The sequence below is a fragment of the Stegostoma tigrinum genome, chromosome 23 (assembly GCF_030684315.1).
Source record: "Stegostoma tigrinum isolate sSteTig4 chromosome 23, sSteTig4.hap1, whole genome shotgun sequence".
NCBI classification, from domain to species: Eukaryota; Metazoa; Chordata; class Chondrichthyes; order Orectolobiformes; family Stegostomatidae; genus Stegostoma; species Stegostoma tigrinum.
Window position 1 is genome coordinate 53,940,247 of NC_081376.1, and position 71,639 is coordinate 54,011,885.

General features: G+C 43.2%; 3 protein-coding genes across 8 annotated transcripts in view; 1 reads left to right on the top strand and 2 right to left on the bottom strand.

Annotated features, from left to right (window-relative positions):
- Positions 1-18,095: 18,095 nt before the first annotated feature.
- On the bottom strand, positions 18,096-25,741 carry rps15a (ribosomal protein S15a). 2 transcript variants are annotated; one of them, XM_048552426.1, is made up of 5 exons: positions 25,614-25,741; positions 24,916-25,053; positions 23,950-24,029; positions 23,589-23,674; positions 18,096-18,226 (listed from the first exon to the last, which is right to left on the bottom strand). In XM_048552426.1, the coding sequence occupies exons 2-5, from the start codon at positions 25,046-25,048 to the stop codon at positions 18,133-18,135; spliced, it is 393 nt and encodes a 130-aa protein (XP_048408383.1). In that variant the 5' UTR covers positions 25,049-25,053; positions 25,614-25,741; the 3' UTR covers positions 18,096-18,132. The 2 variants fall into 2 exon arrangements, with proteins under 2 accessions (XP_048408383.1, XP_048408385.1); XM_048552428.2 differs by having other exon boundaries at positions 25,523-25,631.
- LOC125462393 (uncharacterized) lies at positions 25,710-53,045 on the top strand. 5 transcript variants are annotated; one of them, XM_048552423.2, is made up of 6 exons: positions 25,710-25,801; positions 26,198-26,319; positions 35,419-35,669; positions 46,657-46,797; positions 48,572-48,776; positions 51,636-53,045. In XM_048552423.2, exons 3-6 carry the CDS (start codon positions 35,433-35,435, stop codon positions 51,746-51,748), a joined length of 696 nt encoding a protein of 231 aa, XP_048408380.1. In that variant the 5' UTR covers positions 25,710-25,801; positions 26,198-26,319; positions 35,419-35,432; the 3' UTR covers positions 51,749-53,045. The 5 variants fall into 5 exon arrangements, 4 of the variants coding, with proteins under 4 accessions (XP_048408380.1, XP_048408379.1, XP_048408382.1 ...); XR_007249655.2 differs by having other exon boundaries at positions 25,725-25,862; positions 48,577-48,776; XM_048552422.2 differs by having other exon boundaries at positions 25,725-25,862.
- Positions 53,046-61,044: 7,999 nt separating this feature from the next.
- Positions 61,045-71,639, bottom strand: part of arl6ip1 (ADP-ribosylation factor-like 6 interacting protein 1) — a 12,588-nt gene continuing 1,993 nt past the window's right edge. The window contains exons 2-6 of the mRNA XM_048552682.1: positions 69,493-69,626; positions 67,014-67,133; positions 65,906-66,023; positions 65,226-65,310; positions 61,045-62,632 (exon numbers count right to left, since the gene is read on the bottom strand). Of these exons, the coding sequence (XP_048408639.1) occupies positions 62,514-62,632; positions 65,226-65,310; positions 65,906-66,023; positions 67,014-67,133; positions 69,493-69,626 (576 nt within the window). The 3' untranslated portion in view covers positions 61,045-62,513. The remainder of the gene's footprint in view (positions 62,633-65,225; positions 65,311-65,905; positions 66,024-67,013; positions 67,134-69,492; positions 69,627-71,639) is intronic.

Here is a 71,639-nt window from a genome sequence, read left to right on the forward strand (position 1 = left end):
ACATTTTCTGTGTTTTTGTTCCTGTATTAGCCTACACCTATGTTGTGTAGTGAGCTTTTAGCCTCACTCTTCAATTTTCTAGCAGTCCCTGAACAATGTGAAAGATCTCTCTGCGTGGAAATAGGAGCATTTCCCACTGTACTGCACTCCAGCTGAGATTTACTCCAATATCAATGGAATACGGATTAAAAACTCATTGGCCAATCCTGGAGTGGCCCCACATAAGTTCAGCACTGAGACAAATGGGAATTGGAGTCGAGAGGGGAAATTGAAGTTTGTGGTAAAATTATGTTTAAGCAAAATCTCACCCTGAATTCCTCAATTCTTAAGTAAATCACAAGGTAACATCTTGGTGAAACTCTTATAGAACATAGAATGTTGAACATTACAGCGCAGTACTGGCCCTTCGGCCCTCGATGTTGTGCCGACCTGTGAAACCAATCTGAAGCCCATCTAACCTACACTATTCCATTATCATCCAAATGTTTATCCAATGACCATCTAAATGCCCTTAAAGATGGTGAGTCTACTACTGTTGCAGGCAGGGCATTCCACGCCCTTACCACTCTCTGAGTAAAGAACCTACCTCTGACATCTGTCCTATATCTATCACCCCTCAATTTAAAGCTATGTCCCCTCGTGCTCGCCATCACCATCGAGGAAAAAGGCTGTCACTGTCCACCCTATAATTCTCTGATCAAAGAAATAATCATTCATGGGATATGGGCATCATTGGCTGAGCCTGCATTTACTGTCCAGAGGGCATTTAAGAGTCAATCTCACTGCTGTTGGTCTGGAGTCACAGTAGGTCAGACAAGGGTGTCAGATGTTCTTTACTAAAGGGCATTAGCAACCAGAAGGGCTTTTATAACAATTGACAATTAACATGGTCACCATTAGAGTAACTACTATTGAATCCAAGTTGCGTCCCTTGCTGTGACAGCAAGAACTGCTGGAGTCAGTGATAACAAAGTGTGGGCCTGGAGGAACACAGTGGGACCCAACCCGAAATGTCAAATTTCCTGCTGCTCTGATGCTGCCTGGCCTGCTGTGTTCATTCAGCTCTACACTGTGTTATCTCTAAGCTGACGGATGTGGGAGGAGTTGAAGGAGAAGTTGTTCAAAGTGATGATGAGCTCGGCTAGGTGGAGGAGGGCGGTGATGGATAGGGACGATTCAGTTCAAGCCTCTGATGAAGAAGCAGAGAGTTTTCACATTCTCCTGATCGGGGTGTAGATATGCAGCTGCCCGATTCCCGAGTACGATCGTTTTTGTTATGTGACCAATTAGTTATGTCAATTACAACTTCTTCCTTTATGATGCCCACTTTGAACCTGGATACAAATCTGCTCTTTTGTAACTGAACGGGTGGATTTTCCAAACTATGATGTAGTCAGCTGACACCATCGAATTGCCTGATTACTAAAATTCTTTGGAGCTAGATCTTCATTGGCCATTTTCACAGTATGCATTCTGAACATGTAGTAAAAATCAGATCCCAAGGCCTTTATCAGCTCAAGGCAATTTCACTTCCCAGTATTAAAACTGATCCCCAATGACTTCATATCTGTCAAAAGGTTGTTCTGCCTTTCACAAAGCCAAATTATTACCTTAATCCTGATTAAATGTTGTTAAATTGCTTCCTTTACGTTGATTTTAATATTGAAGCTGCCAGGATTTGCAGTTTCAGGGAACAAGTTTCTGAGTTAGTTTCAGTAGAACAATGTTCTTTTGTACTTTAAAACCGGACTGACCTCAGCAGATGTGCTAGGAATGGCTCGGAGATGGACCCAGACCTTCTGGCCTAGACACAGGAACACAATCCCCACAACACAAGAGCAGTCACAGCAATGCCTTTAATCACTTCCAATCATAGATATTTAATGAGCTGCAAAAAGACTCCACCGCAATTTTCCCAGCTTTTAATTTTGTTTCTGTTCATGCTCCTGAAGAAGGTCCATCTGTCGTGTTGTGCATATTGAAGCAATCAAATGAAGGAACATAATGAGCAGCAGATACTTAAGAAAATATTCAGATGCCAAACACAAAATCATTCACCTCACACAACAACTACCTCCTAGATCAGGGGCTATGGATATTCATTGCCCATAGATGTGAAAGTCTGCTAGACCTGAATGATACAGAGTGAGATAATCAAAGACAAATGAGCTAAATGTTAGACATAGTCTAGGAGAAGACTGCAGGGACCAAGATATTAAAGTAATAAAGGTTTTCCAGTTAGCCAAAACCAACCGCATTTGGCACAAAGTGATACACAAATTGCCAGGCTGCAATCAAAATTCACCAGCACCACATTTAACAATTAAAGCTGCTCTTTTCTTTAAAAAATACACTTTATTTAAATAATACATTAAGACTTTGCCCCTAGAAATTAATTCACATTTAACACCTGCTCCACACTTTTCATGTTGATCCTCATTAACAGCCCCTGGTCTGGGCCCACGTGTTTCTTTATTGAAATTCAATCTGCAAGCATGTGGGCTGGGTAAGGAGCTCTTATGGTATTGCCCCTGCGTCTGGACCAGGAGGTCTAGGTTCAAATCTCATCTGCTTCAGCAGTGTGCAATACCATTTCTGAGCAAGTTGATGAATGCAAATTTCCATATGGGGAGAGGTTGTGATGCTTAATACAAAATGTTGAGAGCAGGGTGAGGAAATGTTTATTGGGGAATAAACCAGCTGCTGGTTTGTAATTGTCCATTTGGAATTATTCCGAAAGAATAATTTCACCCAATTGTTTACTACTTCATTTGAAGATGCTTACTGTGTAAAGCCTGTTCAAAGCCTTCCCTCAAGAGGTGCAGCATAAATGTCAATGTGTGGGAGAGCCTTGTTCAGAAGAAACTGACTTGGAGGAACCTCCCGTATGAAGGGACACAGTCTGCTGAGAACTTCCATTGGCAAAAGGAATTACGGAAAAGGAGCCAGAGACAGGATAACCAACCACCTCGAGACCGAGGACAAATCCCACCGCTCGGAAACACCTGCCCAGCGTGTAGTCAGAGATGTGACTCTCGGACCAGGCTCATCAGCCATACAATAATTCACAGAGCCCAAGGCCAGTAACATGGGCTTTCCCGGCTGGACAATCAGATTCGTTAGGGAGTGGTCACTGATGACAACAGGTAGAAAATTGGCAATATTTCTTTGATGTCTCCAAATTTGACAGTTCTGAAGAAGAGGCATTATAGACCTGAAATGTTAACTCTGTTTCCCTCTGCATAGGACCTGCCAGAACTGCTTAGTTTCTCCAATTCTTTCTGATTTTATTTCCGAACTCCAGCATCTGGTGCATTTTGCATTTACTTTTTGTGCTTATGACAAATGTCATCAATTGTTTGATGACCTGCTGAGCTTTTCCAGCACTTTCTGTTTTTGTTTGTCATTGCAACTTGGTTTCCTTTATTAGGATTCTCAGCTTTCACTCTTGAAGATTTAGTTTCCTTCAGAAGCTGCTCCAGCCAGAATTGCTTAAATGGCAGCTCACATTCACTGCCTCTATGTTCTACTGGATTTCTCAGACTGTATGCCAGCATCTACTCATTAACACAATCCCAGCTCTTCCTCAGACAACTAACATGAATAAGTTAACCCTGCCCCTGGATTTTTCTAAGATCCAGTATTTCTCAGATCGCAGAGCCTGTGGGCTTCTTTCACATTCCCTCTCAATGATCAATGGCTTGCAGGGACGTCTCCTGCCCAAGAGCCTGGAGTTTGTAAACAGAAGCACTTGCTGCCTGAAACCACATGTGTGCTTACTGTGGTTGGTTGGCTTGCCAAGCTGGTTCATTGTTCCACAGACGTTTTATTACCCTGTTGTGTAACATTCACTTCATCGGAGGCTGCACTGGTGATGTTACCCAGCAGGGTAATGAAACGTCTGCGGAACAGTGAACCAGCTCAATGAGCCAACCAACCTCAACATCCACAGCCAAGCTACAAATCTACTCTAAAACCTTATCCGAGATAATGGGAACTGCAGATGCTGGAGAATCCAAGATAATAAAATGTGAGGTTATCCTGGGATAGGGGTGAGGGAGGAGGTGTGGGGGCAAGTGTAGCATTTCCTGCTATCCTCACCCCTATCCCAGGCCCCAAGATGACATTCCACATTAAGCAGAGGTTCACCTGCATATCTGCCAATGTGGTATACTGCATCCACTGTACCCGGTGTGGCTTCCTCTACATTGGGGAAACCAAGCGGACGCTTGGGGACCGCTTTGCAGAACACCTCCGCTCAGTTCGCAACAAACAACTGCACCTCCCAGTCGCAAACCATTTCCACTCCCCCTCCCATTCTTTAGATGACATGTCCATCATGGGCCTCCTGCAGTGCCACAATGATGCCACCCGTAGGTTGCAGGAACAGCAACTCATATTCCGCCTGGGAACCCTGCAGCCTAATGGTATCAATGTGGACTTCACCAGTTTCAAAATCTCCCCTTCCCCCACCGCATCCCTAAACCAGCCCAGTTTGACCCCTCCCCCCACTGCACCACACAACCAGCCCTGCTCTTCCCCTCCACCCACTGCATCCCAAAACCAGTCCAACCTGTCTCTGCCTCCCTAACCTGTTCTTCCTCTCACCCATCCCTTCCTCCCACCCCAAGCCGCACCCCCATCTACCTACTAACCTCATCCCACCTCCTTGACCTGTCCGTCTTCCCTGGACTGACCTATCCCCTCCCTACCTCCCCACCTATACTCTCTCCACCTATCTTCTTTTCTCTCCATCTTTGGTCCGCCTCCCCCTCTCTCCCTATTTATTCCAGAACCCTCTCCCCATCCCCCTCTCTGATGAAGGGTCTAGGCTCGAAACGTCAGCTTTTGTGCTCCTGAGATGCTGCTTGGCCTGCTGTGTTCATCCAGCCTCACATTTTATTATACTCTAAAACCTTACTGTGTGCTTCATCCCTCCCAGCTTCGAGCTGTAAGTGCAGCTAATCTCTTCTGGTAATCACACCTTTAACTGAAACCAAAGAACATTCTTCAGCTTCACCCCATCTCCATGATGTCATAGCTTGCTCCAGGCTGTCCTTACCCTAATCTTAACATGAGGGTTAAGTATCCTTTGTTTACCATATCTTCTTTGATCTGGTTACTTCAATGGGTTGGACCGCTTTTCAAAGATCACTGAATGTTTTCATGACAATACAGCTTGAATGAGCAAAACAACGTCATCTATTTCAATGCTGTTAAACAAACTTGAATAACATCTTAAAGTAACATGACCCCAACCCTATGAATCACACTATCCTCACAGCCTGCACAGTTGCATTTATCCCATTTTCTACTTGCAAACATTTAAAAAATTGAGCAAAAAAATACATAAACCAGGAACTTAATTCTTTGCGAATACCCTCATGCCCGTGATCATTCATTCAGAACCATGGGTTGTCGAGTGGTGCAGAGGTAGCGTACAATTTCCTCTGTCAGCCATAAGTGGTTTCAATCTGTGGATTTGGTATTTTTTTCAGCCATTCACCTGTGTATGGTGAGGCTGAAGGCTGAGCAATGTTATCTTCAAATATCCAGCTGTGAGTTTAAATGAATGGACTTCACATTTGTAACCATAATCTTTGACAACTTTTTTGGATCTTTTGATCACAAAAGTCTAGGAATACTGCGGCGACTAACTCACCTCCTGAATCCCCAAAGCCTGTCCCACCATCTACAAGGCACAAGTCAGGTGTGTGATGGAATACTCCTCACTTGCCTGGATGGGGGCAGCCCCAACAACACTCAGGAAGCTTGACACCATCCAGAACAAAGCTGCTCACTTGATTGGAGATAATGGGAACTGCAGATGCTGGAGAATCCAAGGTAATAAAGTGTGAAGCTGGATGAACACAGCAGGCCAAGCAGCATCTCAGGAGCACAAAAGCTGGCGTTTCGACCCTAGACCCTTCACCAGAGAGGGGGATGGGGAGAGGGAACTGGAATAAATAGGGAGAGAAGGGGAGGCGGTCCGAAGATGGAGAGAAAAGAAGATAGGTGGAGAGGAGAGTATAGGTGAGGAGGTAGGGAGGGGATAGGTCAGTCCAGGGAAGACAGACAGGGCAAGGAGGCGGGATGAGGTGGTAGGTAGGAAATGGAGGTGCAGCTTGAGGTGGGAGGAAGGGATGGGTGAGAGGAAGAACAGGTTAGGGAGGCAGAGACAGGCTGGGCTGCTTTTGGGATGCAGTGGGGGGAGGGGACAAACTGGGCTGGTTTTGGGATGCGGTGGGGGAAGGGGAGATTTTGAAGCTTGTGAAGTCCACATTGATACCATTGGGCTGCAGCTTTCCCAAGCGGAATATGAGTGGCTGTTCCTGCAACCTAAGGGTGGCATCCTTGTGGCACTGCAGGAGGCCCATGATGGACATGTCGTTGAAAGAATGGAAGGGGGAGTTTAAATGGCTCGCGACTGGGAGGTGCAGTTGTTTATTACGAACCGAGCGGAGGTGTTCTGCAAAGCAGTCCCCAAGCCTCCGCTTGGTTTCCCCGATATAGAGAAAGCCATACCGGGTACAATGGATACAGTATACCACATTGGCAGATGTGCAGGTGAACCTCTGCTTAATGTGGAAAGTCATCTTGGGGCCTAGGATGGGGGTGAGGGAGGAGGTGTGGGGGCAAGTGTAGCACTTCCTCACTTGATTGGCACCATATCCACAAACACCCAACTCCCTCCACCACCGACACTCAGCAGTGTGCCCTATCTACAAGATGCACTACTGAAATTCACCAAAGATCCTTCCAAACCCATGACCCTTTCCTTTTAGGACAATGAAGGCAGCAGAAGCATGGGAATACTACCCCCTGTAATTATCCCTCTGAGCCACTCACCATCCTGACTTGGAAATATATCGCTGTTCCTTCAATGTTACTGGGTCAGTATCCTGGAATTCCCACCCTAAGGGCATTATGGGTCAACCTACAGCAGGCGGACTGCCACGGTTTAAGAAGACAGCTCACCACCACCTTCTCAAGGGCCAGCTAGGGACGGAGAATACATCCCAGCCCAGCCAATGACACCCACATCCCATGAGTGAATAAAGAAAAGGTTCAAGCAACAGTGTCAAACGTTTTACTGGGTAGAGATAAGAGTGAAATATAAAAAGATCTGATTAAAACTGTTTTGGTTTCTGCCAACAACATTACCATTGAGGATTACTTTATTGGGACCAAAGAGGAAATGAAGGTGGAAATGAAATGAATAGAACACAATGGCCCAATTTGCTCTAGGCTGAAGATGTTGACAATTTCAACAGCTTCGTTAATGATTTTGTTGAAAAATGCTTTTGATGATGCAAGGAAAGTGAAAGTCGATGTGTACCTTCTTCAAAGTGAAGGTTGTTTTTGCAGAGTAAGCTCTGGGAACACTGTGTACATTATTTCCAATCCAGCTCATTATTTTCAGAATGTCAGAGGGCAGTGCTGAGATTTCTATGAAATACACACACAGCTCATCTGTATCGAATAATAATACATGATGTGTTCCCGTAGAGTGACATGAATTCAAATGGAGTTAATATTTGTAATTACGAAGTAATTTAGAGCCTTCACACAGATGTTGTGAAACTGAATAGTCAGTTCAGGCAATTTCACAACATTTACAAGCTCCTGATTATTAGCATTCAAACAGCCCCTATATATCTGACAAAGTTAACGCAAAGTCAGGAGATTTCCACAAGCTTTAATGTTCAAAGGCTAAAATAACTTTCTCATTGTTAAAGGACATCCACATGATCCATTAGGATGATCCTTTATGTTTCCTCCTCCTCTGATACTTCTGAAAGTACAGGAACTTCGATTTGAGAGGGCCCACTTGAGTCAATGCAGCTGTTGTTCCCAAAAGATAACCAGCAATATCCAGGAAGAAATGGATATTAGGAGGTGGCACTGTGCTAATGTCACTGAATAGGGGCAAGGACAGAAGTCACCCCTCTCCCCCCAACCCAGTCCTGGGCACTGCCCCTGACTTTTGCCAAGGCACTCAACCCAGCACAGCTGACCCCACCATCAACTAGGGCACAGAGAGGCACAGGCCCATGCCCCAGGCTCTGACGTACCCCTCCCCATCCCTGATTCTGATACACCCCCTTTCACAGACCCCGATATACCCCCTGTCCCAGGTTCCGATATACCCCCTGTCCCAGGCTCCGATATACCCCTGTCCCAGGCTCCGATACACCCCCTGTCCCAGGCTCCGATACACCCCCTGTCCCAGGTTCCGATACACCCCCTGTCCCAGGTTCCGATACACCCCCTGTCCCAGGTTCCGATACACCCCCTGTCCCAGGTTCCGATACACCCCCTGTCCCACGCTCCGATACACCCCCTGTCCCACGCTCCGATACACCCCCTGTCCCACGCTCCGATACACCCCCTGTCCCACGCTCCGATACACCCCCTGTCCCACGCTCCGATACACCCCCTGTCCCACGCTCCGATACACCCCCTGTCCCACGCTCCGATACACCCCCTGTCCCAGGCTCCGATACACCCCCTGTCCCAGGCTCCGATACACCCCCTGTCCCAGGCTCCGATATACCCCCTGTCCCAGGTTCTGATATACTCCCCGTCCCAGAATCTGATAGGCCACCTACCCAGTCCTGGATTGCCAGATCTGGTCAAAGTAGATCCCACATTCTCAGTGATAGCGCCGCATAACTGTTAGGTGGGGAGACCCTGTCCCAGGCTCCGATATACCCCCTGTCCCAGGCTCCGATATACCCCTGACCCAGGCTCCGATATACCACCTGTCCCAGGATCAATTATAACCCCAGTCCCAGGCTCCGATATACCCCGTCCCAGGTTCCATTATACCCCTGTCCCAGGCTCCAATATACCGCCTATCCCAGGCTCTGATATAACCCCAGTCCCAGGCTCCGATATACCCCTGTCACATCCTCCGATATACCCCTGTCCAAGGCTCTGATATACCCCGTCACAGGCTCCGATATACCCCTGTCACAGGCTCCGATATACCCCTGTCACATCCTCCGATATACCCCTGTCCAAGGCTCTGATATACTCCCTGTCACAGGCTCCGATATGCCCCTGTCACAGGCTCTGATATACCCCTGTCCCAGGCTCCGATATATCACCTGTCCCAGGCTCTGATATAACCCCAGTCCCAGGCTCCATTATACCCCTGTCCCAGGCTCCGATATACCCCAGTCCCAGGCTCCGATGTACCCCCTGTCCATGGGCACAGCCTTAGAATTAGAGGGGGTAAATTTAAAACGGAAATGAGAAGACATTTCTTCAGCCAGAGAGTGGTGGGCTTTTGGAATTCATTGCTATGGAGCGCAGTGGAGGCCGGGAGGTTAAATGTCTTCAAGGCAGAGATCGACAAATTCTTGATCTCACAAGGAATCAAGGGCTATAGGGAGATTGCAGGGAAATGGAGTTGAAATGCCCATCAGCCATGATTAAATGGTGGAGTGGATTCTATGGGCCGAATGGCCTTACTTTCACTCCTATGTCTTTTGGTCTTATGGTCTTATAATACGATGAAGTCTCATGGTTTCAGGTTAAACCTCCTGCTGATTATCACATACAGTGCTCCCTCAGCTGATGAATCAGTGCCCCTCCATGCTGAACAACACTTAGAAGAAGTACTGAGGATGACAAGGGCACAAAATGTACTCTGGGGGAGGGGGCGGATTTCAATGTCCATCACCAAGAGCGGCTCGGCAGCAGTACTACTGATCGAGCTGGTCGGGTCCTGAAGGACAGAGCTGCTGGACTGGGTCTGCGGCAGGTGGTGAGGGAACCAACAAGAGGGAAAGACATACTTGACCCCATCCTTACCAATCTGCCAACTGCAGATACATCTGTCCATGACAGTATCAGTAAGAGTGACCATTGCACAGTCCTTGTGGAGACCAAGTCCCGCCTTCACATTGAGGCCAACCTCCATTGTGTTGTGTGGCTCTATCACTGTGCTCAATGGGACAGACTTCACACAGATTGGGCAACTCAAGACCAGGCATCCACAAGGCGCTGTGGGCCATCAACAGCAGCAGAGTTGTACTCCAGCACAACCTGTAATCTCATGGCCCAGCACATCCCCACTCAACCATTACAATCCAGCCAGGGGATCAACCCTGGTTCAATGGACAGTGTAGGAGGTCATGCCAGGAGCAGCACCAGGCAATCCTGAAGGTGAGGTATCAACCTGGTGAAGCTACAAAACAAGGACTACTTACACACCAAACAGCAAAAGCAGCAAGTGAAAGAGAGCTAAGCAATCCCACAAACAACGCATCAGATCTAAGCTCTGCAGTCCTGCCACATCCAGTTGTGAATGGTGGTGGACAATTAAACAACTAACCAAAGGAGATGGTTCCACAAGTAGCCAGCACATCAATGCAAAAGATAAAGCTGAAGCTTTTGTGACAATCTTTTGCCAAACAATATGGAGAATTGTCCACCTATGTCCTGTAAAAACAGAACAAGTCCAATCCGGCCAATTACCGCCCCATCAGTGTATTCTCAATCATCAGGAAAGTGAGGGAAGGTGTCATCAACAGCACTATCAAGCAGCACCTGTAGAGACTGGAAATCTGAAACAAACACTGAGGAAGTTGGAGAAACTCAGCAGATTTAGCAGCGTCTGCAGAGAAATATTGCAGGTGACACAAAGCTGAAGATGAGCGTGCAGGTCCAGCAGGGTGTGTGAGTTGGGGTGGTTGCTGTGGAAATTGAGGATTTGGTCAGTGTGGGTTGCTTTCCTGTATTCTGTGGTTTGGAATTCCTCTTTGGTCATTCGTTCCACTTTGACATTTAGAAACAGAAGCTGATTGTTGTCTTCCTCTTCTCTTGTAAATTTGATCCTGGTGGAAACATTGTTGATGAGATGGTGTGTCTCTTCTAATGTAGTTTGTTTAATGATCACAAACGTATTGTTGACGTATCGGGTCCACAGTTTTGGCTGTGGGAGGGGGAGAGTAGTGCATTGCACTCTTTGCATGACTGTCTCCGCAGTAAGTCCTGAGATGGGTGACCGCATAGGTGGGCCATTGATTAGTTAGTCTATTTGGCCGTTAGAGCTGAAGTGTGCAGTGATCCATAGGTCCAGTAGTCTGTATGATGTCCTTGCTGATGGAGTTGTTTGGAGTTGGTGGTCCTGCTATATTCAGTTATTTGTAGGGTATTCCTTTGGCTATTGGTAGGTCAATGGACATGAATAGTGCTGTGACATCAAAAGATACCATTATCTCATCACGGTTGATTTTAATGTTCTTGAGGTTGTTAAGGAATTCCTGGATTGAGTAGATGGAGTGGGGTGATCCATCAACCAGGAGTTTCAGTTGCTGTTGTAGGTCCTTGGCTAGTTAATGTGTTGGTGTGCCTCGTAAGGAGGGGAATGTCTGGATTGTGTTCCTTGGGTAGTCCATAGAAGCAGGGGGTGTTCAAGCCTTCTGGTTTCATTCTCATGTGGTTTGTGTTGTTTGTTTATCCTGCATTCTTTAGTCTCCTCAGTGTTTGGGTGATCCTGTTTGCTGGCTGCAGTGTTGGGTCTATTCCACCTGTTGGTATGTGTGTGTATATGAGAGCAGTTCCTGTGCTTTCTCAATGTAGTCCAGTTTGTTCATAAAGATGGTCATGTGCTCTTTGTCCACCAGCAAGATTATGATATTCCTGTCTTTCATGAGTCCTTCAAATGCTTTTCTCTCTGACGTGTTGAGGGAGTCTCATTCATTCCTCGGATTCGCTGTAGGGATTTTAGTCTGTTGGGAGTGTTTAAACCAATTCAGCAGGGGGATGGGAACCTGAATTGTAGCTCCAGTGTACAGAAGGTTGAGAGTAGTGAGGTCATGAATAAGGTTTCAAGGTCACGAGTGTGCCGGCAGGCAGCAAGGTGGTTTGAAGTGTGTCTACTTCAACACCAGGAGTATCAGGAACAAGGTGTGTGAGCTTGCAGCATGGGTTGGTAGCGAGTTTTGAGAAGATTTGTAGCTCAGGTTGAGGTTCTGGATGTGAGTTTGCTCGCTGAGCTGGAAGGTTCATTTTCAGACGTTTTGTCACCATTCTCGGTAACATCATCAGTGAGCCTCCGACGAAGCGCTGGTGTTATGTCCCGCTTTCTATTTATCTGGTTAGGTTTCCTTGGGTTGGTGATGTCATTTCCTGCATTGGTGATGTAATTTCCTGTTCTTTTTCTCAGGGGATGGTAGATTGGCTCCAAATCAATGTGTTTGTTGATGGAGTTCCGGTTGGAATGCCATGCTTCTAGGAATTCTCGTGCGTGTCTCTGTTTGGCTTGTCCTAGGATGGATGTGTTGTCCCAATCAAAGTGGTGTCCTTCCTCATCTGTATGTAAGGATACGAGTGATAGTGGATCATGTTGTTTTGTGGCTAGTTGATGTTCATGTATCCTGGTGGCTAGCTTCCTGCCTGTTTGTCCAATGTAGTGTTTGTCACAGTTCTTGCAAAGTATTTTGTAGATGACGTTCGTTTTATTTGTTGTCTGTATAGGGTCTTTTAAGTTCATTAGCTGCTGTTTTAGTGTGTTGGTGGGTTTGTGGGCTACCCTGATACCAAGAGGTCCGAGTAGTCTGACAGTCATTTTGGAAATGTCTTTGATGTAGGGGAGAGTGGTTATGGTTTCTGAGCCTGTTTTGTCTGTTTGTTTGGGTTTGTTGCTGAGGAATCGGTGGATGTGTTCATAGGGTACCCATTCTTTTTGAATACGCTGTATAGGTGATTTTCCTCTGCTCTGCGTAGTTCCTCTGTGCTGCAGTGTGTGGTGGCTCGTTGAAATAATGTTCTAATGCAGCTTCATTTGTAACCATCCCAACACCCACAAACTTGTTCCTATTTCTCTTGGTCTTATAGTGTTGACATTGTGAAATACTGTCCCAAATAGCCTTAATGTCTAACCTGGTAGATTTTCTACAGGTGCAGATTAGACAACTTACCTGTGGCACAGTGATAATGTCCTTACCTCTGGGTCAGGAGGCCCACGTTCAAATCACCTCTGCTCTACAGGTCTGTCATAACAGGTTGATTTTAAGAAAAGGGAAAAACTGACCTGAATCCATTTGCATGAACATACTAGGAAACTGTTTACATTACTAAAAAAACAACAGCATGCCAGACACTCAACTACCTCAAAGCAAAAGCTGCAAACTGGGAACATTTGATACTAATAAAAGGGAGAAAGAAGTATTGTTTATTTATTTTCCAACTAGCAATACCGCACAAAGTAAAAATATGAATCTGCCAAGTGACTTATAAAATTAGATATTGATGAAATACATTGTGCAATATTCCAGACCGAATTACTTCATTATTAAAAACTGCAGGAACATTGGCACAGAATTACTCTTGCTAATTTACAGCAACTTCCCTCATTTCTGAGCAATTAAAGTCTAATTTTGAATATTCATTTGTGGAGTAGATGGCATTGCAGACGACAAGCTATTAAATATCCTGACGTGGGAACACATAAAATATCGAAGTACAAAGAATAATATAAAGTCAATTTTCAACAATGATGATTCAGTCTGTAATGGGACAGATGCCTTGTTCTCGCTATCAGTTGTATTATAGCTGCCTGAGTGAAAGTGGATACATTAAAACAATTAGCAGAGAAAATAACAGTCTAGGATGTATTCTCATTAGAGAACTATGTTTACAGGATGGGAGACTGTCGAAATGGAAATAAGTAGTAAAAAGGACATCTGTCTTCAATGCACTTGTTGCAGAAGGAAAATTCATCCCCAGGATTTTTCAATGTTCCAAATGTGGTCGAAAACGCCCTCGACCATGTCTCCCGCATTTCCTGTAATTCATCCCTCACACCCCGCCCCCGCAATAACCGCCAAAAGAGAATCCCCATCGTCCTCACACACCACCCCACCAACCTCTGGATACAATGCATCATCCTCCGACACTTCCATCTTCTGCAATCTGACCCCACCACCAAAAACATTTTTCCATCCCCACCCTTGTCTGCTTTCTGGAGGGACCACTCTCTCCGTGACTCCCTTGTCTGCTCCACACTCCCCTCCAATCCCACCACATCCAGCACCTTCCCCTGCAACAGCAGGAAGTGCTACACTTGCCCCCACACCTCCTCCCTCACCCCCATCCCAGGCCCCAAGATGACTTTCCACATCAAGCAGATGTTCACCTGCACATCTGCCAATGTGGTATACTGTATCCATTGTACCCGGTGTGGCTTCCTCTACATTGGGGAAACCAAGTGGAGGCTTGGGGACCGCTTTGCAGAACACCTATGCTTGGTTCACAATAAACAACTGCACCTCACAGTCGTGAACCATTTCAACTCCCCCTCCATCCACCCCCCCACCCCACCTTCCTTAGATAACATGTCCATCCTGGGATTCTTGCAGTGCCACAATGATGCCACCCAAAGGTTGCAGGAACAGCAACTTATATTCCGCTTGGGAGCCCTGCAGCCTAATGGTATCAATGTGGATTTCACAAGCTTCAAAATCTGACCCTCCCCCACTGCATCCCAAAACCAGCCCAGCTCGTCCCCGCCTCCCTAACCTGTTCTTCCTCTCACCTATCCACTCCTCCCACCTCAAGCCACACCTCCATTTCCTACCTACTAACCTCATCCCGCCCCTTTGACCTGTCCGTCCTCCCTGGACTGACCCATCGCCTCCCCACCTACACTCCTCTCTACAGGCTCCATCCGTGCCCCCTTAACTTGTCTGCCTCCTCTCCACCTATCTTCTCCTCTATCCGCCTCCCCCTTTTCTGATGAAGGGTCTAGGCCCAAAATGTCAGCTTTTGTGCTCCTAAGATGCTGCTTGGCCCCACGGTGTTCATCGAGCTCCACACTTTGTTAGCTCGGATTCTTCAGCATTTGCAGTTCCCATTATCAATGATTCTAGTGTCTTTTTTTCCAATTTATTTTTAAATCAGGTTTTAGTTTGTAAATAAAAGCTATATCCCCAAGGGGACGCCGGGGCAGAAGGACTTGGGCGTATATCTGCACAGATCATCAGAGAAGTAATGGCTGTTGTCCTTGGAGAGGTAAAGGCCAAGTGGAATTTGATAGAGATTTTTAATATCAGGAGGAATCTGAACCAAGTAGACGGAGAAGCTATTCCTACTGGCAAATGGATTGTGAGCTGAGCAACAGTAAGGGTCACTACAGTTGTAATGCAAATACTGCAGACCTCAAAGTTGATGCATATATAACCTGATTGTGCATAAATGTGGCCATCAAGTGACTTTTGTGTAATAGTCATTTTTTAATTAGAAAACAGTAAAAGTGAAAATTATTTTCAGTGACCATGATCCAGTGCCATCTTTTATTCTTGAAACTTAAAGGAAAGATATTGTTTTGAACCAATCAGTTCTGAGACTTCACAGCCATTCCTCCTCCACTGTAAACACCAGACTCAACCAAAAGATGTCAAACACCATCTTTCATTACCAGGCCTACTTCACTTGTGCCCCCTCTGCTGTTTTATAAGTTGCTGATTTAAATAATAGGTCCTCTGCTCACACCAGGTAAGGGCTCACAGTGAAGTCCTTGAGTGCCACCCAAGCTCAGGACAAGCAGTAAGAAAACGTTGTTGGATGGGCAAGCCCTGACACTATCTTTCCCATAATGCAGTTGGAACATATCTACTGTGTATTTACCTGTGTTATGCACATTGGCAGAAATGTAAGATCACAATAAATAGTGAAGCAGACTCAATGGGCTGAATAGCCTACTTCTATATCTTCTGGAAGTTTTAGGCATATGCTTGATGTCTTAAATTCTCACGATTTTGTTCTCATGGGAGTAGAGAATGCATCCTGTACAAGCGTTTCAAATGACACAAGATGCCAACTTTTAAAGAGGCCCTCTGCCTTCAACAAACTCAAAACTTGTCTGTTATATATCTCAAAAGAACAAACATTGATAATTGGCTACCCAATGGTACACAATTAGAGGCCAAACCCTACAGCCTCAATGTTATTGCGTGAATATTAAGAATCTTGGAGATAAACTGGGGAATAAAAAAACCAAACAGTAGGAATTTAAAGTGGGGTGAAAGAGAAGAACCAAAGGACTGGGTTTGGGGTACAGGAGGCTAGTCAACAGGTGAAAGGAATCAAGTAATAGCACTTGATTGTGCCTCAAATACTCCATCTGGCCCCACATTCCAGTAACTTACTTTTGAAATGACAGTCAGTTTTGCTATTGCAGCAAATACCGACACCAGTTAGTGCAGGTCAAAAACAGAATGGGCATCTTAAACAAAGACATCACACTATTACAATGCCACCCTTCAGTTTAAGCATTTTTCAGTTTCAATTAAGTTTGGCATGCAAGATAACTCCCTCAAAATACAAAGATAATAAAGTGTGAAGCTGGACGAACACAGCAGGCCAAGCAGCATCTCAGGAGCACAGAAGCTGACGTTTCAGGCCTAGACCCTTCATCAGAGACCCTCTCTTGATGGAGCAACCCCCAGAAATGAACTAGCAATAAAGGATACGCAGGGGATGTATAAACCACTAGGTGATGCTCTGCACCATAGTAACTTTCACTGAACAGACCCACTCTGATGAAGAGTCTAGACCCGAAACGTCAGCTTCTGTGCTCCCAAGATGCTGCTTGGCCTGCTGTGTTCGTCCAGCTTCACACTTTATTATCTGGGATTCTCCAGCATCTGCAGTTCCCATTATCACTCCCTCAAAATTCAACTTGCTTTAAATTATCTTGAAGCAAATTTTGAAAAGATTTAACCTCAGGTTAAAAATCAACTTCCAATTTTGTTTAAACGTGTTTTATGCAGGTGTAAAGCACACGTCAGCAGATATATCCAGTGAACTGATACACATAAAAACAGCATCTACATCCTATGTCTCGAAACATTGTGTATTCATAAAAACTCACTTGATTTCAAAAAGGAACAAAGAGATTCTAGAGTATATAAACCAGCATCTATCTTTCAGTCTAATACAGTTCCCTGATAACCAAGCCAAAAAAAAATTAGGACTATACTTAAATGTTTTCATGGTGAAAAATTGGTTCTCAGCAGCAAAACAGTGGGTCTGTTCAGTGAAAGTTACTATGGTGCAGAGCATCACCTAGTGGTTTATACATCCCCTGCATATCCTTATTGCTAGTTCATTTCTGGGGGTTGCTCCATCAAATGTTTGTGCTTTTTTAGGTGATTCAGTTACCAGTTATAAACCTGAAAGTCAGAAAACCTTGCCAAGATATGATGGATGAAACTCATCTACTATAATTGTCAGGATAAAATATTGAGCACAAATTTCTAACTTCCTTGAACTTTAAAAACTGCAGGATTTATATTCATTCACAGGATTCAGCTCTGGTTAGACCAGCACTTATTGCACCTCCATAACTGCCAAGAATCAGCCGTGTTACTGCAAGAACAAGGATGTTATCTGGGCTTGTGTTACAAGGAGAAGTCTACTAATACCATTTAAATTGCCAAACAAACAAAAACATTCTCAATTCACCTTTCAAAGCATATTTTTAAAAAATTCATTAAGTGCACCATAGGAGCTAACAAAAATTTGATTTGGGGGAGGCAGCGGCGTGGTGTCAGGTACACATTAGACAAGTAACCAAAAGCTACTTCACAGGTAGTTTTGTAGGGGTCACTGCTGACAAAGTGGCTGAATTAAATAGGGACCATAAACAAGGTCAGAACTGGAAGGAGCACAACAGGATTTGATAAAGAGATGTGTTCACAGAGACAAAGTGTTACCAACATAGTTCATTACCAAGGGCAATGAAAGGACAAGATCGGCTAAAGATCAATGCTCTCCCTAGGCTGCAGATAGACAGACACATTCCAAAAACAGCATACTTGAATGAAACAAAGAACTGTAGGTGCTCAAAAACAAACGGCTGGAGAAACTCAGCAGGTCTGGCAACATCACGAGAGAAAGCAGTGTTACCAGAGTCTGGTGACTCCATCAGAACTGTTATCATTTAATTCATATGTACTGCTTTGTCTTCACAGATGTTGTCAGACCTGCTAAATTTCACTAGTACCATTTTAGTTTAAAATATCCCATTGCTTGCTCATGTACTGAGTTCATAGCTGATTAAAGGAAGACAAAACAAGGTGGTTTCAATGTTTTATTATAGACAGGTTACATGTTTTAGAAAAAGAATCCTATGATCTTTCCTCCCGTGTGTTTTCGTTTGGCCTCTTCATGGTCCATGATCCCTGCTGAGGTTGTTAGAACGAGGTACCTAGATTTAAAAAATTCTCAATTTCAACCCAAAACCTTAACCATATGGAGTTCAAAGTAGAAAGCTTTATTGGCCACAAATTTTCAAACCAATATTTTCAGACAATCACACAATGTTTCATGTAAACTAATGAACAGCATAAGCATTAATTCAGGACCAGATATTTGACTGCATTTCTATATTCTAATGTCTGCAAGGACTGAACTATCCTTCAGACAGTTTGAACCATTTACTGTTGGCAATATACCAAATAATCCAAAACAATTCTACATTTTGACTGAACCAAGCAAAACACATCTTAAGTGTTGTTACAATGAAATTGGTGCTACTGCATTCTTGTAAATTTCTAGTAGAATCTTTAGCTATTCTTACTCTATATATGGCAATCTCCACACTGCAAAGACTTCAATCAATGCACACCAAAATTTGAGTTGAGAAGTTTCCTGCTTAGATTTAGCCATTAACACTCCATTCCTAATTCCATAATCTGTTCAAAATTACAACCCAGTTCAAAGTCCAGCCCTAATAATATTGCAATTTAAAAAGGAAAATTAAGGTTTCAGCCATGCCCCAGCACCTGGGCAGACTCAATTCAATTCAAAAAGAACACACTCATTTGAGAATGATTGAAATTGAGTCAGAATACACAGTCTTAAAAGCTAGTTTCCCCACTGGCTTTTATTGATTTTGGTGCAGGAAGAGGGCAGTTAACTGGACTGTTGGTTTGTGGACCACTCCTCCTCAACCTCTCCCTCATCTTGAAGAGTGGCAACTCTCAGTTAAACCAACACTCAAGGAGTGCGTAGCCTTACATTGTAAGGAGTTGGGCAATCAGGGAAGACAATAGGTCTTTTTTAAAAAAAAACAGACTATGACATTCAAGAGTGAACTATGGTAAATGGAAAAACCCAGGGGAATTTGATGCACAGAAAGATCAGGGAATTCAGGTCCACTGTACCCTGAAGGTGGCAACACAGGACAAGAGCGGTCAAGGCATACAGCATGCTTTCCTTCATCAGACAGGGCATGGAGTACAAAAGTTGTCAGGTCATGTTACAGTTGTACAAGACTTTGGTTCAACCACATTTAGAGTACTGTGTACAGTTCTGGTCACCACATTAACTTGCAGGTAGAGTCCATAATTAAGAAAGTGAATGTAATGTTGTCGTTTATCTCGAGGGTTGGAATATAAAAGCAGTGACGTGCTTCTGAGGTTTTAAAGGCTCTAGTTAGGCCCCATTTAGAATACTGTGGCCAATTTTGGGCCCCACACCTCAGGAAGGACATACTAGCCCTGGAGCGTGTCCAACAGAGATTCACACAGATGATCCCTGGAATGGTAGGTTTAGCGTATGATGAACGGCTGAGGATACTGGGATTGTACTCATTAGAGTTTAGGAGGTTGAGGGGAGATCTAATAGAATCTTAGAAGATATGTATGATTTAGAAGGGGTGGATGCTAGGAAGGGGTTTCCATTAGGCAGGGGAAGACTAGGACCCGTGGGCACAGCCTTAAAATTAGAGGGGTAAACTTAAAACTGAAGTGAGACGATATTTCTTCAGCCAGAGAGTGTGGTGGGCTTGTGGAATTCATTACCAGAGTGCAGTGGAGGCCGGAACGTTGGATGCCTTCAAGGCAGAGATTGACAAATTCTTGATCTCAGAAGGAATCAAGGGCTACAGGGAGAGTGCAGGGAAGTGGTGTTGAAATGCTCAGCCATGAATTAAATGGCAGAGTGGACTAGATGGGCCATATGGCCTTACTTCCACTCCTGTCTTCCACATCCTTTTGGTAATGTATGTTTTGGACAGGGTGCAGCAGAGATTCACCAGGGTGTTGCCTGGTATGGAAGGTGCTAGTTATGAAGTGAGGTTGAGTAGATTAAGATTATTTACATAGACAGGTTTTTTTTTGGGGGGGGGGGGGAGGAAGAGAAGAAGGGAGTCTGATTGAGGTCTACAAAATCATGAGGTATAGACAGGGTGGACAGCAAGAAGCTTTTTCTCCCCCAGAATGGGGGACTCAATTAGTAGGGGGTCACGATTTCAAGGTGAGACAGGAAAAGTTTAAGGGAGATATGCATGCAAAGTTCTTTACCTAGAGGGTGGGGGGGTGCCTGGAACACGTTGCCAGTGGAGGTGGTAGAGACAGGCATTACAGTGTAATTTAAGATGTATCTAGACAGATACTTGAATAGGCAGGGAGCAGAGGAATTCAGGACCTTGGAAAACAGATGGCAGGTTTAGATAGAGGATCTGGATCAGTGCAGGGACTTGGTGGGCTGAAGGGCCTGTTCCTGTGCTGTAATCTTTTGTTCTTATTAAAAGACTGGCTAGACACTAGCAGAGGGGAACAACTAAAGGGGGAACTGCATTGATCAAGAGAGTAACATGCTTCATTCCCCTCCTGTCCACCAAGACATGTATGCAATGGTCAACAGGCTCCTACACCTTCAAATACAAGGAGACATATGATTAAGAGGTGTGACTGTGTGCCTTAGATAGCACAACTGAATACTCCTTTTTAAATTACAAAAGCAAAGTGTAGTGGGACTTTTCAAATCGGGAAACATGCCCTATCTAAAATTTAGACTCAATCTGCCATCTGACAAATCCAAGCTGTTTGATTTGACGTCTTTCCTCATTCAGGATTAGAGCCTCACGTAAACCTGGTCTTTGGATGGGACCAATCACATCAATGTAGATGAAGCAGTGACTCCATGAGGAAGGTGTCAGCGGCAACAGAGGAAAGCAAAAGGAGGAGGACTGCAGTCAGTCAGTCTAGGAGAACCAACAGCTTCCCAGGGTTACATTCATGGGCCCAGTATTCAGGTCACAGCCTATAAATGCTGTGTGGTCATAATCAGAGAGAGAATAAAACAAGGCACACACAAGGTTAATACAGAATGTAAGCAATGACGTGATGGAATGCCTAACGTAAGCAAGAATGAACAAAGCTATATCTACATGAACAGAACTGAGCAGTTAATCTTTCTGAATGCATAACTCTAACTGACCTAAATTTTGCTGCTGAGCAAGACTTATACTAAAAAGGTGACAGAGAGACAACCTAACAATACATAAAGGGGTCAGGACTTTTCTCATTGGAGCAAAGAAGAATGAGAAGTGACTTGATACAGGTGTACAAGATGATGAGGCATAGATAAAGCAGATAGCCAGAGACTTCTTTCGCAGGCAGAAATAACCATAAGGGGGCATAATTTTAAAAAGTGATTGCAGCAAGGTATAGGGGAAACGTCAGAGGTAGGTTCTTCAGTGATGGGTGGATGGAAAGCACTGCCAGTGGTGGTAGCAGAGTCAGATACATTAGGGACATCCAAGTGCCTCTTGGATAGGCACGTGGATGATAGTAAAATGAAGGGTATACAGGTTAGTTTTGATCTTAAAGTAGGTTAATAGGTTGGCACAACATCATGGGCCAAAGGACCTGTACTATACCGTGTTAAGATGAAGAATCAGACCCTTTACTTTACATCCACTTGAACTTTCCAAAGTAACCTTGAAATCCATCACCCAGATGTTACTCCCTGCCAACTCACCCAAGCCTAAAGCAGAACCAAAAAACTGTCCAACTTCCAATGGCTTCATTGTATTATCGTCAGACTACTAATCCAGGAACTCAGCTAATGTTCTTGAGGCATGGATTCAAATCCCATCATGGCAGATGGTGGAATTTAAATTCAATGAAGAACCTGGAAATAAGAGCCTAATCATGACCATGATTGCATTGTTGATTGTCCCCATCTGAAACTAATTATCTGGTCAAGCTTGCAGCTTTGAGGCTGTTACACCAAATTGAATCCCATTCGAGAAACAGGTAGTTGTTCAATACTTCTGGAAATTCAAAAAACTGTCAGGGCCTGGGAAAGTGTGAAAAAACAAACCAGTGGCAAAATGAATGAAGTGAGCACAACACCTGAAAGCAATCACGCATCTTAACACAAGCAGAAGACTCTTCATCTTCACAATATGAAAACTGCAGAAAAGGCATATTTGCAATTTCACTCACTTACGTCCTTCAGGGAAGGAAATATCATCCTTACCTAGTCCGATTCCAGATCCACAAAGTGGTTGGCTCAACATCTCCCCCCCAACAATTGGAGTCCAGACTTTAAATTTACAAGACACTAGAATCAAGGAATTCCTCTGGTTATATCCAAATTGATGAAAGTCACTAAGAGCTCATTTCTAATCATTGGGAAACAATCAGGAAACTGCAAAGTGGTTTATGGAAACACAATCAGGGTGGCTACTGACATTTTTCAAAACAAATAAAAAGAATGAATTCCCAGGGAATTTGATCTACCAAGAGGAACTAGGATAGCACACACTTATAAAGTTATTTAAAAAGGTTTTCATCCAAAACTAGATGCTCACCTGAAATAACAAATCTGTGGACAGCACAGATTCACTGCAAGCATTTAAAAACCAGTAGGGTGTAGTCAGGAGGTTTAGTATTTGAAGGTGAATTAACTACTAACCAGTTACATCAGTCTGAGTTTACAAAGTTAGAGGGGATTGATTGGTAGAAAAGTTGATTTCCCAGCTCACTACAATTCGTATTCCTCTTCTTTAAAAAAAGAGATCATGGTACAGTTGATCCTACACTGATTAGGCTCTGGTCTCTACGGGTTTGGTTTGTCATGAACCAAGGTCAATAACCTCAAGCTGCCTCCAAACTACTGAGACACGAAATGGTTCAGGTGAGCAAATTTTGCACAAATCTTCCAAATCAAGTGTGCTTTTGAATAAAGTCCCTAGAACTCATTTACACATTTTTCCTTCAAAAGTATAACCAGGTCATAAATCCCATCGACTTCGTAGGCTCCAAACCAAACTGGACCTCTGAAAATTCATAGCTTGGGTGTTTACCATTAATCATCAAGATTAACAAGCTCCAGGCCCTCTCCAGACACCAATTAACTCATCACTAAACTGACAAGCAGACAATCGCCTTGGTTAATGGCAAACCAAACCCACTGAGATCAGAGAAGATTTCAATGTTCTTGACTTTTAGTAAAACAGAAAATCTAAATTGAGGAGGGCTCAAGACATTCTTCAGTAGTATCATGTTGTGCCTTTGGAGGTATACAGGAGTGACCCAAAAGGTGAGAGTTTAAAAGCTGTGTTGTAATAGAACACAAAGTTAGTGGATTCAAGTGTTTCCAACCAATATGGGAGATGAACACCCCACAACAGACCAGATTTGGGGCTCCCATTATTCAACATTAAACAATGTAAACTGGCAACATCTACATCAACAGGCCTTACAAGGCCTTTCATCATGGGCTCGAAACACTGGAGCAAAATTTCTCATTTAGAAGTTGACAGCAAGACTTACCCAAACTGACGGGAAGGCAGAAGTCCATTTTGCCACCTTTCAAGCTCTTTGACTTGAACATCGAATCTGGGGCTAATGACACCACACTATCAAGAAGCAAAAAAAAAAGGTAAGTCAGTGGCAAAGAAGTGCTATGTAATGGTCAAACAATAGACTATTTCTCCTTCAACAAACATCAGAAACAGATTACTTGGTCAAGACCTAGGAAAGAGTGAAAACAAACCAGTGCCAAAATGAATGAAGTGAGCACAACACCTGAAAGCAATCACACATCTTAACACAAGCAAAGGAGTCTTCATCTTTACAATATGAAACTGCAGAAAGGGCATATCTGCAAACTGTGGGCAGCTTTTTTTTTTACCTTGTTCAGTCTGCCAGTGAGATTGACAACTATTTTCCCACCTCTGTGGTCATCAATAATCTCAAACTCTCCAATGTAGCCTGTAAATAAAAAACCACACTTTGAGGCCAAAGAAGTTAGTAATTTTTTTTGAAAGTCTCAAATTGTTAACTAATGATCCTGACTCCAATTTAATAAACACCCCCATCACATTCTACATAAGTCATACAGAATTAATGACATTTCAAGCATTGACAGTCCAAAATATGGCAAAATTAGAAGAATCAGGCCAAGCATTAAGTGTGATCTGCCATTCCATCATGGCTGATATGTTTCTCAACCCTGTTCTCCTGCCGACATCTTGTAATACTCGATCTTATCAATCCAGAACCTATCCACTTGTCTTAACTAAAGAATAATTTGGCCTCCACAACTCTCCATGGCAATGAGTTCTACAGATTCACCACTGCATTAACCTTCTTCAGACTCTTCTCCAACTCCCATCACACTTACTATCCTGTAAAGAAGTACAATTAAAGAATCAAAGATAGATTAGCACAAGTCTCAAAAGCACCACCACCTTCCTGTCAGAGGCTGACATTTACACAAGGGATAGGGTGAATAGCCAAGGTCTTTTCCTCAGGTTGGGAGAGTCCAAAGCCAGAAGGCATAGGTTTATGGTGAGAGGGGAAAGATTTGAAAAGGGACTAAGTGCCAATATTTTCAACAGTGGGTGGTGCTTATATGGAACATTCTGCAAAAGGTGGTGGTGAAGGCATCTGGATAGGTACATGAATAAGAAGGGCATACAGGGATATGGGCTAAATGCTGTCAAATAGGGCTGGATTAATTTAGGATAGCCAGTCAGCATGGATGAGTTGGACTGAAGGGTATGTTTCCACACTGTACGGCTATAGTACCAGAAAGTCTCATCCTTTGCAGTGCAACACATGACAGCCACCTAGGCAGTGAAAGAAACCATCTTACCATGCTTCATCATTACAGTCAGGAATCTCACAATTACTTTGGAGCATGGCCGGATGAGAACCTGGCGTTTTCCACGTTTCTCTGCATTGTTGATGCTGGTGAGGGCATCGGCGAGAACATTCATGCGCACCATGATGCCTGGAGGTGAGGGAACAGATTAGAGATGCTGCTCTTGTGAATTAATTATTGAAGAAAAAGAAACAAAATCAGCTGCAGAAGGCCAGGAGGGGAGGTGAACACAAGGGACAAAGCAAACTGGGACGGGGGGAGGGAAAGAAGGGGTCACTGTGGACCATCTCGCTACCCTGACCCTGCCCCAGTCTCAAATCCATCCCCTTCACCAGAGGAACCAAGACTAATGGGAGAGTGTAGAATGAAAGCATCACCCACTGTAAATCAGACAACACTCCGCGCTCCCAGCTTCACTGCAGCCGGGTATCCATCACACCGCCCCCAGGCCTTCCCTCCCGCCCTACAGCCTGCTCATCTCCCTCCCACTGAGTCGACAGCAACGGGGGGGGGGGGCACAACCCACCGCAATATTTACACGGACTACGCACGTTTTGCCCGCCCATAGTCGCACCGGATGAATCCCCGCATCACATACTTGAAGGGGCACGGGAAAAATCAGCGTCAGTGCCGAGGATGGCGCTGATACAAGGCGGATTACCGCCGGCCAGACCCTACCGACATCTTACCGCTTGGTCAATATGGCGAAAGAGGAGGAAGCAGCGGCCGCGACGCCTGATGGGGGATTTCTAAATCTCGCGAGGGTTCGTCCCGCCGCCTTATACCAACGATCGTCCATCTTAACTCATCAAGTGTCGAATCACCCTCCCCCTGCCTCCAGCCGTCTCGATCACTCAGGAGCGATTAAACATACCTGGTAACTTAGCAACGGCGGCGTTCAGGCCTCAAGCCTCTCATAAATCAGCGATAGCAAGCAAGTAAATTAAAAATTAAAATACTGGGAACTAAATTAAAACTCGGAACTGAATTAAAATACCGGGAATTAAATTAATACTTTGGAATTAAGTTAAAATTCAGGAATCAATTTCGAAATTCCTGGAATTAAAAGATAAATGCACAGAAGCTCATTATCATTCACTTGTTAAATAGATTAATGACGGTTTATTCCCCTCCACTCAGTATCTCTAATAGTCTGATTAGCAAATTCATTTTGAAAATGAACTTGTAAACAGGGTAGAAATCATCACAATATTTTCAAGTTTAACAAGTTTTTTCAAAAGTAAACCTCTGGTTCTAAATTTACTTTTTAAAGAAAATGTTTGCTGCCCATTGAAATGGAAAGTTTTGGCAAGTGGGAGAATTAGCAGCTTGGGGAAGTGTGAAGTGCTTTATTTTGACAGCAGCGATAAGAAGACACCACCGATGTTCTGGAAGGTAAGAAACCAAATAGAGTAAAGCATAAACTGACGAAATGCATAAATCACTAAAAGGAGCTATTTGATAACTGTATGAAGGTGAAAAAAAAGAGTTGGGGAATATTTTGGTGGAGAAACAATATAGAAAAGCAAAGAGATGATGCCAAATTCATGCAAACCTTAGCTCCTAAAATGCTGCTTGACCTGCTGTGTTCATGCAGCTCCACACTTTGCTATCATTTGTGGCATGTTGTGTGCAGCTCTGGTTTCCATAACCCCTAATTTTAACTCAGTGAAAGATTTACAAATAATTGAGAGGAAACAGTGTTCAGGAAGGATTGTGCAAATTGTGTTGTGAGGAAAGGTCACTGGAACCGAAACATTAACTCTGATTTTTCTTAACAGATGGTGCCACATCTGCTGAATTTTTCCAACAACTTCTAGTTTTTGTGCAAATTGGACCTCCCTTCTCTTAAAAAGAGAAGTCTGAAGGGGAGAGATAGTAGGAATTGCAGATGCTGGAGAATCTGAGATAACAAGGTGTAGAGCTGGATGAACACAGCAGGCCGAGCAGTAAAGCTGATGTTTCGGGCCTAGAACCTCCTTTCTGAAGAAGGGTCTGAACCCGAAACGTCAGCTTTCCTGCTCCTCTGATGCTGCTTGGCCTGCTGTGTTCATCCAGCTCTACACCTTGTTATCTCAGTCTGAAGGGGAAACTGATTGGTTCGCCCAGGTGACTAATTTATCTCCTTTTCTCAAAACACATTAATGAGCAAAATAAATTGGAATATTTTCCTGTTTACTGAATTTATTTCCTCTTATTATGAAATTCCCCTTATCCGTATGATTTTGCTTTGAATCTATCATGAGATGAAAGGAAATATGCTTGCAGCCATTACACATGTACAGCTACAGCTCTGCAATTAAGTTCATAGTTATTTCTGCAACCTTGTTCTTTTCTGCATCAGTATTTAATTTATCACACTGCCTTCAAGTTGTCCATTGAGCAGTGTAGGGCAGATGTCAAAAGTGATCATGGCTGTTCTAGCATTATTTCTTCAAAGCCTGTACAAAAAATATTCAAAAAGAATTTCTGTTTTGGCATGTTGGATGTGGAAAAGTATAAAACGTGGCAGGCTGAGAATGCCAAAACTGTGCTGAGAGTATGCTTTTTCATATCTTCTGGCCAGCCAGTGGTAGTCACTTAAGGCATTGAAGGAGGCTATTTGGCTCATTGATTCTGTTTTCTATAGAGTGGGCCAAGTCAGTGTCATACCCTCACTCTATCCCTGTATCTGTGCAAGTTTATCTTCCTCAGGTCCTTATCCAATTTTCTTTTGAAATCATTGGTTACCTATGCTCCAACCTACTTTACACACTGATTTCTAGGCCATCACCACTCATTATGTAAATTAATGTTCCTCCTCACCATACCCACACCACTATATAGTTTGCACAAAACCTTGAATCTGTGTACTGAGGCTATCAACCTGTCTGTCCGCCTGATCAAAACCTGTAATAATGTGGTGTGCCGCTATTAAATTTACTCCCCCAACCTCCTTTAAGTAAAAGACAATGTCTCCCATTTACTCCAACCTGTCCTTTGTAGCTAAAATTCTTATTCCTCATTCCTGGATCCATTTGGTATAGCTCAGGTGTTCCTCAACTTCAGTTATTACATCACTCGGTATTTCTCGGTAGTGTACTGTCACCTGATGGCGATCCATCTATGTCACCCACGACCATTTTAATTAACCTAGTATTCACAGCCTGTGGGGGAAGAACTTTCCCATGTATAGACTACTCTTAGTGTGAACAAAGTGCTTAGAGTCATTGAGGTAGGCAACGTGGTAACAGTCCGTTTGGTCCGACTTGCCCATGCTGCCCAGAATTCAAAATTAAACTAGTCTCATTTGCCTGCATTTGGTGCATATTCCTCCATACTTATCCCATCCATGTACCTGTCCAAATGTTTCTTGAATGTCAAAATTGTACATGCTTCCATCACTACCTCTGGTAACCCATTCCAGACACTCACCATCCTCTGTTTAAAAAAAAAGTTTTATACTCCCATACCATGGGGAAAAGCTGTCAGCTATCTATCTTACCTATACCTCATGATTTTGTATACCTGTATAAAGCCAGCCGTCAGTCTCCTACCCTCCAGGAAAAAAAATCCCAGCCTACCCAACATCTTCTTATAACTCAAACCTTCCAGTCTATGTAGCATCCCTGTAAATCTTTTCTGCACTCTTCTGGTTTATTAATATCCTCCTGTAGCAGGGCAACCAGAACTGCATGTAGTCCTCCAAATGTGGCCTCACCAAGATCTTGTACAGCTTCAGCAAGGGTCCGTCTTCTGATCTCAGTCCTAAATACCAGATGTCTAATTAAGACCATAAGATGTAGGTGCAGAAACAGGCCATTCTAACCGTCAACTCTGCTCTAACATTCAATGACATCATGGCTAATATGAAAATCCCTAACTTCTTTTTCCTGCATGTTCCTTCTAACTTTTGATTCCCTTGTTTATTAAAAATCTGTCTATTTCAGTCTTAAACGCACTTCATGACCCAGCCTCAACAGCTCTTTGTGGGAAAGAATTCCACAAATTCACTATCCTCTAAGAGAGGAAATTTGTCCTCATTTCTCTAATTTTAAGAGAACACCCTTTTTTGTTTCAGTTTACCTCACCAGAAATGTAGTTTCTCTGTACCTAGCCTATCAACCAATGTTTTAATTATGATAACTTTAGTTACATTGTCTATTAACCTGCTTAACTACAAAAAATACACACATAATTTAAATAGCCTAGCCTTACTTGCCATTTTACATATAACTATTCTTGGAAATTTGTGGGCAACCCCCTCAAAGACAAATATTTTTCTGGAGACTCAGATCTCGGTAAGTATTCTAGTTGAGATTGGAACAAGGGTCTGTATAAACAATTCCTCTTCTTTGCCCTAACCTTCCTGAAATGAAGCGCAAACTTCCATTAGTCTTTTTGACTTTTGTTTTAATAATCTGCAATGGCTTTTAATGATATATGTACAAGGACATCTAAATCCATTTGCTCCTTCACAGTTGCCAGTCTTTCACTGTCAACAAAATATTCTGATTTGTCTTTGTGAGATGAAAAGTGGATGACCTTACAGTTTTCACATTGAGCACTTTATTGAACAGTTTTGTCCACTCACTATCCTGGTTTAAGAGTATTGCCTTGCATTGTCACTGATCTGTTAGTCCAGAGATGTGGATAATGTTCTGGGAACCCGTGTTCGAATCCCATCATGGCAGATGGTGGAATTTAAAATTTAGAACAAACAAAATCTGGAATTGAGAGTCTCATGATGATCATCTGGTTCACTCTTATCCTTATGGAAAGAAAACCTGTCATCCTTACACGGTCTGGACTGCATGTGACTCCAGACTCTCAGCAGTGCAGTTGACTCTAAACTGACCTCTGGAATGTGCAATAAATGCTGCCCTAGCCTGTTATGCCCTTATCCCATGAATCGATTTAAAAATTGCCCCAACTGCAAGATTGTGCAGTTTGAATACTCTGACTCGTCTTATTAATTAGTGGATTCAGGAGTCTTAAGACAAGGTAGCCCATTGGATTGTCACTCCACCCTCCTTCCTTGATCATTCACTCCCTCTACCACCACCATTCAGTAGCAGCAGTGTATACTATTTACAGGATACACTACAGCAATTCATCAAAGTACCTGAGACAGCTACCTTCAAAATCATTCAGAGATGGTAAGAACTGCCAATGCTGAAGTCAGAGGTAACACAACGTGGAGGTGCACAGCAGGCTAGGCAGCATCAGACAAGCTGGAAAGTTGCTGTTTTGGGTTAGCTCAGAGAAGAAGGGTCCAGACCTGAAAGGTCAACTTTCCTGCACCTCTGATGCTGCCTGGCCTGCTGTGCTCTTCCAGCTCCACACTGCATTATCTCTACCTTCAAAATGAAGAGCTCTGCCACTTAAAAACACAATTCCAGCAGTTGCACGGGAACGTCCAAGTTTCTAACCTATAGCATGGGTTCTCCACATTGCTGATACTCCAACAGGGTGTCTTTCAAGAGTGGCCATGGCCTCCTCACTGGCACTACCAAGGATAGCAGCTTGACCGTGTGGCTGGCAGCCCTCTCTAGGCCATACCACTGTCTGGATTGATGGAACATCAGAGGCTCAGAGGTGACCTTATAGAAGTTGATAAAATCATGAAGGACATGGATACCGTGAATAGCCAAAGTCTTTTTCCCAGTGAAGAGGAGTCCAAAACTAGAGGTCATGTGTTTAAGGTGAGAGGGGAGAGATTTAAAAGGGATTAAGGGGCATGCAGAGGGTGATGCATATATAGAATGACCTGACACAGGAAGCGGTGGAGGCTGGTACAATTACAACATTTAAAAGGCAACTGGATGGTTACATCATAGGGAGAGTTTAGAGGGATATGGACCAAATGATAACAAATGGGAATGGATTAATTTGGGATGTCTGGTCGACATGGATGAGTTGAACCGAAGGGGCCATTTCCGCGCAGTACAACTCTATCACTCTGTGTTCTTGTGAGGATGAATGATAAGGATGGTAAGATTTGGGAATCCTGGGTGACAAGAGATATTGAAAGTTCGGTCAAAAAGAAAAAAAATGTGTAAGGTTAGGAAAATGAAATTAGACAAGGCCTTTGAGGAACATAAAGGAAGCAGAAAGGAACTTAAACAAGGAATAGGGAGGGCTAAAAGGAACCATGAAATGTCCTTGGCAAGTAGGATTAAGGAGAATCTGAAGGGGGGGGCGGGGGTTGCAGGTGTGACCTGATAGAAGTATATAAAGTGTTGACAGGCACGGATAGGGTAGATATTCAGAGTCTTTTACTGAGGGTGGAAATGTCATGTACTAGGGGGCATAGTTTAAGGTGAGAGGGAGAAATGTTTAAAGGAGATGTGCAAGGCAAGATTTTTATGCATTATGTGGCGGGTGCCTGGAATGCTCTGCCAGGGGAGATAATAGAGCTAGATGCAATAGCAACATTTAAGAAGCATTTGGACAGACATATGAACAGGTAGAGAATAGACAGGTAAGGACTATATTGTGATAAATGGGATTTGTTTAGAATGGCATCATGGACGGCACGGACATAGTGGACTGAGGGGCCTGCATCTGTTCTGTACCGTTCTGTGAAGGTGGAATGTGGACGAGGGGGAAAAGGAATGAGTGTGGGTGAGGGAGGGCAATGTGGAGAGAGAGATAATGGGAACTGCAGATGCTGGAGATTCCAAGACAATAAAATGTGAGGCTGGATGAACACAGCAGGCCAAGCAGCATCTCAGGAGCACAAAAGCTGACGTTTCGGGCCTGGACCCTTCATCAGAGAGGGGGTTGGGGGGAGGGAACTGGAATAAATAGGGAGAGAGGGGGAGGCGGACCGAAGATGGAGAGTAAAGAAGATAGGTGGAGAGGGTGTAGGTGTGGAGGTAGGGAGGGGATAGGTCAGTCCAGGGACTGTCCTGACCTATCCCCTCCCTACCTCCACACCTACACCCTCTCCACCTATCTTCTTTACTCTCCATCTTCGGTCCGCCTCCCCCTCTCTCCCTATTTATTCCAGTTCCCTCCCCCCATCCCCCTCTCTGATGAAGGGTCCAGGCCCGAAACGTCAGCTTTTGTGCTCCTGAGATGCTGCTTGGCCTGCTGTGTTCATCCAGCCTCACATTTTATTGTCGAGGGCAATGTGGAGTTTGGGTGAGAGGGGAGACGGTGAGTATGCCATTCCTTCTCAAGGGCAATTCAGAATGCACAAGAAATTTTGATCTAGCCAGCGATTTCCATGCCCCACAAGTGAGTAAATAGAAAACAAAGTGCTGGGCTGTGCGATGGTTGAAGGTGCAGTGTGTTCTGTGAAACATAAACCCATTGTGTCGGAGGGACCTAACAAGCTCCTTTCCCAGGCTTGCAACTTCGCTCATGACCTGTCCCATCATCAACACTCTGAGCGTTTCAGTTGTTTTCCAACGTAGTCTGGCTGTGATACTTCCCAGTTACTCATCTTTTTGTTTCCTTTTTGAGAAACTTTTCATGATCACTGCATCTGAGAGTACTTTGACAATTAATGTTTGCATTCAAGCAAGTGTATAAAATTAAGCACGATATTATGTTTACAGTTTTTAATGCAAGTCAGTCCTAATAACTGATGAAAGTTACTCTTAGCAGTTCAAAGTGTTATTGTTCCAACATCTCAGATCCTGTATTATTACAGTAATCTGTTAGTTGTGGAAATGGAGAGTACTGAGTGTTGAGAGTTAGTGTCCAGCACCTGTTGAATGTCTGTAAGCTGAGTGGAAAGCTGGTGAGTTGAATGTCAGGCGAACCAGCTGCTGAAGTGTTTTAAACTGGGAGGCTCACTGTACAAATCATTAGTATGTGTGGAGAAGTCAAAAATATTGTCAGAATTAACTAAGACAGTTTTTCTTTATTGTTCTACATTAACAAGAAAAACTGTGTATGCTAAGTGATCCGCTTGAAAATGATAGTTGTACGGAGCCCTATCAATCAAACCGTTATGTCACTGTGAGTAAAATTCAAGCCATCTGCCTGCTGTGTACAGACATGTGTTTTTACTAGAAACACCAGGCTTTGGAATCACCTGTAATACCAACATTGGCTGAGTAAGAGTTGTGACATTGAATATTTCAGTTTACTGCCTAGTTAACACTTTCCTGCTTCATATTTGTTTGTTTCTGCTTTCCAATTCTGACTTTGGAATGGGGAAAAAAAGCAATATTTAACAGCAACATTGGAAAGTTCTGTGGACTAGGAAACTCCCGTTCTGCCACTTGGTTCAAATCCAACCTGAACTGACGGAATCAAAGTGGCGCATCATTCTAGCCTCTGGACATACCACAGCAATTCTTCACAACAGTGTATTAGGATCAGATTTCTTCAGCTGCTTCAGCAATGACCTTCCCTCCATCACTAGGTCAGACCGTGGGGTTGTTCACTATCAAGTGAACTGTGTTTAGCTCCAGAGATAATGGGAACTGCAGATGCTGGAGAATTCCTGTGTTTAGCTCCATTTGCTATTCCTCAGACAATGAAATAGACAATGCGGACTTGTACAGGTTCTGGAGAACATCCAGTCTCAGGGTGATAATTTCAAGTAATATTCATACCAGACAAGTAGCAGCCATGTCCGTTGCAACAAGAGAGAATTTAACAGCCTCACCTCGGTATTACATTTTAAAGTTTCCCACCATCAGTATCTTGCCAATAAATAACTGTGGCCCAGTGAATAAATAAAATCATGACATTTCACTTCTTCAGATACTGAATTGCTGGAAATCTTGTCAAATTTTAGATTTTTTTTCATCTTTTTCTCCTTCTTTAATACCATGAGATTTACAAATTGTTCTGTTTTGGAAGGATAAAATGAAGTGGGGGTGGGTTGGGGTTGGCAGTGTTGAATGACCTGTTCTGAAATCTGCTTAACAACAGGCCCGGATGAATGGCTGTTAAAGATTAAAGAGAGGCCTTGTTTGTTCTTCTGGAAAGACAGTGTAAGATGCTCACATTTAGCAATAATGGCAGTAGTATCCACCCTTACAGTAGTTGGTGATTCTGAGGAAGTGGTTGAGAATATCAGGTTATAAATGGTTATGGTTTAAACCATACATTTAATTCTAAGACAGGATAGAATTGGGGTCTCGAGGATAACTAATGGGCCTTTCTACTTGGATACAACGCCCACATGAGAATGACACACCACACTTCTAAGTTAATTTCAGTGCAAAACTGATTTCTTGGAGATGAGAAAGACTTACAGTTCTAAAGAAGTATCACTGATCTTAAAAGTTAGCTGTGCTTTCACCCTACAGATGCTGCCAGACCTGCTGAGTTTTTCCAGCAATTTGTTTTGTTTTTGTTTCTGATTTCCAGTATCTGCAGTTCTTTTTGGTTTTAGTGAGACTTAATTTATCTGTTTTAAAAATCAATTCCACTTGAATGGATTTCTTTTCCATTACTTTTACTGAGTATCCATCACTTATGTACTTAATTCATATCCTTTTGTATTTGAATCCAGAGTCTCTCACAAGATACTAGTTTACTCCAGTTTATGGAACAGCAGGACATCTGACAGAATAACTCAGACAGCAATTTGTTGTCTGATTTAGTCCCCAATAGTGATGACAATGATAGCCACATTCTTATTTCTGCCACTAAATTTAGGCCATTGCTTCCTAATGATGGGAGTGATTGACCCTACATATTGTAAGTTACCAGCAGGATATGGTCAGTTTCATTACGGCAAAACAAAGAACTGCAGATGATAGAAATCCGAAACAAAAACAGAAATTGCGTAAAAACTTAGTGTGTCCATCAGAACCTGTGGAGAGAAAACAAAATCAGAACTTTGAGTGCAATGACCCTTCCTCAGAACTGAATTCTCATTGACTTCTGGAAAAGAGTCACTGGGCCCAAAGTGTTAACTCTGCTTTCTCCCCACAGATGCTGCCAGACCTGCTGAGCAATTTCTGTTCTAGTTTTACAGCTGCGTTGCCCTTGTCATGTTTCTCCAAGGCCACATAGATTAAATGCTGTAAATCCTGAGCTTAACCAGGAATCATTGTTTGACAGATAGTTGAAGGTTAAGAGGTGTTAATAATCTTTTATCCCTAGATCAACAGAAAGCAGCATGAGATGACTGTCTTCTGTTTGTTTACACCAGTTTTTACAAAATATGGTAAATATGCATTGAATTTAGGATTTATAGATAAATATTAGCATTAAGCATTTTCTTCTTTCCAGCTTTTTACTTAGTGAGTTGAAGGAACTTAAGTATAATGACTAACCATGCAGACAGAATTCTTTGAATCGCTTGAGTTTCACATTAGTAACTTAAAGTGTTGAACAAAAAATTAAATAAATTTCAACATTATTACTCAGCCATCTGTAATTCTTTGAATTAGCAATTTATAATGTCCCTCATGAACTGTATTACACAAATCAAATGCTATTTAGCAATAAAACTTTTAAAAATCAGAAAATTACACAGTTTGAATATTTTGCCTTAAAGATATTGGATTAAATTTGTTTGTTATGTACTACTTACAGCTTAATTTTACAAGATGTCAAATCATGAATGGACACGAATATTAACTGGTTTTGGCAAAGGCTGCTGCACCAACACAATTCTTACTGACCAGGCCAAGGAAATGACTGTTCTCAGGGACCAACCCTACAGGACAAATGTTGCGAAGGAGATGCAGCCTGAGAGCCACCTTGGGGCCAGAGCTATGCATAAAAGTACATTGACATTGGGAAAAAAATCTGCAGTATCAGATTATACAACCTCCTATAAGCAAGTAAGCTTCCTGAAAGAAAGGTTATGAATTACATAAATTAACTCTGATAATAAACATAGCATTGAATTTTCTTGGTCAGAACTGTTTTTGCCTTAAGCACTTCCTTTTTTTCTCAAGTCAATTTTTCTCAATTCTCCTTTTTACCTTCCTAGTTTATATCCATAACACATGGCAATGACACTGAGCACAACTTTTAATGAGGTGCATTGTTCAACCCACGAGAGTATAACATTGATCATTTGTATAGGACATTCCATATGTGAGTATTTTAAAATTTGCTCGGTGTTTACATTTTGGTTGCTATGGCTTTTCCTGTCACAGACCACGGAGACTCCTACACCAAACATTGTCAATTCCTTCATAATTGCATGCACTAATGAATAGGAAATTAAAATTTAGAGACCTGCAAGAACAAAACAAACATGTCTTTTAATTGATGGTACTATTTCAATATACTGCAATGTCATTATTTGTTACAACATATTATTCTAAAATAAATTATGGTCAATTTTGTTACCTTCATCACTGAAGGTGAGGAAAAATAATGTTTTTTGTCCCTATTTATAGATGAAGAGATTAATAATGTATCTCACAAACTTACGGCCGTACTTCAACGGAACCTTGAATATTCACAAGGTATAGCCAAAGACAGAACTTTTCAGGTTTTGATTAAAATCTCACTTCAGATCCTGGATTTTTTTAATGGAACCATGAACATCAGGACATAGAGTCTTCAGAAAGTTGTGGATTGTCTAGGCTGCTGTGAGGCAATTCATCACACATGTCAAAATGTGAAGAGTTTTCAGAGCAGATTGTTAGATATGAAGTAGCCTGACTTTCCTTGGTGAAATGGAAAAAACTTTACTTTCATCTTTTTAAGTTACAGAACATTAACCATGCAGGGGAAAACTGAGAGGATAAGCTGCATTATTGTAATAATGTTGATTTAATACTGTGTTGCTGATGATATGTGCTTTACTAAGTAGCATCATTGAGAGTGGAGTCATTGAGTCAAGTAGCATGGAAACAGACCCTTTGGTCCAACTCGTCCATGCTGACCAAGTTTCCCAAACTAAACTAGTCCCGTTTGCCTGCGTTTGGCCTTATCCCTTAATGTTCAGGTCCAAATATCTTCTAAATGTTGTAACTGTACCTGCATCCACCACTTCATTCTACTTAGGAACCACCCTCTGTGGGTGGAGGAGAGGATTGGCAAAACGATTCTGGGCAGGAGTGAAAGGAACAGGGTGGCCATTATGGGAGACTTTAACTTCCCGAACATTGACTGGAAATGCTGTAACTCTAGTACGTCGGATGGATCAGTTTTTGTCCAATGTGTGCAGGAAGGTTTCCTGACTCGGTATGTCGAAGGGCTGACAAGAGGGGACGCCACACTGGATCTGGTACTTGGTCATGAACAAGGCCAGGTGTTTGATTTAGTGGTAGATGACCACTTTGGAGAGAGTGACCATAATTTGGTTATGTTTAGTTTAGCGATGGAAAGGGATAGGAACATGCCACAGGGCAAGAGTTATAGATGGGGGAAGGGCAATTATAATAAGATTAGGCAAGACTTAGGAGGCATAGAATGGGTTAGCAAAATGCAGGGGATGGGGACAATCGAAATGTGGAGCTCGTTTAAGTAACAGATATTGCGTGTCCTTGATAGATATGTCCCTGTCAGGCAGGAGGAAGCGATAAGGTAAGGGAACCGTGGTTTACTAAAGAAATTGTATCTCATGTTAAGGGGAAGAGGGAGGCTTATGTGACATTGAGACGGGATGGTTCACATGAGGCGATGGAGAGTTACAGATTAGCTAGCTAGGAAGGATTGAAAGAGAGAGTTAAGAAGAGCAAGGAGGGGACATGAGCAGACATCAGCAGGTAGAATAAAGGCGAACCCGAAAGCTTTCTATAGGTATGTGAGGAATAAGAGGATGACTCGGGTAGGAATAGGGCCAGTCAAAGACACAAGTGGGGAGTTGTGGGTGGACCCTGTGGAGATCGGAGAGGTACTAAATGATTATTTCTCATCTGTTTTCACTGAGGAACAGGAGAATATTGTAGAGGAGACGATTGAGTTACTGGCTACTAGCATTGAAAGGATAAAGGTTAGTAAGGAGGAGGTGTTATCAATTCTACAAGGTGTGAAGGTAGATAATCCCCTGGGCTGCATGGGATTTTTCCGAGGATTCTCTGGGAAGCTAGGGAGGAGGTGGCAGAGCCTTTGGCCTTGATCTTTGAGTCCTCATTGTCTTCAGGTTTAGTACCAGAGGACTGGAGGATTGCAAATGTTGTACCCTTGTTCAAGAAGGGCAGGAGGGATGACTCAGGTAATTATAGACCTGTGAACCTTATGTCTGTTGTAGGAAAAGTTTTGAAAAGGATTATAAGAGATAGGATTTATAATCATCTAGCAAGCAACAATTTGATTGGAGATAGTCAGCATGGATTCGTCAAGGGCAGGTCGTTTCTCAGAAACCTAATTAAGTTTTTTGAGAAGGTGACCAAGCATGTGGATGAGGGTAGGGCAGTTGACGTGGTGTACAGGGACTTCAGTAAAGCCTTTGATAAGGTTCCACATGGTAGGCTATTGGAGAAAATACAGAGGCACGGGATTGAGGGAGATGTAGTAGTTTGGATTAGAAACTGGCTTCCTGTAAGGAGGCAATGAGTGGTGATTGATGGAAAATATTCAGTCTGGAGTCAGGTCACTAGTGGTGTGCCTCAAGGATCTGTTTTGGGATCACGGCTGTTTGTCATTTTTATAAATGACTTCGACGCAGGCATAGGTGGATGGGTTAGTAAGTTTGCAGATGACACTAAAGTCGGTGGAGTGGTGGACAGTGTGGAAGAATGTTGCAGGTTGCAAGGAGACTTGGATGAACTGCAGAATTGGGCTGAAAGGTGGTAAATGGAGTTCAATGCAGATAAATGTGAGGTGATTCACTTTGGGAAGAATAATAAGAAGGCAGAATACTGGGTCAATGGAAAGATTCTTGGTAGTGTGGATGTGCAGAGGGACCTTGGTATCCGTGTACATAGATCCCCGAAAGTTGCCATCCAGGTTGATAACAAAGTGTGAAGCTGGATGAACACAGCAGGCCAAGCAGCATCTCAGGAGCACAAAAGCTGACGTTTCGGGCCTAGACCCTTCATCAGAGAGGGGGATGGGGTGAGGGTTCTGGAATAAATAGGGAGAGAGGGGGAGGTGGACTGAAGATGGAGAGAAAAGAAGATAGGTGGAGAGGAGAGTATAGATGGGGAGGTAGGGAGGGGATAGGTCAGTCCAGGGAAGACGGACAGGTCAAGGAGGTGGGATGAGGTTAGTAGGTAGAAAATGGAGGTGCGGCTTGGGGTGGGAGGAAGGGATGGGTGAGAGGGAGAACAGGTTAGGGAGGCAGAGACAGGCTGGGCTGGTTTTGGGATGCTGTGGGGGGAGGGGAAGAGCTGGGCTGGTTGTGTGGTGCAGTGGGGGGAGGGGACGAACTGGGCCGGTTTTGGGATGCGGTGAGGGAAGGGGAGATTTTGAAGCTGGTGAAGTCCACATTGATACCATATGGCTGCAGGGTTCCCAAGCGGAATATGAGTTGCTGTTCCTGCAACCTTCGGGTGGCATCATTGTGGTACTGCAGGAGGCCCATGATGGACATGTCATCTAAAGAATGGGAGGGGGAGTGGAAATGGTTCGTGACTGGGAGGTGCAATTGTTTATTGCGAACTGAGCGGAGGTGTTCTGCAAAGCGGTCCCCAAGCCTCCGCTTGGTTTCCCCAACGTAGAGGAAGCCACAGCGGGTACAATGGATACAGTATACCACATTGGCAGATGTGCAGGTGAACCTCTGCTTAATATGGAAAGTCATCTTGGGGGCTGGGATAGGGGTGAGGCAGGAGGTGTGGGGGCAAGTGTAGCATTTCCTGCGGATGCAGGGGAAGATGCTAGGTGTGGTGGGGTTGGAGGGCAGTGTGGAGCGAACAAGGGAGTCACAGAGAGAGTGGTCTCTCCGGAAAGCAGACAAGGGTGGGGATGGAAAAATGTCTTTGGTGGTGGGGTCGGATTGTAGATGGCGGAAGTGTCAGAGGATGATGCGTTGTATCCGGAGGTTGGTGGGGTGGTGTGTGAGAACGAGGGGGATCCTCTTGGGGCGGTTGTGGCGGGGGCGGGGTGTGAGGGATGTGTTGCGGGAAATACGGGAGACGCGGTCAAGGGCGTTCTCGACCACTGTGGGGGGAATGTTGCGGTCCTTGAAGAACTTGGACATCTGGGATGTGCGGGAGTGGAATGCCTCATCGTGGGAGCAGATGCGGCAGTGGCGGAGGAATTGGGAATAGGGTATGGAATTTTTGCAGGAGGGTGCATTGGAGGTGTATTCTAGGTAGCTGTGGGAGTTGGTGGGATTGAAATGGACATCAGTTACAAGCTGGTTGCCTGAGATGGAGACTGAGAGATCCAGGAGGGTGAGGGATGTGCTGGAGATGGCCCAGGTGAACTGAAGGTTGGGGTGGAAGGTGTTGGTGAAGTGGATGAACTGTTTGAGCTCCTCTGGGGAGCAAGAGGCGGCGCCGATACAGTCATCAATGTAACGGAGGAAGAGGTGGGGTTTGGGGCCTGTGTAGGTGTGGAAGAGGGACTGTTCCACGTAACCTACAAAGAGGCAGGCATAGCTGGGGCCCATGCGGGTGAGCATGGCCACCCCCTTAGTCTGTAGGAAGTGGGAGGAATCGAAAGAGGGTGAGGACGAGTTCGGCTAGGCGGATGAGGGTGTCGCTGGAGGGGGACTGGTCGGGCCTGCGGAACAGGAAGAAGCGGAGGGCCTTGAGGCCATCTGCATGCGGAATACAGGTGTATAGGGACTGGATGTCCAAGGTGAAAATGAAGTGTTGGGGGGCAGGGAATTGGAAGTTCTGGAGGAGTTGGAGGGCGTGGGTGGTGTCACAGACGTAGGTAGGGAGTTCCTGGACCAAAGGGGAGAAAATGGAGTCCAGATAGGTGGAGATGAGTTCGGTGGGGCAGGAACAGGCTGAGACAATGGGTCGACCAGGGCAGGCAGGTTTGTGGATTTTGGGAAGGAGATAGAAACGGGCCGTGCGGAGTTGGAGAATAATAAGGTTGGAGGCTGTGGATGGGAGATCCCCTGAGGTGATGAGGTCATGAATGGTGTTGGAGATGATGGTTTGGTGGTCAGGGGTGGGGTCATGATCAAGGGGGCAGTAGGAGGAGGTGTCGGAGAGCTTTTAAAAGGCTTACGGTGTGTTAGGTTTTATTGGTAGAGGGATTGAGTTCTGGAGCTGTGATGTCATGCTGCAACTGTACAAAATGCTAGTACGGCCTCATTTGGAATATTGCGTGTAGTTCTGGTCGCCCCATTACAGGAAGGATGTGGAAGCATTGGAAAAGGTGCAGAGGAGATTTACCAGGATGTTGCCTGGTCTGGAGCACAGGCCTTATGAAGAAAGGCTGAGGAACTACATACAAGATGATCAGAGGATTAGATAGGGTGGACAGTGAGAGTCTTTTTCTGAGGATGATGACTTCAGCTTGTACAAGGGCACACAGCTACAAATTGAGGGGTGCTAGATTTAAGACAGATGTCAGAGGCAGGTTCTTTACTCAGAGTGGTAAGGGCGTGGAACACCCTGCCTGCCAATGTAGTTAACTCAGCCACATTAGGGGCAGTTAAACAGTCCTTGGATAAGCATATGGATGATGATAGGGTAGTGTAGGGGGAGGGGCTTAGATTAGTTCACAGGTCGGCGCGACATCGAGGGCTGAAGGGCCTGTTCTGCACTGTATTGTTCTATGATCTATGTTCTATGTTCTGCATGAAAAAATTGCCTCTCAGTCCCACTTTCACTTCTCACCTTAAAAATATGCCTTTGAGTTTTAAACTCCCCTCCCCTAGGAAAAAGAGGTTTGCTATTCAACTTATCTATGCCCCCCATGATTTTATTGCATACGGTTCTGGTCACCCTGTTATAGGAAGGATATTGTTAAATTGGAGAGGGTTCAGAAAAATTTTAAAAGGATGTTGCCGGAAATGGAGGGTTGAGCTATAAGGAGAGGCTGGATAGGCTGGGATTTCTTTCACTGGAGTGTAGGAGATTGAGGGGTGACATTTTAGAGGTTTATAAAATCATGAAAGGTGTAGATAATGTGAATAGCCAAGGTCTTTGCCCTAGGGGCAGGGGAGTTCAAAACTAGAGGGCATAGGTTTAGGGTGAGAGGGGGAAGGTTTGAAGGGGACCTGAGGGGTCATGTTTTCGTGCAGAGGGTGATGTAAACGTGGAATGAACCAGCAGAGGTAGTGGCGGATATAATTACAACTTTTAAAAGACATCTGTACAGGTACATGAATAGTAAAGGTTTAGAGGGATATGGACCAAACACAGACAAATGGAACTAGTTTAGTTTGGGAAACCTGGTTGGCATGGACAAGCTGGACCAAAGAGTCTGTATTCGTGCTGTATGACTGTATGACTGTCTGTACACACTTCAAAATAGAAGCTCCATGCAAAATTCAGTATTCATAATGCAGGATGGTTTCTTGCAAAGACCCTTGCTTTTCACGTTGAATATACACTTTGCCTAATAATCACTTGGTGCTAATTGCGAATGTACATTCAATCCTGCCACAGTATTGTCACGATCTTTGGAACTGATGCAGTGTAATTTTGTAAATAAAGGGCTCGCCCACAGAGTCAGCGGATTTAGTAATGGTTACATGGTGGGAAAGGGATAATTTCAGAACTGGAATACTGCAAAGTCCCTATGGCCTAATTAATAATTAATACTTACTTTCCCAGTCAGGGATTGTAGGTTCATATCTCACTTGAGGGAGAGCAGATTTTGGTGTGAAACTAATACAAAGTCACCTTCTCTGAGCAATTCCCTATACTGCTAGTAAGATAAACTTCCTTCACAATAGTACAATTGTGAGCTGATTCAGCTTAAAAGGAGGCTAGTTTTATTCATTCTTCCCCTGTTAACATTGTAGAACCATTCAATTAACACCTCTCCTTTCCTCTTTCTCTGTGACCTGTAAAGCTGCAACTATTTTAAAACCCAATTCCCTTTTGATTGTTACTGTTGAACCTGCTTACCCTAGCCTTGCCTATTTGGATCACGACAACGTGCTTTGTTTAATAAACCATACTCTTGTTCTCTTCCAACCGCCTTTAACCCTTGTTTGCTTCAAAGAAAGCATCCCAGTTTCTGCACTTTTTGAGTCTCTGAAGTTTTTGATTCCCGGCTCCATTCATTCAACTTTGTGTGATGTTCCACAGGCATCAGTGTTGGGACCTCTGCTGTTGTGATCTACATAAATGATTTGGAGGAACTGTAGCTGTCTAATTAGTAAGACTGTGGATGGTACAAAGATTGGTGGAGTTGTGGATAGTGATGGAGTTGTTCGAGGAAACAACTGGATAAAGATCAGTTGGAGGCATGGACAGAAAAATGGCAGGTGGAGTTTAAACTAGATAAATGTGAAGTGATGCATTTTGGAAGGTCAAGTACAGGTGGAAATTATACAGTGAATGGCAGATCCCTTTGGAGTATTGATATGCCAAAGGATCTGGGTGTCCAGGTCCACAGATCACTGAAGGTGGCAGCATAGGTAGATAAGGAGTAAAAAAGCTGATGGCATGCTCCCCTTCATTGGAAGGGGCATTGAGTATAAGGATAGACAAGTTACGCTGCAGCTTTATAGAACTTTAGTGAGACCACATTTGGAATATTGTGTACAGTTTGGGTCACCACACTACCAGAAGGATGTGGATGCTTTGGAGAAGGAACAGGAAAGGTTTACAAGGATGTTGCCTGGTATGACGGGGGGCGGTGGGGTGGGGGGGTGTGGTTTAGCTATGAAGAAAGATAGACTGGGTTTATTTTCACTGGAACACAGGAGGTTGAGGAAGTTTATAAAATAGTGAATGGCATGGATAGATTGCAAACTGAGGCTTTTTCCCAAAATAGAGGGCTCAGTTAGTAGAAGACACAAATTCAAGGTGCAAAGCGTGCAAGTTCAAAAGAGATGTGCAAGACAACTTTTTCACACACAGTGAGTCCTTGGAACGTGCTGCTAGAGGAGGTGGTGGAAACACCTGGGCAAATACATGAATAGGAAGGATTAAAGGATTGTTAAATACCTATTAATGTGGGTGTGATATTTTAATTTGTTTCTCTGTACATCACTGCATGACTCTGCCTTAAAGACATTTAACGTCCCGCCTCCACTGCACTCTGTGGCAATGAATTCCACAGGCCCACCACTCTGTGGCTGAAGAAATGTCTCCTCATTTACGTTTTAAGTTTACCCCTTCTAATTTTAAAGCTGTGCCCATGGGTCCTAGTCTCCCTGCCTAATGGAAACAACTTCCCAGCGTCCACCCTTTCTAAGCCTTACATTATCTTGTAAGTTTCTATTAGATCTCTCCTCAACCTTCTAAACTGTAATGAATACAATCCCAGGATCCTTAGCTGTTCATCGTACGTTAAACCTACCATTCCAGGGATTCTCCGCTGGACACGCTCCAGGGCCAGTATGTCCTTCCTGAGGTGTGGGGCACAAAATTGGACACAGTATTCTAAATGGGGCCTAACTAGAGCTTTATAAAGACTCAGAAGCACATCACTGCTTTTATATTCCAACCTTCCTGAGATAAACGATAACATTACATTCGCTTTCTTAATCACGAACTCTTCCTGCAAGTTAACCTTTAGAGAACCCTGGACCAATACTCCCAGATCCCTTTGTACTTCTGCTTTACGAATTTTCTCACCATTTAGAAAATAGTCCACGCCTGTATTCTTTTCTCCAAAGTGCAAAACCTCGCATTTGCTCATGTTGAATTTCATCAGTCATTTCCTGGACCACTCTCCTAAACTGCCTAAATCTCTGCAGCCTCCCCACCTCCTCAGTACTACCTGCCTGTCCACCTATCTCTGTATCATTGGCAAGCTTCGCCAGAATGCCCCCAGTCCCTTCATCCAGAACATTAATATATAAGGCGTACAGCTGTGGCCCCACCACTGGACCCTGCGGGACACCACTTGTCACTGGTTGCCATTCCATGAAAGAGCCTTTTATCCCAACTCTCTGCCTTCTGTCAGACAGCCAATCCTCAATCCAAGCCAGTAGCTCACCTCGAACACCATGTGCCCTCACCTTACTCCGCAGCCTCCCGTGAAGCACCTTATCAAAGGCCTTTGGAAGTCTAGATAGATAACATCCACTGGGTTTCCCTGGTCTAACCTACTTGTTACCTCTTCAAAGAATTCTAACAGGTTTGTCAGGCATGACCTCCCCTTACTAAATCCATGCTGACCTGTTCTAACCTGACCCTGCACTTCCAAGAATTTCGAAAACTCATCCTTGACAATGGATTCTAGAATTTTACCGACAACTGAGGTTAGGCTAATTGGCCTATAATTTTCTATCTTTTGTCTTGATCCTTCCTTAAACAAGGAGTTACAACAGCAATTTTCCAATCATCTGGACTTTCCCAGACTCCAGTGACTTTTGAAAGATCATAACCAAAGCCTCCACTACTTCCTCAGCCACCTCCCTCAGAACTCTAGGATGTAGCCCCTCGGGGCCAGGAGATTTATCAATTTTTAGACCTTTTAGCTTTTCTATCACTTTCTCTTTTGTAATGTCTACCATACTCAACTCTGCTCCTGACTCTCCTTAAGTGTTGGCATACTACTCATGTCTTCCACTGTGAAGACTGACACAAAGTACTTATTAAGTTCCTCAGCTATTTCCTTATCTCCCATCACTAGCCTTCCAGCATCAATTTGGAGCGGCCCAATGTCTACTTTTGCCTCTCGTTTGTTTCTTATGTATTGAAAGAAGCTTTTACTATCATTTCTCATATTACTAGCTAGCTTACCTTCATATTTGATCCTCTCCTTCCTTATTTCTGTCTTGTTATCCTCTCTCTGTTTTTGTAGCCTTCCCAATCTTCTGATTTCCCAGTGCTCTTGGCCACTTTATAGGCTGTCTCTTTTTCTCTGATACATTTCCTGACTTCCTTTGTCAGCCATGGCTGTCTAATCCCACCCCGGATAATCTTTCTTTTCTCTGGGATGAACCTCTGTCCTGTGTCCTCAATTACACCCAGAAACTCCTGCCATTGTTGCTCTACTGTCTTCCCCGCTAGGCTCTGCTCCTAGTCGATTTTTGTCAATTCCTCTCTCATGCCCCTGTAATTACCTTTATTTAACTGGAATACCATTCCATCTGATTTTGCCTTCTCTCTTTCAAACTGCAGACTGAAATCAACCATATTATGATCGCTGCCTCCTAAGTGTTCCCTTACCTTAAGATCTTTTATAAAGTCAGGCTCTTAGCTATTAGTTCTTCTGTGGCAGAGCTATGTCAGAGCAGAGTTGTTCTTAATTTTCTTAGCCATCTTTCCTGCATCTTCTTTGACTTTGTCTTGGCTCTCAGTCTGTCTTTCTCCTGATCTGCTTCTCTCTGTGTGGTCTTATTCTGACTATTGCCTTTTACTTTGGGCAGAATGTTGTCATTAGGGCGTTAAGCTCAGCATTCAGAATGTGTTTAGTGTCTGCCTTTTCACTTTGCTGCCATCAGTCCCTCTGTTTCACTCAGAATTGTTGCTATGCCACATCTCCATGGGAAGATATGTATGGAACAGAAGCATATTGGTCTGTCCTAACTGTCCTGCTCTTCCCATATCTCTACCAACCACCACCCTCATCCCAGTCCCTTGTCTCCCATCACTGTCCCTACTTACCTTTATCCCTGTACTTTTTCCATTTGCGTGGTTTTTGTCAGTCAATCTTGTTTTCCCCCAACTTTACTCATTTGTACTCACCTGTCAATTTCATTTGGCTTAGTTACACAGCAGAGTAGTAAAAAAGATCCTGAGCTTGGAAATAGGTTTTTAATATTTTAAAAGCAGTTAAATTACCAAAATATTCTCTTTTTTTGAGTTAACATATTTTCATTTCTTTCACTAGTACTTTATTAGTCAGAAAGCTCAACCTATATTCAAATTTTCTGGTTACCCTGATGAAATAAAACACCTTGGTGTGAATACAGATGGAAAAGAACATCTAACTACCCACAGAGAAGCCTTTTTTGTTAAAGAAGTTATACCAGTAAGTTGGAGAACTTGAGATGGCTGTTGTTTTAATACTGTATATTTCGCTGTTTGAAATTACTTCATAGGTTTTGCTGTTAATTAGTTTTGTATTTTAATTATTTTAAAATGTTAATTTCTGCATAAGCTGTTTTATTGATTGATTATTTCTTTCTGATTCATATCCAAATATCACCAGTAAAATATGAAAACAAATGCTACAAATTCCAACCCATGCACTCTTGAACTTTCTTGTTAATTTAAATATGGGGTTGTACTTTTCAAGCTTTAAAGAACATTATATCATTCATCTTCTGGTTAATTTAATTACAAATCTTGCATTGACATTCACTTCCTCCCTCCATTATGACTTTGTGTGGTGTTTGTTCCATTTTTTTGTGCCAATTTTTTCACCTTATAATTTCTTACATTCCCATGTGTTTTGCATATATCAATTTGTCACTCAATTACACAATCTGGCCACTTGGTACCTTTGTGCCCTAACTGTGAACATCTTTGTGCAACCTTTTCTGAAAAATGTCATTGTCGCATTATCAGATGGTTTTATTTTCCTGTATTTTTAGGATTTAAGTCTTGGGTTTATTTTCTCTTTTTAATTGGACTTGAACTTGATTCCCTCGATGATACAACTGGAGTCCTTAATTCAAAGTATAACAAAGTTCCTTTCTGTGAGCCACACAGTGCATTTATTTTATAAGACTAATGTTATAAGGAATCATTGTATCTCTCTGCACCTCAGTTGCGTTGAGCAAACTTTAGAAATTAAATAAACGAATGTTTGAATGGAATTATATACAACATGCATTCTGATTTGGTGAGAACAGGATTATTCTTAGAAACAGGAGTTGCACAAAATTCAGTTCCTTCCTTTTCTTCCTTCTTTTTACTTCCTTTTAATAAAAAGATTCTAAATTGATGTAAAAGTTGGCCTTGGGAGTAGAAAGTTACAACCAGGCATCATGATTGAAGAATTGAGAGACTGGTTAAGTGAAACCAAGAGGAAACATTCACAGGAAGAATGATGATTAAATGCTTACAACTGCCCAAAGGTCCGTAGATGTTCAACTAATGTTTTAAAATTAGATAATCAACCTGCAGGAGAAATCAGTTTATTAAAAGATTTCTTTTAAAAAGAAGTTCAAAAGTTAAAGTGGATTTGATTGGCGGGATTTCCTTTTTTCGTTATTTGATGAAATGTGGGTATTGTTGCCTTGACTGACATCTATTGCCTCCCCGTAATTGCCCTAAAAGTGATGATGAACTGTGTCATTAAGAAGAGGGTTCTAGGTTTGTTGACCCAGTGTCAGGATAGTGTGCCGTTTGAGGGGAATTTGCAGGTGATGGTGTTCCCTTGTCCTTTTGGATGGTAAAGAGTCTGGATCTGGAAGTTGCTATTGGAGGAGCCAAGGTGAGTTACTGCTGTCTCTGAGTCACCCAGCAAAGGGAAATAAGTAGAAGCCAGTGATCAGAGATTTTGTGGTCCAGAAGTGCGGGCAGAAGGTTTAAAAACTGTATTTACAGACTGTGCCTGGAGAGAATAGTTAGTTTTTTTTATTTGTTTATTCCCTACTTTTTAAGGCTTTCAACATCCTTCCAGTTTCAAAGTTTTAGATCCAGCTGTTACTATTAGGTTTTTTTTGGTTAAAGTGAATATTAGGTTTAATAGTAAACAAATCTTCCATAGATTTATTTTAAATTCATTTTCCAATTTTGTGTATTCTGGAGGAAGCGCAACTTTCAAACAAATATTAAAATATGTTCTTTTTAAAAAGCGCAGAATTCTGAACAAAACAGTTGCTGAAAATCGAATGAAAAATACACGGGGGCTAGCAATGAAGAAAATCACCAGCCCTGCTAGTGGCAGGGCAAGTTACTGCACTGCTTATTCCTCAGTGCATGGTATCAGAGCCTATCATCCAACATCTGCTCATATTGCTGAATTTCAGCCAAAGAGACACACACATAACATCATTACTGGTATGTAGTGCCTCTTACATCATTTTTTTAGTCTACAAGACCATATAAATACATACAATTAAGATTGAAAAATTAGCCTAGAAATTATTGTTTGAAGTATGTGTAGAACCGGAGTATGAATTTGCTACTAGAGACAGTTCCTGGGTTGCGAATAGGCTCCATTCTGGAGTCTGTTCTCAAGTTGAATTGGATGCAAGTTGGAGCACAATGCAGACAGTGTAAAGCAGCCCGCTCATAAGTGCAGGAAATGTCTGTATGGTGGGTATTCAAAATTACACCCGCATGTGAGTTTGCATTCATTAATCAGGGACCTCTGTCCTCTTTTAGGACAGAAGTGAGGAAAATTTTAATCTGTTGGAAGGCTGTGCAATTTCGAAACTCTCTGAGGGCAGTAAAGACTGAGCTGTCTCTCTTTTTAATGCAGAGAAAGATAAATTCTTGTTAGACAGGTAAATTAAGGGTTATTGGGGATTGGTGGGAATGTAGGATGCCAAAAATAAACATTAGCTATCAGCATTGATTTTGGAATGAGCTCAAGGGGCTGAATAGCCTACTGCTGCTGTGATCTCATTTTTTAAAATTTAACTTTTGTGTTGGAATAAATCATGATACCTTATGCTAATTATATATTCACAATAGAATCTTGATCAGATGGGCCAGTGGGCTGAGGTGTGGCAGATGGAGTTTAATCCATAGAATCCCTACAGTGTGGAAACACACTATTCAGCCCATCACGTTCACACCAACTCTCCGAACAGCATCTCACCCAGATTCATACCCCCACACCCCCTTTCCCATGTAACCCTGCAATCTCCCATGTCTAATCCACCCAGCCTGAACATCTTTAGACTGTGGGAGGAAACCAGAGTACCTGGAGGAAACTCCACACAGACAGTCACCCGAGGGCAGAATAAAACCCGGGTCCCTGGCGCGGGGAGGCGCCACTTCTAACCACTGAGCTACCGTGCCACCCCAAGTTTAATTTCGATAAATGTGAAGTGCTGCATTTTGGAAAGGCAAATCAAGGCAGGATTTATATACTTAATGGTAAGGTCCTGGGGAATGTTGCTGAACAGAGACCTTGGTGTGCACGTTCTTGGCTCCTTGCAAGTGGAGTCGCAGGTAGACAGGGCAGTGAAGAAGGCATTTGCTATGCTTGCCTTTATTGGTCAGTGCATTGAGTATAGGAGTTGGGAGGTCATGTTGCAGCTGTACAGAACATTGGTTAGGCAACTTCTGGAATACTGTGTGCATATCTCGTTTCCCTGCTACAGGAAGGATGTTGTGAAACTCAGAAAAGATTTAGAAAGATGTTGCCAGGGTTGGAGGGTTTGAGCAATAGGGAGAGGCTGAATAGGCTGGGGCTATTTTCCCTGGAGTGTCAGAGCCTGAGGGGTGACCTCATAGAGATTTATAAAATCATGAGAGGCATGGATAGAGTGAAAAGACAAGGTCTTTTCCCTGAGGTGGGCAAGTCCAAAACTGTAGGGCACAGGTTTAAAGTGAGAAGAAAAAGACTTAAAAGGGACTTAAGAGGCAACTTTTTCACACAGAGGGTGGTGCGTGTATGGAATGAGCTGCCAGAGGAAGTGGTGGAGGCTGGTACAGTTACAACATTTAAAAGGCCTCTGGGTGGGTATATGAATAGGAAGGGGTTACTGGGATATGGGCCAAGTGGTGGCAAATGGGACTAGATTTATTTGGTATATCCAGTCAGCATGGACGAGTTGGACCAAAGGGTCTGTTTCTGTGCTGTACATCTCTATGCCTCTATATAAACATGCACTTGTTGTTTTATAATTAGTGCAGTAACTATAACCAGTTCAGTTTTTGGCTGTGCCCCCAAAGAACGGTATGCAGGCTCCAATAGGAAACATCACAGAGCACTCAGTGCCACTCACCTCATTTGGAGCAAAAAGCAGAACGAACTTGCCTTAATACGGTGCATTTCATTTCTGCACAATGTTCAGAGGTGCTCCACAACCAGTGCATTACTTTGGAAATATAATCATTCTTGTTTTATAAATGAATACTCAACTGTTCCGACACAGCGATTATATAATGAGATTGTGGTTCAGTCTACTGGTGTTAATTTATGGATAAGCCATGGATACTGTGAGTATTCTCATCCAGCTGTTTGAAGAATCAGTCCCATGAGATCGATTCCATTCACCTCAACAGACCAGACTGACCACTTGGGTGGGCAAGGTACCAGCGTGTAACTAGAATTGAAACAAAACAGAAGTTGCTGGAAAAGCACAGCACGTCTGGCAACATCTGTGGAGAAAAATCAGTTTCAGGTCATTGGTACTTTATGGACCTCCTCAGACCCAGCATACAGGCACCTAAAGTTGGTTCTCAGCTTTCGAAAGGTTCTAAAATTCACATTTCTGTCAATAATGCAACTACTGCAAGTTTGTAGTTTCGATTTCATCTTAGCTTTTATTTTTACAAACAAGTCCTAAGGTCTCATTTCATCTGTTATCTCTTTCATTGTTCTTACACAGAGGTTTAAACAAAAAGAAAACACAATCAAGCAAGCATTAGCACAGCCAGGTTCAATCTCGGTGCTTTTAGCAAACAAAATGTAGGCTGAATGGTTGTACACCATTCAATTCAATTTGATCATGGCTAAGCATCTTTCCAGCACACCCCCACCCCACCACTATTGCCTCATCACCACACCACCTTCACTTCCTGTACCTAGAACCCATTCATTTTTGTGCTGATGATATTGGGAAATATTTTTACTTTAACAGTGAGGGCGAAACACAAGAACCCGTTTTCATGCTGTATTACTTCAAAATCCGGTTTGTCTCATTTAAACAATTGATTAGCACTGTTCATTCTTGTCTGCAGGTGAGGAAGGCCCCAATGTTCAACCCACAAACTACAAGAGAAAGTCAGGAGATTGGCTTCAACAGTGTTCAAGGCAACGTGGATGTTTTTATGATCGTTTCTTTTTACACTGAGCGTAGAACAGTTTAATCACTATTTATAATAAGAGTAGAATCTGGCTCTAACTCACTATGTGGCTCCTTCAAATTTCACAACTTGTCAGATTTTATTATATTAACAAATCAAGCTCAAACTGGAAATGTTTTTGATTTGTGATTGAAATGATAGTTGAGTTGAATGATTTTTCTGTATATATATGTATAACATTGTTAACCGTTCTATATGTCATCACTGAGTAAGATGTCATGTATTATATGTATAACATTGTTAACCCTTCTCTCTGTCATCACTGAGTGAGATGTCATGTGTTATATCAGTCTTTAAATTGACAATGTAACCAATGCAAATGTAACATAGCACTGAGCAACTCTAGTGTACTTGGTACTTGGTACATGTGACATTGGATTGGTTCCCTGGAAACAATCAAATTGCAGAATTTTGGAATAAGTTTGAAGACAGGGAGAAAAATATTCAAATAAACCTTAGTTACAAAAAGGTCATTAAGTGCCAAGTCCTCTAATACAACACTAATTTTTAGATTGTCTAATCACACTGTGACAAAATCTGCAGCAGGTGGAACTTGAACCAGGGCATCCCCTGGCCCAGAGGTAGGGGCATTAATCACTGTGCCAAAAGACCTTTGAGTTTTCAGTTCTATAACTGAGAATTACATTGTGTGCACAGTATGCAAACAGGTCATTTGGCCTCACTTGTACAGACCTCGTCCAACATCGCTCCTCTAATCTGATTAGTAAATCTTAATTCTTTCTCATTTATGTATTTATCTAGTTTTCTATTAATTGCATTTCTGCTATTCACCACAAATCCTCCATGCGGACCAAGTTTCCCATTGTGGGTATGGGGTAATGATGTATGTCGTAGAGGCTAAAATCTGAGCAGTTCAGTTTGAGCATTAATTGGGAGTCTCCCAACTTGTTAATGTCACTGATAACAAAGTGTGGAGCTGGATGAACACAGCAGGCCAAGCAGCATCTCAGGAGCACAAAAGCTGACATTTCGGGCCTAGACCCTTCATCAGAGACGGGGATGGGGAGAGGGTTCTGGAATAAATAGGGAGAGAGGAGGAGGCGGACCGAAGATGGAGAGAAAAAAAAGATAGGTAGAGAGGAGAGTATAGGTAGAGGAGGGGGGGAGGGGATAGGTCAGTCCAGGGAAGATGGACAGGTCAAGGAGGCGGGATGAGGTTAGTAGGTAGGAAATGGAGGTGCGGCTTGAGGTGGGAGGAAGGGATGGGCGAGAGGAAGAACAGGTTAGGGAGTCGGAAACAGGCTGGGCTGGTTTTGGGATACACTGGGGGGAGGGGACGAACTGGGCTGGTTTTGTGATGCAGTGGGGGGAGGGGAGATTTTGAAGCTTGTGAAGTCCACATTGATACCATATGGCTGCAGGGTTCCCAAGCGGAATATGAGTTGCTGTTCCTGCAATCTTCGGGTGGCATCATTGTGGCACTGCAGGAGGCCCAGGATGGACATGTCGTCTGAGGAATGGGAGGGGGAGTGGAAATGGTTCGCGACTGGGAGGTGCAGTTGTTTGTTGCGAACCGAGCGGAGGTGTTCTGCAAAGCGGTCCCCAAGCCTCCGCTTGGTTTCCCCCAATGTAGAGGAAGCCACACCGGGTACAGTGGATACAGTATACCACATTGGCAGATGTGCAGGTGAACATCTGCTTAATATGGAAAGTCATCTTGGGGCCTGAGATGGGGGTGAGGGTGAGGGTGAGGGAGGAGGTGTGGGGGCAAGTGTAGCATTTCCTGCGGTTGCAGGGGAAGGTGCCGGGTGTGGTGGGGTTGGAGGGCAGTGTGGAGCGGACAAGGGAGTCACAGAGAGAGTGGTCTCTCCAGAAAGCAGACAAGGGTGGGGATGGAAAATAGCTTGGGTGGTGGGGTCGGATTGTAGATGGCGGAAGTGTCGGAGGATGATGTGTTGTATCCGGAGGTTGGTGGGGTGGTATGTGAGAACGAGGGGGATCCTCTGGGGGCGGTTGTGGCGGGTGCGGGGTGTGAGGGATGTGTTGCGGGAGACGCGGTCAAGGGCGTTCTCGACCACTGTGGGGGGAAAGTTGCAGTCCTTGTAGAACGTGGACATCCGGGATGTGCGGGAGTGGAATGCCTCATCCTTGGAGCAGATGCGGCGAAGGAATTGGGAATAGGGGATGGAATTTTTGCAGGAGGGTGGGTGGGTGGAGGTGTATTCTAGGTAGCTGTGGGAATCAGTGGTGTCTCTGTTGAGTTCCAATCTCTTCCCTTTTTAAAAAGATTTGTGGAATGCAGGTACAAGCTGCCTACTACCTGCTTCACTCACCTTCGCCAGTGTTGATTCTTACCTTAATCCACTGGCAAACTGAAACTATTCCACTAGGCATGCTCATTGAGGGCCGTTACACTCTGGAAAGCATGTCAGCTGGATGTTAACAAATTATCTCCAACAGAAGAAGCTAAACCGTCCAGAATAAAACAGTAGCTTGTTAATGTCCTGGATGCTTTTTTTCCCATTTATTCCTTCATGAACTGTGAATGTCACCAGCAAACCAGCATTTGATTCCCATGTTTAACTGCCCTTAAACTGAGTGGTTTACTAAGCCATTTCGGAGGGTTTGGAGTCACATGTAAGCCAGACCAGGTAAAGCTGGCAGATTACCTTCCCTAAAGGGCATCTAGGAACCAGATTGAATTTTACAACAATTGATAATGATTACAGGGTCACTATTACAGAGACTACCTTTAAATTCAAATGAAGACAGCTGATTGAGGATTTGAAATGGGATGGAAAGTTTTATTGACTCAAAGAAAAGGTGCATGTCTTGCAAAATATGGTTTAGTTACTTAGCTTATGCAAATTCATCATTTAAATTCACCATTTTGACTTTATGTATTTAGTGGTGAAGCAAGGAGACAATGACTTTATTCCAATAACCTGGTCATAAGAAAGCAGCCCCAGGAGCTTTCATTAAGGTTTTTTTTAAATTATGGAAGCTTCCAGGCTATTGAGGAAAACTGGGGCTGAATGGATTATTTTCTGGATTGGTAAAACACAGGGAAGATAGACTAAATGGCCTCAGAAATTGCATTTGAATAAATGTATTAATCCATACTACACCCTCAATATCTTTCCCAAGGTGTATGCCGCACCTTTTAATGTGATAAAATGCTTCAGGAGCAATTAGATAATTTTGTGATGCTAAGGAGACATTAAAAAGGGGTGGCATGAAGTAGGAGGTGAGAGGATTTTGGGAGGAGATTTGCAGGATTTAAAGTCCAGGTGTCTGAAGATATGACAGCCAGTGTTGGAGGGGTGAAATTGAGGCTGTATCAGGAACCAAAATGAGTAGAATGCAGTGACCTGGAGGAGATTAATCATTGGGCAGGACCAGGCCATGGAAGGATTTAAAAGAGGAATGAGAATTTGAAAATGGAGGCATTGTTACGCAGGAGGCAGTGTATGTTATTCAGCACAGTGGTAGTGGCGATGGATTGAGATTTCGTGCAGGATTCTGGCAGCAGTTTGGATAGGTTTCAGATTCATGCAAAACTTGGTCATTGCCACAGAACTAAAAAACAAACAGGGTTTCAGCAGCAGATGAGCTGAGGGAGGGTTTGGAGTATAGATGGGCAATGTAACCAGGTTGGAAGAAGCTAGTCCTGGTGATGTGGATAGAGGACTATCATCTCTGTTCAGGGAGGTGGTTACCAGTTCCATCAGTCACCAGCACCATAATCATGGGGACAGTGATACCCTCAGACGTCTCTCTCTTTGTTTGACTGCAGCAGCTTCTTATAAAATAAGGATATGCTTGAGTAGGTTAGTGAATGTTTAACTGTCCGTGTGCTGTGATAATAAATGGTCTATGAGTCATGTATTTGTGAGATTAACAAAGAAAACTGAGTAGCTTAATTATACTTAACCTGAATAAAAATACTAAATGTCCTTGTGTATTCATGCGTGCATGAAAATCAGATGAGTTTGGGGAAGGAGTCCAGAAAAACAACACTAGACATAGAGCAGCAGTAGGCCATTCATCCCTCTGAATCTGCCCCCACATTCAGTAAGATCATACCTGATCCACCTGTGGTTTCAAATCCACTTTGCAGTCTGCCACAACCCTTGACAATTCACAATCTAATGCCGCATTGAATAAATTCAGTAACTCCGCTTTCATCAAATTTCACTGAGTAACTGTACAGATAATATTAGCATGTGTATTCACTTCAGAAATGATGTCAGTGTCAAATAATTGTGTACAATGAGCTGGGAGAGCGTGAAGGTTCTAACTGAGGGTGAGAAGAATGACAGTGTATTGTAAAAAGAATTCTTGCACAAAGTTCCATGGGCTCCAGCAGCCTTACTTTGGGACACTAAATAGGGTTAGACCCTAAACATATCAAAATACTAACTATCATCAGAAAAGAGCTCATCTCTACCCTAAAAGGAACATCCCTTATTCTCAAATTGTGCCTTTTCTTTTTCTAGTTTGCCTCACAAGAGGAAGCATCCTCCAGTATCTACAAAGGTCAACTCCCTTCAGGATCTAATATGTTTGAATAAAATTACCCCTCATTTTTCCAAACAGAAATGGGTATGGGCTAAGATAATAAAATGTGAGGCTGGATGAACACAGCAGGCCAAGCAGCATCTCAGGAGCACAAAAGCTGACGTTTCGGGCCTAGACCCTTCATCAGAGAGGGGGATGGGGGGAGGGAACTGGAATAAATAGGGAGAGAGGGGGAGGCGGACCGAAGATGGAGAGTAAAGAAGATAGGTGAAGAGAGTGTAGGTGGGGAGGTAGGGAGGGGATAGGTCAGTCCAGGGAAGACGGACAGGTCAAGGAGGTGGGATGAGGTTAGTAGGTAGCGGGGGGTGCGGCTTGGGGTGGGAGGAAGGGATGGGTGAGAGGAAGAACCGGTTAGGGAGGCAGAGACAGGTTGGACTGGTTTTGGGATGCAGTGGGTGGGGGGGAAGAGCTGGGCTGGTTGTGTGGTGCAGTGGGGGGAGGGGACGAACTGGGCTGGTTGAGGGATGCATTAGGGGAAGGGGAGATTTTGAAACTGGTGAAGTCCACATTGATACCATATGGCTGCAGGGTTCCCAGGCGGAATATGAGTTGCTGTTCCTGCAACCTTCGGGTGGCATCATTGTGGCAGTGCAGGAGGCCCATGATGGACATGTCATCAAGAGAATGGGAGGGGGAGTGGAAATGGTTTGCGACTGGGAGGTGCAGTTGTTTGTTGCGAACTGAGCGGAGGTGTTCTGCAAAGCGGTCCCCAAACCTCCGCTTGGTTTCCCCAATGTAGAGGAAGCCGCACCGGGTACAGTGGATGCAGTATACCACATTGGCAGATGTGCAGGTGAACCTCTGCTTGATGTGGAATGTCATCTTGGGGCCTGGGATGGGGGTGAGGGAGGAGGTGTGGGGACAAGTGTAGCATTTCCTGCGGTTGCAGGGGAAGGTGCCGGGTGTAGTGGGGTTGGAGGGCAGTGTGGAGCGAACAAGGGAGTCACGGAGAGAGTGGTCTCTCCGGAAAGCAGACAGGGGAGGGGATGGAAAAATGTCTTGGGTGGTGGGGTCGGATTGTAAATGGCGGAAGTGTTGGAGGATGATGCGTTGTATCCGGAGGTTGGTAGGGTGGTGTGTGAGAACGAGGGGGATCCTCTTGGGGCGGTTGTGGCGGGGGCGGGGTGTGAGGGATGTGTCGCGGGAAATGCGGGAGACGCGGTCAAGGGCGTTCTCGATCACCGTGGGGGGAAAGTTGCGGTCCTTAAAGAACTTGGACATCTGGGATGTGCGGGAGTGGAATGTCTTGTCGTGGGAGCAGATGCGGCGGAGGCGGAGGAATTGGAAATAGGGGATGGAATTTTTGCAGGAGGGTGGGTGGGAGGAGGTGTATTCTAGGTAGCTGTGGGAGTCGGTGGGCTTGAAATGGACATCAGTTACAAGCTGGTTGCCTGAGATGGAGACTGAGAGGTCCAGGAAGGTGAGGGATGTGCTGGAGATGGCCCAGGTGAACTGAAGGTTGGGGTGGAAGGTGTTGGTGAAGTGGATGAACTGTTCGAGCTCCTCTGGGGAGCAAGAGGCGGCGCCGATACAGTCATCAATGTACCAGAGGAAGAGGTGGGGTTTGGGGCCTGTGTTGGTGCGGAAGAGGGACTGTTCCACGTAACCTACAAAGAGGCATGCATAGCTGGGGCCCATGCGGGTGCCCATGGCCACCCCCTTAGTCTGTAGGAAGTGGGAGGAGTCAAAAGAGAAGTTGTTGAGTGTGAGGACGAGTTCAGCTAGGCGGATGAGAGTGTCGGTGGAGGGGGACTGGTCGGGCCTGCGGGACAGGAAGAAGCGGAGGGCCTTGAGGCCATCTCCATGCGGAATGCAGGTGTACAGGGACTGGACGTCCATGGTGAATATGAGGTGTTGGGGGCCAGGGAATTGGAAGTCCTGGAGGAGGTGGAGGGCGTGGGTGGTGTCACGGACGTAGGTGGGGAGTTCCTGGACCAAAGGGGAGAAAATGGAGTCCAGATAGGTGGAGATGAGTTCGGTGGGGCAGGAGCAGGCTGAGACGATGGGTCGACCAGGGCAGGCAGGTTTGTGGATTTTGGGAAGGAGATAGAAACGGGCCGTGCGGGGTTGGGGAACAATGAGGTTGGAGGCTGTGGGTGGGAGGTCCCCTGAGGTGATGAGGTCGTGAATGGTGTTGGAGATGATGGTTTGGTGCTCGGGTGTGGGGTCATGATCGAGGAGGCGGGAGGAGGTGGTGTCGGAGAGTTGGCGTCTGGCCTCGGCGATGTAGAGGTCAGTGCGCCATACTACCACTGCGCCACCCTTGTCTGCGGGTTTGATGGTGAGGTTGGGGTTGGAGCGGAGGGAGCGGAGGGCTGCCCGTTCTGCGGGGGAGAGGTTGGAGTGGGTGAGAGGGGTGGAGAGGTTGAGGCGGTTGATGTCTCGACGGCAGTTGGAGATGAAGAGGTCGAGGGAGGGTAGGAGGCCTGGGGGTGGTGTCCAGGAGGAGGACTTGTGTTGGAAGCGGGTGAAGGGGTCAGTGGAAGGAGGGTTGGGTTCCCGGTTGAAGAAGTAGGCATGGAGGCGAAGACGGCGGAAAAACTGCTCTATGTCCGACCGTGACTGGTATTCGTTGATGTGTGGTTGTAGGGGGACAAAGGTGAGCCCCTTGCTAAGGACTGACCGTTCGTCCTCAGTCAGTGGGAGGTCTGGGGGGATGGTGAAGATGCGGCAGGGCTCAGTGTGGCTGTCTCCTCTGGGGTAGCAGGCTGTGGAGGTATGGGCTATTCTTGTTTCACACGCCTTTTATTCAGAAATGAATTGAGTGAACCTTCTCTGATCTGCTTCTAATGCAATTATGTGTTATTTTTCAAATATGTGTAATCCAGATCAGTCTCAGCAAGACCCAATACTGCTGCTGTAAAAGTTTTATTCATATTCCATTTCCCTTGCAATAAATGACAATATGCCATTTGCTTTCCTCATCACTTGTTGTGTCTGCAGACTAACGTCTTGTGAGGTCCAAAATCCTCTACACCTCAGAACTCAGCAATCGCTGTCCATTAAAATACTACACTACTTCTTGGATGTTCCTACCAAAGTGGACAAGTTCATACCTTCTGTCATGGTGTTCCCTGCAAATTGTTGTCCACTCATCTAACATGTCTGTAGTCTTTTGCTAACTCTCCTTCGTCTAGACAGTTTTCTTTTCTACCAGTCTTAACGTCATCAGTGAATTTAGCAACCATTCGTTCATCCAAGTCATTAATACACATCGTAGTTGGTTGATGACTCCATGCTGATCACTGTGACACTCTCTAGTTATAGCTGGTCAGCCTGAAAAAAGACCCTATTCTCTCTCTGGTTCACGTAATCTAACCAATTCTTTATCCATGCTACCATAACACCCACCAGAATGCACTTCCTGGAAAGATAGTGGAAGCTAGAAACCTCACAACCTTTTGAGCACTTGAAATGTAATAACATTCAAGGATATCGGACAAGTGCAGGAAATTGTACACTTTTAGTGGTAGCTATGCTGATACACACTCGATGGCCAAGGGCCTTTTCTGCCCTGCATGAATCTATAATATCATCTGAACTGTCTGGATTCTCCAATTAATAGAAAACTTTTGGAATGTTCTTGGCAGCAGAGAGAAATTGCCCTGCAGAATCTCCAATTTCCTAGGCAATTCCCTCACAGTCTGCTTCAAGAGGGATTCTGCAGAACTTGGAATACTGCGTCCAGTTCTGGGCGCCCTATTATAGGAAAGATGTGGATGCTTTGGAGAGGGTTCAGAGGAGGTTTACCAGGATGCTGCCTGGACTGGAGGGCTTATCTTATGAAGAGAGGTTGACTGAGCTCGGTCTCTTTTCATTGGAGAAAAGGAGGAGGAGAGGGGACCTAATTGAGGTATACAAGATAATGAGAGGCATAGATAGAGTCGATAGCCAGAGACTATTTCCCAGGGCAGAAATGGCTAGCACGAGGGGTCATAGTTTTAAGCTGGTTGGTGGAAAGTATAGAGGGGATGTCAGAGGCAGGTTCTTTACGCAGAGAGTTGTGAGAGCATGGAATGCGTTGCCAGCAGCAGTTGTGGAAGCAAGGTCATTGGGGTCATTTAAGAGACTGCTGGACATGCATATGGTCACAGAAATTTGAGGGTGCATCCATGAGGATCAATGGTCGGCACAACATTGTGGGCTGAAGGGCCTGTTCTGTGCTGTACTGTTCTATGTTCTATGTTCTAACTCCCAAGTGCACCTCCTACCTATGCCCGAATAATGACTGTCAGCAGAAAATCCAGACCAATGTTTCCATGAAACCTGCACTGAATAAATTATCGCAGCACTGCTCAAGTCACAAAATAGTTCAGCACAACAAATGCAAAATTCTGTTGATTCTAGAAACCTGAAATAAGAACAATCCTATAAAATACTCAGTGATAATGGGAACTGCAGATGCTGGAGAATCCGAGGTGACAAAGTGTGGAGCTGGATGAACACAGCAGGCCAAGCAGCATCTCAGGAGCACAAAAGCTGACGTTTCGGGCCTAGGCCCCAAAACGTCAGCTTTTGTGCTCCTAAGATGCTGCTTGGCCTACTGTGTTCATCCAGCTCCACGCTTTGTTATCTATAAAACAGTCTAGTCAGCAAGGTAGGCTAGTTATTCATTATTTGGTTGAGGTGCTAAAGCCAACCAGCTAAAGTAGCACTCTAATTAAAGATAGTAGTTTTAAGTGTTTAAATACAGAAATATTAGAACTGTTCATTACTTTCTGAGCAGAGACAAAAACAAACATCAAGTGACAGAACACTTTATTAGATTTTGCTTCAGGCTCAACTCCAAAATGTATTAAATAGTATTAGAACATTAGATGTATAACATTTTAGAAAGGTTAATTTCAGCTACTTCTTTCCATTGAATACACAATTTAACATCATACTGTTACATCTTTAATGTGCATTTTTATCTGATTAACTGTAATCACTGAAAAGCTACCACAAGCTTCATTTTAAAGACTACATTTTTTTCTAATTCATTTCTAAAAAAAAGGCAAGCCAGCCTTTTTCACAAACAGGAAACCAGAGGCAATCAGAATTTATAACTTTTGAAGATTACTGAGTTTAGCAGAGGACTTAGGGGAAAGCAAAGATAGTAAACTTGTGTATTAACCTGTAATGGATAAGGGGCAATACTGAGAAAATATGATATTTGTCAGTGAAATTCGGGGACATAATGACCAAGAACAATTAGCCATACACCATCAGGAAGACGAAAGAACCTAGACTGAACGCTGTGACAGCTCTCTCAAAAGTTCAGACAGTTCCCATCAGAATTCCTATTGTTTCGCTTTTCTGAACAGAAACACATGATGCAGCATCAGTAAAGTTAGCACGAAAAGGAATGACCAATGCCCAGCCAAAAACAAGAGGCATCAGAAAGAATGCCCTTGTCCACTTGGAGGTGGACATTCTCTTAGCTCATTGCAATGCAAATGAAATGGATGAAGCTCAAACAAAGAGATTAACTAATGACATGACCATGCATGGCACTGTAAATGTATTGAAGAGGGTGGACATGCTGCTTACTTCCCTTGGACTGAAGTGTTTTCAGCTCCTGGACGATGGAAGATGAATTAAGGTTGATTTGTGCATAAACCACCTATTCAGTGCTTTATTGAGCGAGAACCCTCGAAAGGATACAGTTAAAAACAACTAAAATGTACATTAACCACAAATATACATAAAAAACATTTACACAGAGTGAAAGATAGCCCTATTTACATGTAACTTCAAACACAGAATTACATAACAGTAGTCATAGCAGATATACTGTTTCTGATACTGACAACTGGCTCCCACACATGCGAATACTCGAGCAAGGGATACAGGTGATTGCACAGATATCAAGCAATTCAATAATTCCATGTAACAGGGAAGTTTCTGGTTAAACTTTCAGTGCAGTCATGGCTTGAATAAAAACTAATTCAAAACATCACGAATACAAAGAGAGAAAACATCAGTTGGGAACAAGTCTTTTAAAACTAAATAGCAATTCCTGATCTGAAATAATGAGAAAATAAACCTTGTTGTATCATGCCCATTTGTTACATACACGCATTTTGCCTTCTCTTTTCCCCTCCAAATGCAGATATTATCGCTGAGCACACACATTAGGAGCTGTTTCTTTTTGATTGAGCAAGAAAATTGCCAGCTAAGGTCACCAGTAATCAAATTCATTTTTAACTGTGAAAAATCCAGTTTTCATTATTCATTTTTCTTCTCTTTTTGCTTCAGTAGCTTGTTAATTTCCCGCCTAGCCATTCCCACATATTTTGTGATCAGTCGATGCCGATTCAGACCAGGAAACAAGAGTATGAAACTCACTGAAAACAACAAGAGGTTATTTTATACTGTTAAAAAGGAATCTGATAACTAACTGCACTGACTCTCATGATAAGAACTGACTTCATTAGATTCAACACATTACTATAATGTGGTTGGAGGGTGAAGTGAGCAAAAAAAAAGCATTCTATCAGATAATGACAGATAGAGAGAAATACGAAATAAAAACCAAAAGAACTGTGGATGCTGCAAATCAGGAATAAAAACAGAAGTTTCTGGAAAATTCAGCAGGTCTGGTAGCATCTGGGAAGAGAAATCAGAGCTAACACTTCAGGTCCAATGATCCTTCCTCAGAACAGACTCGAAAACATTAACGCTGACTTCTCTTCATAGACGCTGCCAGACCTGCTTTGCTTTTCCAGAAACTTCTGTTTTTTTGAGAGAGAAATACCAGTTGCCTTGCAAAAAAAAGTCTTAAATCCGAGGAAGATGCTTCAACATTTAATAAAGTGCCACCAGCTTTATTTTTCATTTTACATTCTGCTTAAAATAAAAACTCTGCTGAAGAAATGTCAAATTGTAAAGCTTTAAGTTCATTTAATTGCTGCTGTTATCATTCTAGGTTCTATACTCTTATTAGAAATATATGCAATGAAAATGTAAAATGCTTAGTCAACTTTCCAGTCTGCATTTACTGACATAGAACGTACGTGCTCTCTCCTGTGACCATGCACACGTGCGTTATTAAATGGGGCCATGAACGAAAAGGGAGTTGGGGAAAGCCGAGGAGTAGCGATCAGGAGCAACGCAGAAGATCTGGAACAACTCACACGTGAAATTGCCCCACAGTCTATCGAGGTATAAGGAAACCTTGCTGTAGCTTAATCTAACTTGAGCATACCCACCCTCCCAAAACCAAAAAAAAAGCTTTTCCAGCAGGAGGAGCCAGGGGCAGTAATTGGTTTGGCTTTGGAACCAACCACCTGATATAATTCACTAAGTGTACTTTCCATCACATTGGTGTATTGAAGGCCCAACTTGCCTGCCCTAATTAAAATAAATGTATCTCAATCCTACCTAAGTTTTAAAACACTACAAACATAGCTAATGATGAACTCAAAGGACGTCCCTGCACAAGTTCTCCAGAGTACAGATATTTTAATCAATTTGTTCAGAGATGTTAGACACACCGCTGGAGCAAGTGGGACTTCAAACCAGATAACCTGGCTCAGAATTATGTCTTCATCTGCTTTACTGATGACCTTCCCACCATCACAAGGTTAAAAATGGGGAGGTTCGTGAATGATTGCATGATGTTCAACATCGTTCATGGTCTCTCAGATAATGCAGCAAGGTCTGGTCAAAATTGAGGCTTAGGTTAATGAGTTAATTCTGTCCATACATGGGCCAGGCAATGACCATGTCCAACAAGAGACAACTGAACCATCGCCCCCTCAAGTGGACAAAGGAGATCAATGAGAAATTTATTATTTTCTAGAAAATGATTACAAAGCAGGAAAATGGTTATAATGAGGTGAAAGGATAGGTGAGGTAAGCTCCCACCTCTCAGTTATCATCAGTCTCCAATTCGACTGCATGAAATCAGAAATGACTATGCAGAGCCTTAGTCAAAGGGAGAGTACTTCAAACACCATCTGTGAAGACAGCTTATGGATTTTGGTGATTTTGTCAAGGGAATGATTTTTTTCGGTCACGTTCATTGATATATTTCACAACAGGACCCCAGCTCAGACACAGAAATGTATTCATAATGAAACGGTGTCCATGTTTATTTCAGGTAGGCATCTGATCTAATACGGCATAACATCCACTTCAGGAGTGCACATAGAACCTGGAACATAGAACATAGAACAGTACAGCACAGAACAGGCCCTTCAGCCCACAATGTTGTGCCGACCATTGATCCTCATGTATGCACCCTCAAATTTCTGTGACCATATACATGTCCAGCAGTCTCTTAAATGACCCCAATGACCTTGCTTCCACAACTGCTGCTGGCAACGTATTCCATGCTCTCACAACTCTCTGCGTAAAGAACCTGCCTCTGACATCCCCTCGATACTTTCCACCAACCAGCTTAAAACTATGACCCCTCGTGCTAGCCATTTCTGCCCTGGGAAATAGTCTCTGGCTATCAACTCTATCTATGCCTCTCATTATCTTGTATACCTCAATTAGGTCCCCTCTCCTCCTCCTTTTCTCCAATGAAAAGAGACCGAGCTCAGTCAACCTCTCTTCATAAGATAAGCCCTCCAGTCCAGGCAGCATCCTGGTAAACCTCCTCTGAGCCCTCTCCAAAGCATCCACATCTTTCCTATAATAGGGCGCCCAGAACTGGACCCAGTGCAACAATTGCAACCCAGTGCAATGTCACAGTGCAAAATTTAACCTGATTTGAACACAGGAAACATGCACAGAGTGTAAATACTAAGGGATATCTCTTGATCCAAGATGATTAAATATGGGATTAGTTTAGTTTGGGAACATGGTTGGTGTTGACTAGTTGGACCGAAGGATCTGTTTCCATGCTGTATGATTCCATCTCAATACTGACTTGCCAGATTCCAAATTAATGAGATTAATGACAAAATTAAAACTCATTTGTTAACTTACCAATCAAATAGGTGAGGAAGAGGTTGTGAACCTGTTGCCCAATCCAAGCCACCACAGAGAGAACACTAACTGCAGTCATGAAATACTAGAGCAAAGAATATTAGAAATTACTTTCTGCTAAATAGGCAAGTGGCATATTCTTGCAGAATAGGAAACTTCGTCCATTATTCATTTGTTGGTTCTGAGTCAGGAAGATCATGATGACAAGTTGATCAATGATGACCCTGCACAACACTAGCAGCAAGTAGGACCAGCACATTATCTCAGAAAAAGCATTGAATAGTGCATACCTAAGGTAAATTTAGCCATGTTTTATTCTGATTCTGCTGAATTCTCGATGGGAGAAAACCAAATGAAGACCTATTGCCACCCACAGGCTAAAAGCAGAGTGTGTTGAGTCAAAAAACTGGCAATTAGTTACTTAATATTTCAGCAAAAAGAGAAGCTTCTAACAGCTATTTCGGTAAAGTTTATATCTTACTCGTTGAATTTAAAGTCCTTTACAAAAATCTAATTGTATAAAAAAGACATGGGGAAAGGGCCTCTGAGCATTTGTTAAAGGGACCATTTTCATCACATCCATGTTTTAAATTGCAGGCCATTACAAAACAACAGGAATTAAGCCAAGGTTTGTTTTTTTAAACTGAATTCAGTTTATTCATTAGAAGAATCCTGCATACCATTTTAGGCTTTTCCTCCTTCAGAGCAAAGAGACGTTTCCACCAGCCCACAACCCAACGCTTGGTCTTTACCAGATTGCTGCAGATTTCATGAAAGCGTTGTTGCTGTTCTGTAGTCCTGTTGATCCGAGCAAAATATGAAGCATTTCAGAACTGCACAAACATTGACATGATAACATGTGTCAATGTGCTTAAAACAAACTCACCTCTGCTAGGTGGTTTCAAAACTACAAAGTAGTCAGCAAATAGACAAGTAATATAGCTTTATGGTATATCCCAGTGCACAGGTAAGTAGATTGCTTCCAACTGCAATCACAACAAGCTTCGTTAAAAATTCTCAACTTGTCTGAATGGTGTACTGATAGATACCCTCCTTTCATTTAGTACTTTAAATTTTCAGGTTTCTCTAACATTACTTGACATTAGGGATAAGCTCAATGTACAAATATTATTAGTAAAATCTCAGCCTTCATTTCTCCTATGTGCAGATATAAACATTACCAATGTGTCATTTATATCCATGAGCCAAATTTAAAAAATTCTTTGTCTGTACTGTCTATGCTTATCCTAAGTGTGTGATATCTCTCGACAAGGAACATGGTGTAGTCAAAAACAATACAACGTTTCCAAACATAAAAGTACAGCTTAGAACATTATAAATAAAAACTTTTACAGTATAATCATTTGTTTAAAAACCTGACAATTTTCCTATAGCTATAGTCCCCATTCCAGACTAATATCCAACAATCCTATTGAAAAGTGCAGATGGTCATTTAGTGGAGACGGACAATATTTGGACTGTGAAGAATGGTCAGACAGATGCTGCCCTGAGGCACTACATCAGAGAACGTTCGACAGGAGGCAAGGCTAAGGTAGAATGAAAGGAGCATCTCAAGTCAGGTGTTTACTGTCACTTTGGACTGAATTCACATCTGGCTCTACCCATGAGGAAATTCTACAATACCAGAGTTTAATTATATTTTTTAATATTTTTATTTTTTTAAAAATATAATTAAACTTCTGACAAATATAGCAAAGTGAATGGATGACAGAATTCAGAAAAACGGGCGGACTGTCACTAACTGAAGGTCTGATACAAGCTTCTCACCATTTGTTGGATCCAAACATCCTGGAAGCAACAGTTGGAACCAGGTAATCTGCCAAACAGATGATCATAATAGCACATGAAACACCAGTCAGTACTGAAGGATCCAGCCAGTAGATTAGTCTGTGAAGGCAAATCACATTGCAGAAATTATACCAATTGTGCATATTTATTTGTTTATTTCGTACTTTTGAATCCACTCAATGGTGGGGAGGGCCAATGGAGGTGAGGTGGATAATGGGACTAATAAATGTAGATTTAAGTTTCCATCATTAGCCAGACAATCAGAATATCAATTTTTTTTATAATTGGCAGGTTATAGATTTTTAAAGTGATCTTAAGAAAATCTAGAATTGACAAAAATCAATAAATTAAATGCCAGAAAGTAACAGAACGCACAACGGACATGGATTTACTGCAGACCTTTACAAAGACACCATTTCCCACTATGCCTGTATTGAGGCTTCTGTTACCTCCTGAGATTTGTTTGATTGCTTTAAGAAGTTGGGGATAAAATGCTAGAGTTTTAGTGAATTGGCCACAAGTCTTTTCTTTAGAGTTATTTAATGTGCAAGTACAAAATGGCTGAGTCACGTTTGCCAACATAAGTCATAGCATTTCAAATATTATTTGTTATGTGAGTTGTTGAGATGCTATATAAATGAAAAGATAAACACAAAAATAGATTTAGAACTCCATAACAAGTTTTTACAACATGCATTATATCTGAGATGGTGTTAACTACAGGTTGGATATTCTTCTCACCACTGCGATCTACCTCATAAGCCCAGCACTCAATATTCATTACACTCAATTCTTATGCGCAAGAGAAATAATTGCTATTGCAGTAACAGTCATTACATAAAATGGTTATTTGCACTCAACATCAGTCCTAATCTTCAGGTGAGAAATTTATCTGACAACCAGTGTAGAAATTCAGCAAGTTCTTAAAAATAAATAAGGTTTGTGCAAGTCTGCAAAGCAACTAGCATAGTGTACAGTTAACTGGCAAATTCTGGAGATTAACAACTTTATTTCAATCCTGAGATGGTTGGCCGAATGAAACCTTAATCATGGTAGGCAGTTACTAAGCTGTTGTTTTGCAGTATTATTCTTAACAGTACAGACAATATTCATCTTTTGTACAGCATTTAACTTTACTACAGTATAAGGGGGCAAAATAGCTAGAGAGAATTTGCCCATCCTTTCCATGCAAAGGAAACTGTTAAACTTGAACAAATGGCCCTAATATTAAAGTTAGTTACTAACTGTAAATATCTGTCGACACCAACATATCATGAATGCAACTGCAAAAACTGAGAGTTTGGTTACCACAAAATGTAAATAAATTTCACACCATCTAAGGTAACCTGTCACATGAGAGGAAGATTATCTACATAATCAAACAGCTAATTTGGTGAATTACCAATCATACCTGAACAATACAGTAGGAGGTATTGCTAACTGTACTTAACCTACTACCTGTTTCCACCAACAATGGCATCTTCACGAGAGATCCTTCTTTCAAGTGGAGATAGATCTCATTTTAATACACTCTCTGTCACAGCATGTTTAACATTACTGAAACCTGCATTAAGGTATAATCCTTCAGTTTCACTTTAAAGTCTGGATGACTGCCAAAGTACACTGAAGCATAAATCTGAACTGCAGAAAACAGATCAACCCCCACTCTTCTCCTGCCCACCCCCCTCAAATTTCTTATAACCTACAGCACAATTCAGCAGTGACCACAAAACTATCACCTGCAGATTTTTAAAAGCAATCTGTTTTACTAGTGTCCTTTACCTGGTCTGACATTCGCTAGGCCAGGCTCACAGCTCGCAAATGCCCTCTGAGAAGGCCAAGCAAGGCACCCAGTTCAAGGGCAATTAGCATTGAGCAACAAATACTAGCTTTATCAGCACCATCAGCCTTGCATGCGAGAATAGAGAAAGGAGAAGGAATAAAGAAAGGAAAGGGAATAAAGAAAGGAGAAGTTAAACGTCCGCTAATAATTCTTGGCTCATGATCTCTGCTTTGTCTGAGCTGTGAGAATTAAACTAGTTGGGCTGGTATTATCTGGTGTTAAGGTTTACCTGGAACAAGTTCCAACAGGCTAAACAGCAGGTTTTCCACAATTTTTGAGTACCTTAACTCAAAGAACAGGCGAAGTTTCAATTCCACAAAATCACCAAATATTCCACAATCTAATAACTTACTTTTCTCCTGCCCAGGATTAGCAACCATGTCTTCAGGAGTCTTCTCACTAGATGAATTCCTGACTCTAATCTCTCTCTCCTCAAAGATTTTTCTTAAACTTGCCTTTTTCCCCTAAAACTCTCAAGCTTTGAGTCATCTGTGACAAACTCTTTCTTTGGGTCAATGCCCATTTTGTATCTGAATAGAACCAGGCAAAACTCTTTAGAATAGTTTTTTCAAGAAAAAGGTGCTATATAATTGCAACTTATATCTGAATACTTACAGAAATACCACTGACACACCCAGCATCATTACAGCAGGAAACCAGGGTTTGTCCCAACGCAGGACATGATCTGCAGCAAGCATTACTTCTCCCCAACCCTCCAAATGTTCTTCAAGCTGGGCAGTTTCTGCAGCCTGAAAAAACAAGTTATTGTTGGATTTTTTTCCATTGATTAAAACAATGGAATATAGTAATATTCCTGATCAGTATTTTTAAAAAGCCACATAACACATCCCATTAAAACAATGCTGCCAGTGAAAACTTTATGAATATTTAATGTTTTGAGTAATCATCATAATTGTTGATTGTACACTGAAAACATCAGGCAATACTGTAAAGCAGAGATGGAGCAGATACCTGATTGAGCTTTGAAGGTTTGAAAATCACCTGTGTTCAGGTTTGCTGAGCTCTCAATTTACAGCAGTTAAGCAGAAACGCTAGTAAATGCATTTCAAATAGAGTCAGATTTATATAACATGAGAAAAGACCCTTCAGCCCAACTCGTCCATGCCGACGAGATATCCCAAACTGATCTAGACCCATTTGACAGCATTTGGCCCATACCCCTCTAAACCATTCCTAATCATGTACCCATCCAGATGGCTTTTATATGTGGTAATTGTACCCACCTCCACCACTTCCTCTGGCAGCTAACAACAGATGGAAAACCTCCATAAAAAAGTAACAAAATTAATATCAACACTTTGAGCAATGACTGCATGCGGAGCACAACACTACGCTGAAATATTATGTATCACAGGTGACATGACCATCTTGCAGAATCGTGTACAATTAAAATCAACCAAAGAGAAATTATTAATTTTGACCAGTGCTGGATGGACAAATATATTAAAAGAGATGGCCTTTTTAAGCGTGCTGAAATGTTTTGCACAATTTCAGTCCTAATTACATGATACAGAATAACTAAATGTTCCCTGATAATTTGAGATTCTGACATGTTTCACACATAAATGATACGACAGTAACATGACTGAATATTGAATGAAGCACCCATCCAGAGTTCAAGGCAAGTACATTACTGAAGCCTTGCTCTTGCTGTTTGTGACATCAGCATAGCCTCTTTGTGTATTACTGCAGGAGACTGCATCATCCAGCAGTGACTGCTACACTGCGTAAATACCAGTCAAAGAATCTTCCCAGCAAACACTGTCAGCGACTGCCAGTTCCAAATCTGTTCCCCCAAAAACAGAGGAATGTGATGGTTAAAAGCAAACGTTTTTGCAAAACCAAGAAACCAATAAAATAGCCACTCTGACAACGGATTTTATTGGGCAGGAAATACTAAGACAGAAGACAAAATCTTGGTCAGAGGTAGGCTTTACAGAAAATACTACAACAGGAAAGATTTAGGAAGGGAATTCTCAAAGGGCAAAGGAAATGTTGTGGATGCCATGTTTCCTGAGTGGGGAGAAGTCACAGTAGAAATTAAACAGAAGGGTGAAAATTTTGAAGTGAAAGCTTTATCAGTCAGGAACCGCCAGTGAGCAATGGGCGAGTTGAATTTAGTACATGCCAGGAATCAGGTTGTAGGGTTTGGATGAGTGCAGATTTCTGCAGGATGGAACTGGTGAGTTTCACTGGGAGTTTTATGTACCACAAACATGAATGAGGGCTTCAGCTCACAAAAACTTAAATGAAAGCCAGAAAAGGTCAAATTGCAGAGGTGGAAAACTACATACTAGATAGAGGAGTTGACCTAGACTCAGGTTGTGGCTCAAGACCGAAAACGAGAGAGAGAGAGGGATAAACCAATCAATTGAGTTGACAGGGTGACAAAACCTGCTCAAGATGAATGTAACTTTTTATTAAGACAAGAGGTGACACGTCAAACAAGCTATGAGAGGTTTTGTGACATGAAGACATTGTGAATGATGTGATACAATGACAGCATTTTCAATTCTTCTAAGTCAGAAAGAAAACAGCCATTATCGCCGCATTACTGGCCCCTGCACAAAGCATGGTCCCAAATACAATTCCGAAACTCTGGCCACCACCACCCCACGCCCTCCACACCCCAAGTACTAACAAACCCCTCCCCTGGAATACCCCCAACCCCTTCCCCCACCACTCCCCACCCCAAATACCCCCAACCCCCTCCCCCACCACTCCTCACCCCAAATACCCCC

Coding starts and splice junctions, on each gene's coding strand:
- rps15a (XM_048552426.1), bottom strand. CDS start 25,048: ATGGTGCGCATGAATGTTCTCGCCGATGCCCTCACCAGCATCAACAAT. Junction 24,030..24,915: donor GACTGTAATGATGAAGCATG/GTAAGATGGTTT, acceptor TTTTATTTACAG/GCTACATTGGAGAGTTTGAG. Junction 23,675..23,949: donor TCACTGGCAGACTGAACAAG/GTAAAAAAAAAA, acceptor GCTTCTTGATAG/TGTGGTGTCATTAGCCCCAG.
- LOC125462393 (XM_048552423.2), top strand. CDS start 35,433: ATGTCAAATCATGAATGGACACGAATATTAACTGGTTTTGGCAAAGGC. Junction 35,670..46,656: donor ATACAACCTCCTATAAGCAA/GTAAGCTTCCTG, acceptor TTCTTTCACTAG/TACTTTATTAGTCAGAAAGC. Junction 48,777..51,635: donor CACACATAACATCATTACTG/GTATGTAGTGCC, acceptor TCTTGTCTGCAG/GTGAGGAAGGCCCCAATGTT.